Source organism: Pleurodeles waltl, chromosome 3_1, assembly GCF_031143425.1.
Source record: "Pleurodeles waltl isolate 20211129_DDA chromosome 3_1, aPleWal1.hap1.20221129, whole genome shotgun sequence".
Classification (NCBI taxonomy): domain Eukaryota; kingdom Metazoa; phylum Chordata; class Amphibia; order Caudata; family Salamandridae; genus Pleurodeles; species Pleurodeles waltl.
In genome coordinates, this window is record NC_090440.1 from 905,305,275 (window position 1) to 905,377,363 (window position 72,089).

A 72,089-nucleotide genomic window follows, 5' to 3' on the forward strand; every position below is an offset into this window, starting at 1 on the left:
ACCAATGTGTACTACACTGTAAGCAGTGTCTACTTCTGTGTTATACCAACTTTTGGAATCATTATATATTCTGAAACACAATGAACACTTTTTAATGGATGCATGTTAGCTAGGACAGATGATTTATTGATTGCATTACTGAATTTAAAGATATGCAAATAGTTCATAGCTGAGGATTTCTACCCTGACGAATTCCACAAATATTTTCACTTGGTATTATTATTCTGCACTGACAGTTATCATTTAGTAGTAATTCACTGGGACCAAACTGTGTGGGTCACATGGATGTGTTGTTTCCACTTAACCATCTCCTTCCTATGTGACTACCCTTGGAATCCAGTTGGTCAATCCTGGTTAAATGTTGTCTCTCGCACAGCTTACCACACAGGTGTGGTCCTACCTCTCTGCCTCCTACATCTACCTTACAGACTTTGGGCAATGTTGCTCATGAAGGTCCAATCCTTGCTTCATCTGTCTGATGTTGCCTTAGCTTCTGCACCCTGGATTCAAATCCAGTTTTATAGGGTTGTGTTTTGTTTTCTGCAGATCAATGGAAGATGTCAAAACGTGTTCATGTCTTCTTTATAATGTCTTTAAATACTAACGCCCATATTTATACTTTTCTAGCGCCGCATTTGTGTTGTTTTTTGTCGCACTATCGGCGCAAATTTACAAAATACAATTGTGGCCCATATTTATACTTTTTGACGCAAAACTGCGCCGGAGCAGTGTTGCATAAAAAAAATTATCGCCGGCTAACGCCATTTTGGTGCGCCGTGCGGGCGTCATATTTATACTTTGACGCACGGCGGCGCAAACAACAGGTGGGAGTCATTATTTTTGACGCACACCGTGGCGTCAAGGCGTAAAGGAAAACGACGTTAACGCTGTGGAAATGACTGTGGGTCGATTTACGACACCGCAAATCGGATATGCGCCGTTTTTTTACGCAATAGCGTCAAAAAAAACCTCAAACACTGCCAGTTCACCAGAGGAGAGCCAGAATGGATCCCAGATGCCACCACAGACCCCAGGAAGATGACAGCAGACCAGGAACCAGCCAGGAGGATCCACACAAGAACCAGGACACTTTTAAGAAGAAAAGAAAGTGTCGCTTCAGTGCAGAGGAGCAGGAAATCCTGCTTAAAGAGGTGACGGAACACCAGCACCAACTGTTTGTCACCTCAAAGTTGCCAATCAGTAGGAGAGAGGCTATAATGCAACAAATTGTTGACAAGATTAACAGTGTGGCAGAAGTACGCAGAACAGTCATCGAGTGCAAGAAACGCTGGCATGACTGCAAACGCAGGACCAAGGAAAAGATGGCCAGGAACAGGAAGGCAGCACTGCAGACTGGAGGGGGGAGTCCAGCATACCAGGAGGCCCTGGACCACATGGAGGAGATGGTTGCAGCCGTCATCCCTGAGGAGATCGTCACAGGGATTCAAGGACAGGACAGCGCAGACTACCAGGAGACAACGCACATGCAGGGTAAGTCGCATGGGGAATTATAATGCAATAATGTCAACTGCAACCAGGGGGGAATACCTACTACACATTGCATGTAAGTCATCATATTCATGGAGTGGCATGGGTAAAGGGGCACGGCAGGGGGGCATGGCCTGCACAAACATAAGCTGGGGCACACCATTACACTACACCAACAACAGTCCCATGGGGGCATGCTGTCATGCCAACAATGGAGCAAAGGGAAAGCCACGACAGGAGGGAAGGCCACTACGTCAAACTGACATCCTGGCACTCATCAGCCAACATACCTCCTACATTAACTAGGGCCCTATTAGCAATCCTCTAGCCAAACCGACAACTGCAATGTAACTGCAACAACAGTTGCCACTACCACCTCTGATCTGTGTGCAGCTCAAGTAGCCAATGGCAGTAACCTCCCCATGGAACATACATACCTAAATTAGGGGGTGAGGATGACAACTGCAACAATCTCCAGAAACAAGACAAAGGCCCCAGTACACTCAAATGTCAATGCCCATAGTTGCCGCAAACATCAGCCAATGTAAACAAAAATAGGAGCGACACAGCACTAAGGACACACCCATGCTGCATATGTCAGGGTCCATCCTGTGCCTGGGTAACAAGGCAACATCACAAATGTCATACTGCTCAGACAACAGCATTGAGGAGGGGACACATGTAACTGGTCACTGAAATACACCTGCACAGTCAGAGGGGGAAATAGGACACTGATACGATTATCAGGGCAATCCAATGTACCACACATTACCCAACATCAGCAGGACACATTAACAATGTCAACATCCATATCACATCATAACATTGCCATGCATAGGATATGCTACATGTCAATTACAATTCAGTCGATGTGAAAGATCAGGGATTGGGACAGGTCCTGATAGTTAAGTGTGCTGCCAGGGCCATCAGAACACCCACAGCCAGTGAAAGGTCTCACCATGAGAATGGATATACACGGAGGGTCGAGTAGGACAAAAAGGTGGCAATTCTCTATTTGGCATAAAGCAACACCTAGAGGCAATGAGGCTGACAAGTCTGATAACTCAATAACATACATGTAACACACAGGTGGGCCATAGGCCTGAAACAATGCCCATCTGAAGGACTGCAGATATTAATACAAAACAAAATCACAAAGTGAATTCATCAAAAGGCAGGCACGTCACGTCAAAATTGTCACAACACAGACACACTAATTGTACCCTGTTTCATTGCAGAGGAATATGGATCTCCTGCCGATATGCCTGTCCCAGATTTCCCTGATGACATGGATGACGAGCCGATAAACATTCCCCAGGAGACTATCCAAAAGGTCCTTGAAACCCTCCAGACCCCACCTTCAGTCACAAGGAGGAGCACAGAACAAGCAGCCATCGCAGAGGATCCACCCACCACCCCAACTGTAAGACCTGCCAGCTCCAATACAGCTGAGGACTCAGAAGACACTGGCACCAGCTTGGAGAGAACTGTAGTTGGAGTACAGCGGGAGCTGGCCAAGGAGGTGCGGGTGGGGATGCAAAATATGGCAGCCAGCCTTGAGGGGGTGCGTTTGTGCATGATGTCATCTGCAGATCAGGCAGCAGCTATGCAAGCCCTAACACCTAACATCCATACTGCAAGGACTACAAGAAACTATCAAGGAATTCACCACTGCAGTAAGAGAGTTGCCACAACACCTCGCACCCCAAACCCTCCACTGCATGCACGAATGCAATCATGACTCCCTCAGGGCCGACCTGGCTGCCTACCATCGTGATGTGGCTGCTATTCTCAAGAACCAGCAGATCCTCCTTGCTGCAGTACTGCCCTTAAGACCTTCACAGGGAGCAGCGACCGGGATGTCTGACTCCACATCTTCTAACACTGAGGTGTGTGTTGCCCCTTCACAACCAACAACAACAAGGACAAAGCAGGCAACACACACATCAGAAGAAGAAGACATGGAACAGATCACATTCACAAGGAAAAGTACCCGGAAGCACTAGTCCCTGCCACATGGCTGACATTTACCAAGGTCATGCGCTTTGTAACTTGCCAGTCTTGCAACATTTGTACTCAAGCACTGTTCTGCAAACCACTCTATATCTTGATACCCAGCCCAGTGATTGTCTCTCTCCTACTTATTGCCAAATCCTGTCCTTCTGCACTGTCTGAAACAGCAACCTCAGCATGACAAAAGCATTTTGGCAAACCCTTGTTTTGGATCCCAATTTAAAATGTCACTATAATGGACTCACAGAAATGGACAATGTACATATAGCACTACAGCACTTTTGAATAAATAGCACTTACACCACAAATCTGTCTCTAGGTAATGTGACATATCAACTGCGCAGTAGATAATTGGAATGCCCCTACTGTCAAATAACGGAGCTTCTCAATACAACTGTCCAGATATTATGTAGTTAGAGAAATCTGCACAGTGACCATGATTGCATCATACTCTGCCCATCCTGAGGGAATAATCTGATGAAGTGAGAAACCATAGACCACCATGCTGTGTTGGACCTTGCTTTCAACATGTATGTGTGAAATAGTTGTGGTCCTCTGCTATAGGCCTTCAAAGGAGATGTGTACATGATATATGTCATTAAGAGTGTGTGTGTATGTGACCATTGTATGTTAGGCATCACATAAGCTCTGGGATGTTCCGTGTCCTACTCAGTATCTCAGCAATGCTCTATGAGGCAACACTCTTATTCTGATAAGTAGAGATGAAGCTGTGTAAAAAAGGAATAGCCAGACCATGATATGGTGATTATAATAAGTGTTTATTTAAAATAGTTAACTAAAGTGGTGAAGGTGATCATATTCAGAAGAAATTATTTACAATCTGTTGCCGCCTGCGTATACCAGCAGCTGTGTTCTGTAGTTACCCCTCCTGTTGCAGGCCATCATCCTCCTCTTCCTCCTCTTCAGCCATGTGTGGCTCTGGTTCCAGGAGGGGAATGTTTCTTCTGACACAAATGTTGTGCAATATTGCACATGTGAGGATGATCCTACAGACCATCTCGGGGGAATATAGGAGGCTACCACAAGTGATGTTGAGGCAGCAGAACCTTGTCTTGAGGATGCCGAAGGTCCCCTCGACAATGCTGCGTGTCCTCCTATGGGCCTCGTTGTATGCACGCTCTGCAGCTGTACTCAGGTTGCCAAATGGTGTCATAATCTATGGCTGGATGCCATACCCCTGATCAGCTGCAATAAAAAATGAATGGGATCATGTTGCTGTAGCTGGCACTATTGAAAACACCTTTAATGGCAGTAGTTGTCTTGTGTTGTCTGTGTCTCTTTTGTGTACTAATGTGACATCCTATGCTTGTAGGCTATACCATCTGCATTGTGTTGTTTCCTTGGCTGAACAAGTGTTTGTCTGCTAACCGTTTGTCAGCAATATGTTTGGGGATTTTCAGTACAGTGTGCCCTCCCTAGCATTGTGACTTGTGATACAGGTGTCCGTGTGTCTTCACTGGGGGTGAGATGATAGTTCCATGCAGAGTTAAAATTGAAAGTGTTGTTAGCACGTTCATATAAAAGTACCCTGGACATCCCATACCTTTAGACTTAGGCAATGTATTAATGTAAAGGTCATTGGGACACTTACAATTTGCAAGGTGACATTTAGGCAACCACACTCATTGACGTCTTCACATTAGGCTGTACAGTAATTTCCGATGTGTGACAGGTTCAATGGTGACTTCAGAAACATGGCTAGTGATGTCACGATCTCAGTGTGTTCCTGTTGACATGTTGCTGTTGTGGTGTATGTGTTGTGTGTCCTAGTGGGTTGCTGTGCAGTGTATATATAAGTAGGTTTTTGTACTTACCAACAAGTAGTCCATTGCCATACCGTCCATCCTGGAATTGTTGATTGATGGTGCAGTGACGGAAGATGAATGAGTCATGGACACTGCCAGGATATTTAGCCACAATGTTGGTGATCAATCCCTGGTGATCGACAATGGCCTGCACGTTGATGGAATGTGTGTGCTTCCTGTTGCGGTAGAGGTGTTCAGTTGCAGCAGGTGGCACAAGACGTATATGTGTGCAGTCGATTGCACCAAGGACGTGTGGGAAGTCACTGATTGCGTAGAACCCCTGTTTAGTTTCCTGCTGCTTCTGCAGTGTGTTAGGGAAGCAGATGTGGCGGGGTGTCAGTAGAATTATGGCATCCAGTACTTTGGGCAAAAAGGCGGAGAATGATGGTTGTGATATTCCGCCTACCAGGACACCAGTTGTTTGAAAAGAGCCACTTGCCAGCATTTGAAGTACGGCAAGCAGCTTTGTTTCTGTTGGGATGGTGTGGGGTGTCACCAAAGTGGGGGCCAACTGCAGTTCAATATTTCGCAGCAGCTGCTGAATGGCCTGCCAGTTCAACCAGTACCTCTGTATGATGTCGTGTTCCCTGAGGCCCTGAAGGGTTGTTCTTGGGCGGAATATCCTCTCCTGCCTTCTGCACTGCCTTTGGGGTCAATGCTGGTGTTGTTGTAGCTGCTGTTGTTGTTGCTGGGCTCTGCGTCTGCCTGCATGCTGGATTAGAATGACCTCCATGGCTCCCTGTTGCCGCTCTGCTGCTCTGCTGTTTGTTCTCTGTGTTCTGATTAAATACAGGTGTGTTTGCCCCATTTTAACGCCTTCCCTGTCCCAGGCGTTAATTTTTTACGCAAATCGGGCTGTGCATCATTTTCTGGCTCCGCCTCCCGGCGTGCGTCATTTTTGCCCGAAAGCATAAATACGACGCACGGCCCTTTCAGCCATTTTTGGGACGGGAACGCCTACCTTGCATATAATTAACGCAAGGCGGGTTGCCGCATCCAAAAAATGACGCCCACGGCGGAAATTTGTCATCCGCGGGCTCGTGCGTCAAAGTTTAAATACGGGGCAACGTTTGCGCTGATTGTGCGTCAAAAATTTTGGCGCTCAATCGGCGCAGACGGAGTATAAATATGCCCCTGTATTTTTTATGTTTGCGCCGTTTTTGCGTCACAAAAGCGGCGCAACTGCAGCGCTAAAAAAGTATAAATATGGACCTAAAATCCAAGCAACCAGACATCATCTCCATTACATTTGAAGGGAAATAATTACTAATTTCGTAATTTCCTCTGCAGCACCTTGTGAATTCCAGCACAGATCAGAGCTTAGAAGTTTTGACCAAAACGCGAATTCGAACTTTAGTGACAGTGATAATGAGAATATTACACAAAAAGTCAAGTACATCAACATTTTCACTAACACCCAAATGTAAGTAGAGCAGTGTGGAACTATAATTCATGAGTAAACATAATAATATTGGAATACAATCTTCCAGAGGCTCAAATCAGCTCCTATGGGAGAAACAAATTGTGCCGGCAATGAAGCACTCCCATCTTCATGTAGGTCGGGTTCTCCCATGCATGCAGCTGCAGATTAGGAAGACTGCATGCCACCTTAGAAAAGTACCTTTAACTGGATTTGCTATTGCGTGATCCTTTGTTGGTGTTAGACTCCTCCTTAAAAGTTGAGCATTAAGACTGTGAAAGGTGAATGCTTGCAAGCTGTACCATCCCAGAGATGACCTTGCTTTCGGCTGATGCTGCGCCTGCATGTCTCCTATTGGTCTATAAGGAAGGCCTAAGTGCGTGGCCTAAATGCTGTTGCTGAAAACTGACCGTAGCAACACGAGATTGAAGTAAGAGACAGGCAGGTGAGAATCCTGTATTTATACTGAACTTGATTGATATTAACTTTCTGGAACTATGTGTCTATTTGTGATTTTTGCTGCAGACAGCTCCTGGAGCTGCATCACACCACACAGTATGTTGCATTGAATGTCCTCCACCAACAAGGAGCCTCCACGGTTGCAGCATAAAAAATGTAGGACAGCTGAACACTACATTTCCATGAGCTGCTGACAGTCCGTTCCTTGAAGGAGCCTGTATACTCCACTACAGTAGATCAGCAGGAATAGCGCTAAATTTTTACAGCTACGCATAAAGAACGATTTTAGAGGAGGAAATTAGGTATACTTAGCCTCCTGGTAGGTTAGGGAATGCCTTTTCTGAGTGCTAATGTCATAAGAATTTGCATCAGGATAGTCTAAGAGCAGTGATTGCAGTGGTTAAGTATCTTCTCCTTCACCTCTTAAACAGATTGATGGATGGTGACATGTATATTTTTCCACAGGTCCTGGTGTTCATAAAATACCTCCACTCAGCCTACACTGAGTGATCTAGCCATGTAGAGCTACAATATCATTGAGAGCAGTTAGATTTAACACCAAGAAAGCTTAACATAGTGATGACAAGCCAACTTTTGAAATGTACTAAGGAGATGATTTTAGCCTATGAGTGGTCATAAGTGTCTACATGCTACTGAGCATGCCGGATTCTTTATCAAGAGGAACACAACAAATGATAGCTGGAATGCTTGTATGGATTTCAGCCATTCAGGGAAACATTCCAGCCATCATCTTTTTCACTATGCCACTCTAAATAGAGAACAGCCATGTCTAAATCAGCCTTCGACCTGTTCCAACAGGAACAGTTCAGCCCGAACTGTCAGAACAGGTCCCGTTCAATAGGAAACAAGTGACCCAAGACCAGTTTCATCCTATTTAGGTCTCATCAGTAAGGTATAGCTAGATTCCTATGGCACAGTGAGCAGGAGACCCTTTCTTTTGCACTTAGGGCATCGAACTAGGGACACAAATGTAATGGGGGAATGCTTGTTTTAATCTCAGCCACTGCTGCTTACCGAGGGCTGCATTCCCACTGCATTGTTTTTGTTCACTACACTACTCTAGGCAGAGACCATCCTCATGCAAATCACCCTTGTTCCTGGTCGAACAACTGATTCCTTAAGAAGTGCATACAATGTTGAGACCGCATTATTCATGATACAATATAGTCATTACCTAGAGGGTTTGAGTGAGACTAATTCAAGTGAAATGGATTCCAAATTGCAATTTTGAGATTGCCTAATGTCAATGTAGCTCCCAGTGCAATAAACTTTTGCGGCACTCTGAGAGGTCAATGTCTCACAGAGGCTATTTGTTTTCAGGCACAGCAGCACATCAAGGGACGGAAGGATTGTGCCGCCAAACTTCTGTAAGGCTGGAGCCACGTGCGTACACTTACTCACTTGCCACATGTGCAGAGCCTCAGTAGTGGTTTAAAATTCTCCACCCGGTCCCAAAGCATGGGATGCAGCCTGGTGCATGCCTGTGCAAAGACCAGGCCATGATCAGGCCATTCTGCGCCTGTCAGCGCCTGTCAAAGCCCGGAGGAGGCTGAGCTGAGCCCCATCTATTGACTGCGGCTCCCCTCGATCCAATGACGTTCTTCTGCTGGAAATAAATTGGTCTCAAGTTTTATTTCATTTTATTCCGTATTTTCTATATTACAAAATGGGGAAGTGAAAAGGGCAGTCATCTTGCAACAAACACAAATAAAGAGGAAGCCTGCCCTTAATAGATACCCAGATATTTATCATCTGTTATGGGGGCTATCAAAACAGAGATAGGCTGGATGGAAGCGAGTATGGACTCCACTCTAAGGAAATCCCGCCTGATTGGGGTAATGCTCCAGGCTCTACAATGGATCTCACAGATATAGCACAGAAAGTACCAGCCATGGAAATTGTAAAATATAATCTAGATCTAGAAGGTGCAGTTCCACCCTGCAAGAGAAAATATGCCGTTACTCCCCTCCGTAAGTCCTGTAACCTTAGCATTGCCCAAGACTCTCAACCATTAACTATGCTTGAGTCGCCAACACATATTGTTAGCCCTCCTCTAAAAAAAAAGTAGGCAGGATTTGGCTATTACAGAGAACTCTAGCTCCAGCCTCTCCGTGACCAACACTAATAACACTCCAGCTAAAGGACAGTATAGCAAAAAACCTACAAGGAAAAGGATAGCAGAAAAAGTTACTAAAGAAGATACTGACATTAAAGTCTTTACCAGTGACTGCATTGAGAGGTTTGGCTGATTAGAGAGCCATCTTAAGCATTTGGTACAGTTTTGTTCATCAGTCCGATCTAAAGTGGAGTCCCTGTCACAAAAGCTTGATCATTTTCGACTACACCAGGTAAAGTTGTATGACACAGTGACATAGCCATGCGGAAGCCAAATGTATCATCCCCCACCACAGGATCAGCCTTCTTTTACATACGCTACCTTAGAGCAGAATAGGCGGACCCCTGTCAATTTGATATCTGACCCAAATGCCATTATGCTAATACCAAGCCTGCACGATAAAAGGAGAACTAGGTACTGTGAGAAAAGGGACAAAGGCTCTAAGGGCAGAAAATAACTGGAATGGCCGGATACTCAGGCCCCCCAACCGCATATCCCCTCAGAGAGTGCACCATGCACAAACTGGAAACACAACGCCCTGAATCCCATGCCTCGTTTTTTTATATAAAGTCTAATTTTGGCTAACAAAGCACTCCGGCTGGTTTATGGATTTGTCCAGGGAAGTAATTACTGTAAGGAGAGTTGTATGCATTGGTCCGACATCTCAATCATAAAGTAGAGATAGCATAATACATTTTAGAAAACCAAATATAGTGCACGCTTTGCTTCATTGTTTTTCACAGTCAGCAACCCAATTAAGGCCCATTAGAGTGCAGCCACTGAGCTTCTTTTCTGATGGGAGATCAACACACTCACAAAGGACTTCTAATAGGGAGCCGCAGTAGAGTTGGGCGTCTAACAGCTTTCACACCCTTGACTACAATGCAACTGTCTTCCACTTTCATACAGGTTTGAGGCCCCAAGCTCACTCAAGTTATTAGACTGACTACCTTGAAATGAAGACAACATAATGGGTATGGGGGAAGCGGTTCTGGCCTCTGTGACTAAGAGTCAGCTGATGGAAGAGACTAAAGTTTCTCAGGCCAAAATGTCTGGTATCATCTCCTGAAATGTGGTGGGCCTGCAATACAAACTACAAAATCCAGACTAGCTAAGGATAATGGAATAGCATTTAATCATCTGCTGTCAAGAGACTTGGCTACTGGACTCGACTTATATAGAGGAATATACTACATACCATGTTCCAGCTACTCCCTCAAAATCAGGCCGGGCCAAAGGGGGTCTGGTCACTTTTATTTCTGAAGCATTAACAGAGGCTTTAGTACGGGATGTTGCCACCTCTCCAAATTCGCAACTACTTTGGGTCAAACTCCGGAAACCTTTTGATTTGTTATTGATACATTAGTATCACAATATTTTTGATCCTACTGCAACTAAGGGGTTGGGATTTAGAAGAATCCCTAAAAGGCATAAAACAAGCACAAGAAGGCTCTCTTGATTGTTTGGGTGGGGGATTTTAATATCCAATTGAGCTATACCATAGTCATGGAGTCAGTTGGTGTCACTGATGCGTTTGAGCATCCTCTTGTGAACTTTAGACACACCACCTATAGGTATGTTTTGAAAATGGCTTCTCTGCAGGGCCACCCCCAAACTTTTTGCCTTCCTCCTCTGCTTTTTCTGAGCTCATTTTTGGTGCCTTTAGGACTCTGGGCACCTTACCACTGCTAACCAGTGCTATAGTGCATGCGCTCTCTCCCTAAAAACATGGTAACATTGCCTCATACCCAATTGGCAAATTACTTTACTTGTAAGTCCCTAGTAAAGTGCACTACATGTGCCCAGAGCCTATAAATTGAATACTTCTAGTGGGCCTGCAGCACTGGTTGTGCCACCCACTTAAGTAGCCCCTTAACTATATCTCAAGCCTGCCATTGTAGGGCCTGTGTGTGCTGTTTCATTGCCACTTCGACTTGGCATTTAAAAGTACTTGCCAAACCTTAAACTCCCCTTTTTCTACATATAAGTCACCCCTAAGGTAGGCAGGGTGCTATGTAGGTAAAAGGCATGACATATACATTTGTGTTTTATATGTCCTGGTAGTGGAAAACTCCTTGATTTGTTTTCCACTAGTGTGAAGCCTGCTCCTTTCGTAGGCTAGCATTAGGTCTGCCCTCACATACTGGTTGAATGGTAGATCCTGATCAGAAAGGGGTAAATAGGTCATGTTTAGTATGGCCAGGATGGTAATAGAAAAGCCTGCTTATTGGTGAGGTTGGATTTTATATTACTGTTTTAGAAATGCCACTTTTAGAAAGTGAGCATTTCTGTGCACTAAAATCCATCTGTGCCTTACAGTCTGTCTCCAATCCATGTCTAGGCTGGGCTGGTTTACAGCTCCCTTGTGCATTGCACAAACACAGGACACTCAGACACATCTGCATTCACCTGCATACTGAATGGGTCTTCCTGGGCTGGAAGGGTGGAGGTCCTGACACTTACATTTCAAAGGCTAGTGGCCTGCCCTCACACAATGGACTGCCAAACCCCCTACTTGGACGACCCTGGAAGACAGACCTGTACTGAAAGGGGACCTTGTGCACTTCAAAACCACTCTTTGAAGTTTTCCCCACTTCAAAGGTCATTTTGGGTATATAAACTGGCTCTCTGAACATACCAACTCAGACACTTCTGGACCAGATCCTGCAGTCTGTCAAGAGGAACTGCCTGGCTGCCCAAAGGACTCACCTGGACTGCTTTGCTGTAAAGTACTGCTGCCTTGCTGTTGCCCTGCTGCCTTGCTGGCCTCTGACTTTGTTGAGAAGTGCTCTCCTAGGGTTTGGATTGAGCTTGTCTCCTGTTTTCTGAAGTCTCAGGGCCAAAGACTTCATCTCTTCAAGGAAACTCCTTGAATGCTGAAAATTGACGCACAACCTGCCAAAAACATTGCAAAACCTACCTTGCGAAGAGAAAATCGCCATACAGCCGAACTGGAATAACGCAGCCTGCATTCCTGAGTGAAGATCGATGCAGTACCTGCGTTGCAACTGGAAATTCGATGCACAGCCGAGCCGGATCGACGCACATCCGAACTGGAACGACACAGCCCGACTTCCTGAGTGAAGTATCAATGCAGCGCCTGTGGTGTGACAGAAAATTAGATGCAACACCTACTGAGTCGATGCCACGCCTGTGACTTTGTCACGCATGCCCAGGATTTCCAAGCATTGTCTCTGGGTGTCAAAAGAACCGCACATGGCTGTGAGGACCCAAGACTGTGTGCCGGAAATCGATGCAAAGCCCCTTGCAGCGTGGAAAGAAATGACGCATCGTCTGTGCCGCGTCAGAAAATACGAAGCACACCTTTTTTTTCCACGCATCCCCTCCTCTGTGGTCTCCATGCGTGTAATTTTGATGCAAACCAGGTACTTTGTGCACACAAGAGGCAACTGTTGATTTTTTAGATCTAAGACTATTTTTATTCTTACAAAAGTGATATTTCAACTTGTGCTCATTGAATCTTTATCGTTTTCACTGTAATTTATTTTTCTTAACCTGTGTGGTGTATTTTTGTGGAGTTTTCACTGTGTTATTGCATGACTTATTGCACAAATACTTTACACGTTGCCTTCTAAGTTAAGTCTGACTGCTGACAGCTCAGTGCCAAGCTACCAGAGGGTTGGCACAGGATAATTTGGATTGTGTGTGACTTACCTTGACTAGGATTGTGGTCCCTATTTGGACAAGGGTGTACACCTCTGCCAACTAGAGACCCCATTTTTAACAGGATGCATTAGAGTCATAGCTGCCAACTCTTTAATGTTTTAACAGGAATTTGTCAGCCCGAATACGAAAGTGATTCCAACAAATTTTGGTGGAGGGTCTGGGTCTGTGATTGACTTTATTGTATTTTCAAAAGATCTGCTCCCATTTACAGGAGAATGCAGTGTAATGCCAATTTGTATAAGTGATCATAACCCCTTTATATTAGACTTAAAGCTGGGTTTCAATAGGGGATCTAATGGTGGGGCATGGCAGTCCGACATAGGATTTAATGAAAGTAAGGGCCTGAGTATTAAATGGGAAATTATTGACAAGGACAATTTCCTTAGAGATCTCATAGTAAACAACAAGGAACACATTGAGATTGCCCTATAGAGTGATGCAAATCCTGAAGATGTCACCTAAGCATTTTCTACTATAACTTTTTACATGGTCGATAAATTAATGAGAGGTCTGAAAAGGCCAAATAGAAATGACTGCTAGTTTAACCACTGTTGCTCATCCGCTCATAGATGATTAAGAAAGGCCCTCAATGCTCAGCCTCATGACCATGCCCCTAGGAGGGCTAAGAGGGCCTATAAGGAAGCAATTGCTGTGAGAATGGCAGAATTGAGGGAGAAAGCATGGGAGGAGGTTTTAGAAGCAAGTGCCATGAAAGACACAGAAGCCTTTTGGCAAGTGGTTAATTCCACTAACTCACAAGGAGATGTTATTCCTAAAATAGGTACTCTTATATCATCTCAGGTCTGGGTGGAATTTTTCTCTAAAATCATTAGTTCTGACAATCAGGCTCATAGTGAGCCACGGGGCAAGGCAATTTTGCCAGATCATGGCCTGACTGTGGCCATAGTCTCCTGTAAGAAAACTGAGGTTGCAGATGTCATACCATTTAGTGTAGTTCTTCGCATAAGGCCTCGGGCCCTGATAGAAATCCATCTGATCTGCATAAAGCCCTCCCAGAATTTTGGGGGCCGCTGATCACCAATGTAATAAGATCTTCTGTAATTGGTCTTTTAGTTCAGACATGGAAGGAGTAAATTATTGTCCCTATTTTTAAAAAGGGAAACAAGGGTCAACCTCACTGCTACTACCCAGTCTCTCTCCTGGACAGCTCTGTAAAGATCCTAGGTCAAGTCACGTAGGCCAAACTAGAGGATTCGGTTGTAGAATCCCATTGTCTATCCAATGATCAATTTGGTTTTTGCCCTGGTTTAGGACGGATTTTGAAACTAACCCTTAGCCTATAAAAATACACTAATGCAAAAAAAGGCTGTGTCCAACTCGTCTTCATTGATCTAACATGTGCTTTTGACACAGTGAAAAGCTCAAAGTTATGGGCTGTTAGGACAGTTAGGGATTGATAGTGGCATTATAGCTTTGTAGACTCTATGCCCATACCTCTTTCAAATTTTGCTATAATAAAGATTGTGATTTGACGGAAGAGTTTCAATCTGTGAACGGGGTGAGGCAAGGGTTGGTGTTAGCCCCCTTCCTCTTCCTCTTATATATCAATGGCCTGAACGACCAACTGTGTAGCACAGGGAACGATCTACCAGGTGTCAACTCATGTTCAGTCCCTGTGCTACTTTATGCAGATAATGCGGTCCTCATAGCAAGGACAACTAATGCCTCCAATCTCTTCTCGATGCTTTTAACACTTTTATGGATAATCTAGGCCTCAGGTCAAAACGATCCAAGTCTTTTATCATGAAGTGTGGCCCGAAGTTAACCAAAACCAAAAAAATAGTGCTCAATGGCTCTGAGATTTTAAAATATTCCCATTTTACATATCTGTGTGTGCCATTAGATGTGGACCTCAACTGGACATTTTTAATGAGCATTTGCACTTTACAATTTTAAAGGTCTACCAATGGCATTTTCAGGTTTTCTAAAAAGTTGTACCACAAACCGGTCAAAGTACTGCCTACTGTTTTTAAAAGTGAATGATTATCCATTGCTTCTTTTGGTGCAGGAGTATGGGGTTATACAAATAATAAAAGCCTCCAGATAGTGGAAAGCAAATTCCTAAGATGGCTGCTGTCACTCCCAAGCTCAGCTCCATCATCTTTCTGTCACACAGAGGTTGGCCTGAGACCCATTGAAGATCACATTAGACTACAGCCCTTGCTACTTTGGCTCAAAGTTTGGAGAAACCCAGAAGCCCATTTTTGCAGATTCTTGCTGACTGATTGTTTGGCTCTGGACCGAGCTCTGGACCTACCTTAGATAAATTATGTTAGAAATACATGTATCAGTTTAGGTGCTGTGAAGTACTTCTCTGCCCCTGACTCCCTCTCTGCTACGGCAATAGTAAAAACAAAGGAGTCATTCTTTCAAATACCCATGATATGCGCACGAACTGTGGGGGTTCTGGGGTGGCTGAGGATTCGCAGAAGCTTCCTCTATATTCTCTCCTGTATTTGCAAATTATTTCTTCTGAGCGACGAAATTTTTCTGACTAGGTTCCGTTCAAAGACTGTACACTTTGTGGTAGCGTTCCCTGTTCAGGGCACATGGTTCCCAATGATTCCCCCCTGCCCCTGTGATGATTTTACCCTCCAAAGCACAAAGCACATTTTAATATTCTGCTCCTTGTATGTTGTGCGGAGGAGACCAGTTCCTCCGCCCAGCCCTTTTAGTGTCAGGAATTATATTTAATGATTTGACCCTTACTTATCTGAATGACCTGGGTAGCCAAGATGTTGTTTATGCTGTGTGAAATTATATGCTGAGTACCCTCCGGATTCGAAATAACAATCGATGATGACGACAACACGTTTCTCCCTTCTCAAGCAGGTAGTTATTTTTATATATTTTCATATTTTTTATGACCGATTGAATGTACTGTTTTTAATTCAATATGATGTTAACTTCTATGGTTTGACATAGCCGAATAAAGTATTTATGACTAAAGTGGAGACTAAATTGTTCATTTTTCTTCCCAATTGGGAGGGAACTGATAGAAACATATACTGTACTTCCACAGAACAAATTGCCAGAGTGAAAAGTCAGGAACTGGAAACTAGCTTTTAATAAGAGTTTAGGTTTCAACACTCTTATGTCAGGCTTGTTGGCATGAAATCAACCCATTACACTCTGGATGTAATACTTTCGTGGAGAACTAAGAAGAGCGATTGGCACATTGCCCCGCTCCCAACATTAATGGCTCCCTGCATCTGATAAAGCAATATCTTACACAATCAAGCTAAGCAACCGCAGCCAATTAATGATTAAAGCTTAACGTTGTACAAATACTCTTCTGTAACAACACGCACAGTTAACCATGCAAAAACTAATGTACAACCAAAGCCAGCACTGAAAATAACTTTATAAACCATATGTCTACACACACTTCTTAGGCAGAACACATTCAAACTATTCATTACTTGCTAAATAAAACATACAAGCTCTATTTCTATGCCCTTATTTCCTCTTATTCAATCAGAAAAGGTTACAGAGAGTACTTATCGGCCCGTGAGCGATTACCAAGAAGAAAGACTGAAGGGATGTTAGGACTTCAGAATTTTCAAGAATTCATTGTGATGTTGCACACTCCAGCTTCTACGTTCTTAGAGGTCTAGCTCTAATGATGAGTCATAATAATGTGACATCGTTATGTGTTTTATATTTATTTCGGCATGTAATTTAATTATTAGTCGTGTATTTTAATATGCAGAGACTGGATTCTTAAGTCCTTTTGATATCACTCTTGAGGTTCTACCTAAGGTTACTTTTCAAAGTATTTCGGTTTCGCGTTATTTGTTTGTTGTTTTTTTAAATCTGTTGACGAGGAAGGCTCTGCTTTTCCTTATTGGTATTTCTGTTTATTGGCTATGTGTCAAAATATATATATATTTTTTTTAACAAAGTAGCACCTATTAAACAGAGATGTGGAATTAATTATATAAAGTATAAGAAAAACTCCGGAGGGGTGTGGGAGAGTGAAGGGACGTAAAATGATGCCACCACCTTGCAAAAGTGGGGATTGGCTCCTAACTCATACTTACTTTTTCCTGTATCAAAAATATTTAAAAGATTTGACAATGCGGTCCCTGATGAGATGAGCTCACCTGTGCACTGGAACAGCTGCCGAGAATTATTGGCGTCGTTGTACGGAGAAGAACAGTCGACAGATATCTGAAAGCTAGTGAAATTTCCTTTTGACTTTTCGGTCTGCCCAAAATCAGCATATATAGATCCAGGGTGCCAAAATAACAGCATAAACTTTTTTCGTATAGTGATCACACTGTGATGGCCTCGTTTAGGTTGCAGACACGTTCTATTCTGAATGAATGAGAGAACATGTGGAGTGGTTATTTGGGCCGAAAGATCCTTATTTTCACAATGGGATTGTTCATTACATCCGACTATGAGGTTTTTGGGGTACTCGATAAATGCGGGCCTGCACCAAGGACCCAATTTACAACTGATGTAAAACCAGTGCTTAATTTATGGAAAAAAAGAGTGCCAGAAGTGAACGCTCGCTACAATTAAAGTCGGCACCAAGGACGGTTGTCTTTCACCCCATCCCCGAGGCCCCCCCCCCTCCCTCCCCGCCACACAGACACACACACTTTTTCTCGCTCTTGCAGGTTCTGCTTTCTCCTTTTGTGCCGGTTTTGGCTTCTTTTTCTACCTCCGGCTTTCTGTTCTGTGTGTGTGTGGAAACGGGAAGACTCCCTTACAATCAAGTAATCAGTTCAAAAGGCATTGTTCTTGATTGCCACACGTCCAAATGACCTCCCCCCCAAACTTCCAGATAAGTGAAATGTAAAATATGCCAAATGTTATTAAGATTCTCACTCACCCAATATTTGCCTAGGAGATTTGAAGTAACTCCTGTTTTTCATTTGAGAACCTTTTACCTGTTTTTTTCCCTTCTGTCCTTTTTCTTGTTTAAGTTCACGTTTGATGTCTATAAGTAACAGTCTCTCTTAACACTGCACTGGAAGCAGCCCAAAATCTTTGACTTTCAGCATCTGTTTCACACTGAGAACATGACCTACTTTAAGAAGATGTAAGGAAGTTGAGGAATACTCACATCACTAATGTAGTTGAGAGAGCGTAGCTTATATAATCTATATTAACATGAGATGTTTATGAACTAATGTATAATAATACTGCCTAGAAACTGGATTCATGTGTTTGCCTATAACATGCGCTTGAAATGTGCCCACGGGAGCGGCCGTCAATATATACGAGGACTAATGAAACTGACTAATAATGTTGAAATGACATGTAATGATATGATTTTACACTAATAATAATAGACTTATGTAAAGGTTTTGCTAATAAATCATTAGGCCTTAGTTAGCATGAGTCGAGGCCTAGCTGCCTGACTCTCATATTAAATGTATTTTTCTAACGTGCAGTATGCTGACTTGCTGAAGGACATGAACTCTTGTTTTTCTCCAAACTAGAAGCTGAATGTAACTGTAGTAGATCCGTTCTCATGAAATTCGGCTTGCTTATAGAAACATTTTAGCGGAATGCAACACTGTAGACCAGTCGTAGGTACAAGGTCGCCTGTACCGGTACAGACAATGGAGCCACTGACTGAAGAGGTGCAAAGGACCACAAGACTATGAAATCCTACTGGACATTCCACCCGCTAAAGACGTCAATCATAAGGACCAATAAAATACATGAGAACTGTTATGGGGTGACAAATTCGATGACCTAATGTAAAGTTAATTGGTTAAAGATAGATTAAAACAAAAGAAAAGACGCAAAAATGAAGTTTTTTAAGGCTTTAAAGACTGCCTGGAAGGGAGATACATGTATTAGGGCGAGTGAAGGGGAGCCTACACCCCCTCAGGGTACTCCAGCTTATATTGTAATGGAAGAAAAGGGAGTCGCGCCATGTCTTTGGATGAAGCAGTGGCGCAAATTAACAGAGAAGGAGGGATGTTTAGAGTTGCCAGAGCATGGAACGTTCAATACAAGAATCTTAGAGAACTTGAGGTGGATGTTAAGTGTACAGAAACCACCTCCGAGACCAGCCCAGTATGAGGCATTAGCAGTCTGGGATTTAATGGCCATACGACAAAGACAGCAGAAACTTGAAAGAAGAATAAAAAGGGCAGAGAAAGCTTTAGCTGAGGCTAGATGGGACAATGAGAGCAGGATGTGGAGAAGGGGAATAGTTGACGGACTTAAGTTGTTCCCGGCAATAACCCAAGAAGGTGAGACACAGGGAAAGAAAGCCACCTGTAAGACAGACAAGGGCTCTAGCAAGACAAAAGAAACTCAGAGGTCTTGGGTGGATGAAGATGATTCAGATGATGAGGAGTTTCTTAATCAGTCGTTTCATGATCGCCTGCCACCTTATGCTATAAATGACACTGCTCCGAGCACTAGTGCGGGTCCTGAGGGTTCGACACAAAGTAAGGGAATCGCAAGTACAGTGCAGACAAGCGATACAGTTTGGATACAGGATGGTGTCAGTGTACCCACTGCGCCAGACATGCAGACACAGTTGCAACCTCCGCCACAGATACAGAGGATTTATCCAGACGTCCCAGTACTAGAGACAAATACGAGTCTGATGGTGCCGCCTGATCCGATATATACGAGATCAAAGCTAGTGCAGATTGAGCCAACTCTGCAATTGCTGCCCCAGCAACAACGGATCCCGGGTTACAATCCAGTGGCAGGACCTCAATCAGTACCTGCACCAGCCATGGTGAGTCAAGCTTTGGGAGTTACTGCTCCACGGGGTTTGGGACCTGGTCAGACACCAGCTGCCATATCATTACCAATTACTGTTGGTCCGCCAGTACCTCTGTATGCGCAGGGTAAGCCTGACGAGTGTGATCAGGGAGTGAGGACCCAAGAGGTAATAAGAGGAGGGTTCACAGGAACTCCCCAACCAATGACACCAAGGGGACAAGTTGCAGAAGGACTCAGGTCTTTGCTAGACCTCAGTCCGATTGGGGCTCCTTTAGAGGCAATGAGACAAGCAGGGCTAAGTGTGCTAGCCCGCAGACACTGAGTACAAATACATCGCAGTCACAATTGATGCAGTCAGGAAACATTTCGTTGCAAGGCTTCTCCGTGCAACAGTTGAATGAGTGGTTAGAAAAGACCAACGCTTCACAAACTACTTCAGTAACCGCAGAGAGGTCAGAAAGAGATGAATACATGAATTTTATGAGACTGGGTATAGAAGCTGCAGAACTGGTGGAAGGAACAATGGGGGTGAACAGATTAGAGTCATACACAGAAGCAGAATTGAGGTATCTGTGCCCCAAAATCACTAAAGAAGTGAGCAAGATGCATCAGAGGTTGGCAAACCTGGTGGATAAATACAACATTGCTATTGAGAACACTAAACATTTGAAAAGAAGCTACAGATTAGACTTCGATTCCAAAGATTTTGATCATATGAGGTCTACCGGAATGAAAGCGCATCTTAAAGAAATACTGCAAAGTGCGCAAATTTGGGGAGCCTTAGAGAAATGAGAAGGCAGATGGGCAAAGAAAAGAGATAAAGAGAAAGGCGATGATCCGGAACCAAAGCAGGCTAAAACCGCACCGGACACGGGTACAATAAAAACTTTACCAATGAGAGAGACAGCCGGAGGGGTTCTAGTCCATGTACCGTGGTCTAGGGGAGATATCCTGTCATTCACAAATGATTATCCCAGGTTGAGGGAGAAACCAATAGAATGGTACCAACAGACGGACAGGTTTGTGAAATTGGCAAAATGTCTCTGGGAAGACTTGAATACCCTGTTTGAGATTATAGTTCCACCTGACTTATGGCTTGAGTGTAAGAGAGGTGTGGACTGGCCGACACAGGAACCAGCAAGGGATAAGGTTACTGGAGCACCATCTGAGGAGGTGATGAAGTATTATCATAAAGTGATTGAATTTTTGAAGCAGAAAGTGTCACCGAAAGTGACAGATTGGCAGAATATTGATCGAACCTCACAGGATGCCAAAGAGTCGATTCATGCTTACTATGAGAGATTGTTGAAAGCATTCAAACATTACAGTGGCACTGAGACTATTGAGCCGAAAGACATGAATCATCTTGTGTTCAGGTTTGTTGAAGGGCTGAGACCAGAGATTAGCCAGAGGATTAAGAATCATTTGATCTGTTGGCAAGCAAAGCCGATTGATGAGGTATTGCAGTATGCGAAATACTGCAGTGACGAGATTGAGTTGAAGCAGAGAAAGTTGAAAGAGAAGGTGATGGTGGTGCAGATTAAGGCAGCGCAAGCAGGGATGCAGGGAAATGGGGTACAGCAGGTGATCCAGCAAACATCCACAAGGGAATGGCATGTTTCAGGCACAACCGAGAGGTCGAGGTCGAGGTTTTGTGAACCGCGGTCCAGACTTGAATACTGTTGTGATTGAAAATAATGTACAAGGGATGAAAAAGGTGTCACCATGTCATGCGTGTGGGGGCGTGGGGCATTGGAAGCAGGAATGCCCAATGGTGGTGCAGGATGGTGTTGTTCAACAAAGCAATGATGTTGGTACCTTTCAAAATGCGAGGGGTCCAAAAAAGAGGGGTCAAAATCAGAACTTCCAGAATAACATGGTACAGATGCAGGGGTTACAGCCCATGCAGCAAATGCAAATGCCGCGTGTTCAACCAGCACAGATGCAGCAAGTACAACAGCAGGTTCCCATGGTACCTAGACAGCAAATGCAATTACCATTAGCTCCAATGGGACAGCAACAGGTGATTATCCTCAACAGGTCACAGGCCAAACGATGAGTCAAAATAACACAGTACAACAGTTCCCATTGCGTGGTGAGGATGGAATAAATGATGAATGGTCGGATGATTGTTCAGACAGTGAGGAGTGCAGGCTTGCAGCGTCCCTAGAGGTAGATCAGAGGGGACCGTATGTAGAAGGGAAGGTGATGGGTCACAAGGTTTCGTTCCTAGTTGACACAGGAGCTACACGCTCTACAGTTAGAAGTGCAGAGTTTCCGAAATTACCATTTTCGGGGCGTACCATATGAGTGGTAGGAGTAGCGAATCAGTGTAGGAAGTTGGCTCTGTATGTGCTATTTCAAAGTAAGGAATAGCATGCACAGAGTCCAAGGGTTCCCCTTAGAGGTAAAATAGTGGTAAAAATAGATAATACTAATGCTCTATTTTGTGGTAGTGTGGTCGAGCAGTAGGCTTATCCAAGGAGTAGTGTTAAGCATTTGTTGTACATACACATAGACAATAAATGAGGTACACACACTCAGAGACAAATCCAGCCAATAGGTTTTTGTATAGAAAAATATCCTTTCTTAGTTTATTTTAAGAACCACAGGTTCAAATTCTACATGTAATATCTCATTCGAAAGGTATTGCAGGTAAGTACTTTAGGAACTTCAAATCATCAAATTTGCATGTATACTTTTCAAGTTATTCACAAATAGCTGTTTTAAAAGTGGACACAGTGCAATTTTCACAGTTCCTAGGGGAGGTAAGTATTTGTTGGGTTAACCAGGTAAGTAAGACACTTACAGGGCTTAGTTCTTGGTCCAAGGTAGCCCACCGTTGGGGGTTCAGAGCAACCCCAAAGTCACCACACCAGCAGCTCAGGGCCGGTCAGGTGCAGAGTTCAAAGTGGTGCCCAAAACACATAGGCTAGAATGGAGAGAAGGGGGTGCCCCGGTTCCGGTCTGCTTGCAGGTAAGTACCCGCGTCTTCGGAGGGCAGACCAGGGGGGTTTTGTAGGGCACCGGGGGGGACACAAGTCCACACAGAAATTTCACCCTCAGCGGCGCGGGGGCGGCCGGGTGCAGTGTAGAAACAAGCGTCGGGTTCGCAGTGTTAGTCTATGGGAGATCTCGGGATCTCTTCAGCGCTGCAGGCAGGCAAGGGGGGGGTTCCTCGGGGAAACCTCCACTTGATCAAGGGAGAGGGACTCCTGGGGGTCACTTCTCCAGTGAAAGTCCGGTCCTTCAGGTCCTGGGGGCTGCGGGTGCAGGGTCTCTCCCAGGCGTCGGGACTTTAGGTTCAAAGAGTCGCGGTCAGGGGAAGCCTCGGGATTCCCTCTGCAGGCGGCGCTGTGGGGGCTCAGGGGGGACAGGTTTTGGTACTCACAGTATCAGAGTAGTCCTGGGGTCCCTCCTGAGGTGTCGGATCTCCACCAGCCGAGTCGGGGTCGCCGGGTGCAGTGTTGCAAGTCTCACGCTTCTTGCGGGGAGCTTGCAGGGTTCTTTAAAGCTGCTGGAAACAAAGTTGCAGCTTTTCTTGGAGCAGGTCCGCTGTCCTCGGGAGTTTCTTGTCTTTTCGAAGCCGGGGCAGTCCTCAGAGGATGTCGAGGTCGCTGGTCCCTTTGGAAGGCGTCGCTGGAGCAGGATCTTTGGAAGGCAGGAGACAGGCCGGTGAGTTTCTGGAGCCAAGGCAGTTGTCGTCTTCTGGTCTTCCGCTGCAGGGGTTTTCAGCTGGGCAGTCCTTCTTCTTGTAGTTGCAGGAATCTAATTTTCTAGGGTTCAGGGTAGCCCTTAAATACTAAATTTAAGGGCGTGTTTAGGTCTGGGGGGTTAGTAGCCAATGGCTACTAGCCCTGAGGGTGGGTACACCCTCTTTGTGCCTCCTCCCAAGGGGAGGGGGTCACAATCCTAACCCTATTGGGGGAATCCTCCATCTGCAAGATGGAGGATTTCTAAAAGTTAGAGTCACCTCAGCTCAGGACACCTTAGGGGCTGTCCTGACTGGCCAGTGACTCCTCCTTGTTTTTCTCATTATTTTCTCCGGCCTTGCCGCCAAAAGTGGGGCCTGGCCGGAGGGGGCGGGCAACTCCACTAGCTGGAGTGTCCTGCTGGGTTGGCACAAAGGAGGTGAGCCTTTGAGGCTCACCGCCAGGTGTGACAATTCCTGCCTGGGGGAGGTGTTAGCATCTCCACCCAGTGCAGGCTTTGTTACTGGCCTCAGAGTGACAAAGGCACTCTCCCCATGGGGCCAGCAACATGTCTCGGTTTGTGGCAGGCTGCTAAAACTAGTCAGCCTACACAGATAGTCGGTTAAGTTTCAGGGGGCACCTCTAAGGTGCCCTCTGGGGTGTATTTTACAATAAAATGTACACTGGCATCAGTGCGCATTTATTGTGCTGAGAAGTTTGATACCAAACTTCCCAGTTTTCAGTGTAGCCATTATGGTGCTGTGGAGTTCGTGTTTGACAAACTCCCAGACCATATACTCTTATGGCTACCCTGCACTTACAATGTCTAAGGTTTTGTTTAGACACTGTAGGGGTACCATGCTCATGCACTGGTACCCTCACCTATGGTATAGTGCACCCTGCCTTAGGGCTGTAAGGCCTGCTAGAGGGGTGGCTTACCTATACTGCATAGGCAGTGAGAGGCTGGCATGGCACCCTGAGGGGAGTGCCATGTCGACTTACTCGTTTTGTCCTCACTAGCACACACAAGCTGGCAAGCAGTGTGTCTGTGCTGAGTGAGAGGTCTCCAGGGTGGCATAAGACATGCTGCAGCCCTTAGAGACCTTCCTTGGCATCAGGGCCCTTGGTACTAGAAGTACCAGTTACAAGGGACTTATCTGGATGCCAGGGTCTGCCAATTGTGGATACAAAAGTACAGGTTAGGGAAAGAACACTGGTGCTGGGGCCTGGTTAGCAGGCCTCAGCACACTTTCAATTGTAAACATAGCATCAGCAAAGGCAAAAAGTCAGGGGGCAACCATGCCAAGGAGGCATTTCCTTACACAACCCCCCCCCAAACGAAAGAGGATGAGACTAACCTTTCCCAAGAGAGTCTTCATTTTCTAAGTGGAAGAACCTGGAAAGGCCATCTGCATTGGCATGGGCAGTCCCAGGTCTGTGTTCCACTATAAAGTCCATTCCCTGTAGGGAGATGGACCACCTCAACAGTTTAGGATTTTCACCTTTCATTTGCATCAGCCATTTGAGAGGTCTGTGGTCAGTTTGAACTAGGAAGTGAGTCCCAAAGAGGTATGGTCTCAGCTTCTTCAGGGACCAAACCACAGCAAAGGCCTCCCTCTCAATGGCACTCCAACGCTGCTCCCTGGGGAGTAACCTCCTGCTAATGAAAGCAACAGGCTGGTCAAGGCCATCATCATTTGTTTGGGACAAAACTGCCCCTATCCCATGTTCAGAGGCATCAGTCTGCACAATGAACTGCTTAGAATAATCTGGAGCTTTTAGAACTGGTGCTGAGCACATTGCTTGTTTCAGGGTGTCAAAGGCCTGTTGGCATTCCACAGTCCAGTTCACTTTCTTGGGCATTTTCTTGGAGGTGAGTTCAGTGAGGGCTGTCACAATGGATCCATATCCCTTCACAAACCTCCTGTAATACCCAGTCAAGCCAAGGAATGCCCTGACTTGAGTCTGGGTTTTTGGAGCTACCCAGTCCAGAATAGTCTGGATCTTGGGTTGGAGTGGCTGAACTTGGCCTCCACCTACAAGGTGTCCCAAGTAAACCACAGTTCCCTGCCCTATCTGGCATTTGGATGCCTTGATAGAGAGGCCTGCAGATTGCAGAGCCTTCAAAACCTTCCTCAGGTGGACCAGGTGATCCTGCCAGGTGGAGCTAAAGACAGCAATATCATCAAGATAAGCTGTGCTAAAGGACTCCAAGCCAGCAAGGACTTGATTCACCAACCTTTGGAAGGTGGCAGGGGCATTCTTTAAACCAAAGGGCATAACAGTAAACTGATAATGCCCATCAGGTGTGGAGAATGCTGTCTTTTCTTTTGCTCCAGGTGCCATTTTTATTTGCCAGTACCCTGCTGTCAAGTCAAAGGTACTTAGAAATTTGGCAGCACCTAATTTATCAATGAGCTCATCAGCTCTTGGAATTGGATGGGCATCTGTCTTGGTGACAGAATTGAGCCCTCTGTAGTCCACACAAAACCTCATCTCTTTCTTTCCATCTTTGGTGTGAGGTTTGGGGACTAAGACCACTGGGCTAGCCCAGGGGCTGTCAGAGTGCTCAATTACTCCCAATTCCAGCATCTTGTGGACTTCCACCTTGATGCTTTCTTTAACATGGTCAGATTGTCTAAAGATTTTGTTCTTGACAGGCATGCTGTCTCCTGTGTCCACATCATGGGTACACAGGTGTGTCTGACCAGGGGTTAAGGAGAAGAGTTCAGGAAACTGTTGTAGGACTCTCCTACAATCAGCTTGCTGTTGGCCAGAGAGGGTGTCTGAGTAGATCACTCCATCTACTGTGCCATCTTTTGGGTCTGATGACAGAAGATCAGGGAGAGGTTCACTCTCTGCCTCCTGATCCTCATCTGTTACCATCAACAGATTGACATCAGCCCTGTCGTGGAAGAGCTTAAGGCGGTTTACATGGATCACCCTCTTGGGGCTCCTGCTTGTGCCCAGGTCCACCAGGTAGGTGACCTGACTCTTCCTTTCTAGTACTGCGTAAGGGCCACTCCATTTGTCCTGGAGTGCCCTGGGAGCCACAGGCTCCAGAACCCAGACTTTCTGCCCTGGTTGGAACTCAACCAGTGCAGCCTTTTGGTCATACCAAAACTTCTGGAGCTGTTGGCTGGCCTCAAGGTTTTTGGTTGCCTTTTCCATGTACTCTGCCATTCTAGAGCGAAGGCCAAGTACATAGTCCACTATGTCCTGTTTAGGCTCATGGAGAGGTCTCTCCCAGCCTTCTTTAACAAGGGCAAGTGGTCCCCTTACAGGATGACCAAACAGAAGTTCAAAGGGTGAGAATCCTACTCCCTTCTGTGGCACCTCTCTGTAAGCGAAAAGCAGACATGGCAGGAGGACATCCCATCTCCTTTTGAGTTTTTCTGGGAGCCCCATGATCATGCCTTTTAATGTCTTGTTGAATCTCTCAACCAAGCCATTAGTTTGTGGATGGTATGGTGTAGTGAATTTATAAGTCACTCCACACTCATTCCACATGTGCTTTAGGTATGCTGACATGAAGTTGGTACCTCTGTCAGACACCACCTCCTTAGGGAAACCCACTCTGGTAAAGATACCAATGAGGGCCTTGGCTACTGCAGGGGCAGTAGTCGACCTAAGGGGAATAGCTTCAGGATACCTGGTAGCATGATCCACTACTACCAGGATATACATATTTCCTGAGGCTGTGGGAGGTTCTAGTGGACCAACTATGTCCACACCCACTCTTTCAAAGGGAACCCCCACCACTGGAAGTGGAATGAGGGGGGCCTTTGGATGCCCACCTGTCTTACCACTGGCTTGACAGGTGGGGCAGGAGAGGCAAAACTCCTTAACCATGTTGGACATATTGGGCCAGTAGAAGTGGTTGACTAACCTCTCCCACGTCTTGGTTTGTCCCAAATGTCCAGCAAGGGGAATGTCATGGGCCAATGTTAGGATGAACTCTCTGAACAGCTGAGGCACTACCACTCTCCTAGTGGCACCAGGTTTGGGGTCTCTGGCCTCAGTGTACAGGAGTCCATCTTCCCAATAGACCCTATGGGTTCCAGTTTTCTTGCCCTTGGACTCTTCAGCAGCTTGCTGCCTAAGGCCTTCAAGAGAGGGACAGGTTTCTTGTCCCTTACACAGCTCCTCCCTTGAGGGTCCCCCTGGGCCTAAGAGCTCAACCTGATAAGGTTTAAGCTCCAAAGGCTCAGTTCCCTCAGAGGGCAGAACTTCTTCCTGAGAAGAGAGGTTCCCTTTCTTTTGCTGTGTTGCAGTTGGTTTCCCAACTGACTTTCCTGTTCTCTTGGTAGGCTGGGCCATTTTTCCAGACTCCAGCTCTACTTTTTCACCCTGTGCCTTGCACTGTGCTCTTGTTTTCACACATACCAGTTCAGGGATACCCAGCATTGCTGCATGGGTTTTTAGTTCTACCTCAGCCCATGCTGAGGACTCCAGGTCATTTCCAAGCAGACAGTCCACTGGGATATTTGAGGAGACCACCACCTGTTTCAGGCCATTGACCCCTCCCCATTCTAAAGTAACCATTGCCATGGGATGTACTTTTCTCTGATTGTCAGCGTTGGTGACTGTGTAAGTTTTTCCAGTCAGGTATTGGCCAGGGGAAACCAGTTTCTCTGTCACCATGGTGACACTGGCACCTGTATCCCTCAGGCCCTCTATTCTAGTCCCATTAATTAAGAGTTGCTGTCTGTATTTTTGCATGTTAGGCGGCCAGACAGCTAGTGTGGCTAAATCCACCCCACCCTCAGAAACTAGAGTAGCTTCAGTGTGGACCCTGATTTGCTCTGGGCACACTGTTGATCCCACTTGGAGACTAGCCATACCAGTGTTACCTGGATGGGAGTTTGGAGTGGAACCTTTCTTGGGACAGGCCTTGTCTCCAGTTTGGTGTCCATGCTGTTTACAGCTATGACACCAGGCCTTTTTGGGATCAAAGTTTTTACCCTTGTACCCATTGTTTTGTGAAGAGGCTCTGGGCCCACCCTCCTGTGCAGGTTTTTGGGGGCCTGTAGAAGACTCTTTACTATTTTTAGTTTTGGTTGTCTCATCACCCTTCCCCTGGGGAGTCTTTGTGACCCCTTTCTTTTGGTCACCCCCTGTTGAAGTCTTGGACACCCTTGTCTTGACCCAATGGTCCGCCTTCTTTCCCAATTCTTGGGGAGAAATTGGTCCTAGGTCTACCAGATGCTGATGCAGTTTATCATTGAAACAATTACTTAACAGGTGTTCTTTCACAAATAAATTGTACAGCCCATCATAATTACTTACACCACTGCCTTGAATCCAACCATCTAGTGTTTTCACTGAGTAGTCTACAAAGTCAACCCAGGTCTGGCTCGAGGATTTTTGAGCCCCCCTGAATCTAATCCTATACTCCTCAGTGGAGAATCCAAAGCCCTCAATCAGGGTACCCTTCATGAGGTCATAAGATTCTGCATCTTGTCCAGAGAGTGTGAGGAGTCTATCCCTACACTTTCCTGTGAACATTTCCCAAAGGAGCGCACCCCAGTGAGATCTGTTCACTTTTCTGGTTACACAAGCCCTCTCAAAAGCTGTGAACCATTTGGTGATGTCATCACCATCTTCATATTTAGTTACAATCCCTTTAGGGATTTTCAACATGTCAGGAGAATCTCTGACCCTATTTATGTTGCTGCCACCATTGATGGGTCCTAGGCCCATCTCTTGTCTTTCCCTCTCTATGGCTAGGATCTGTCTTTCCAAAGCCAATCTTTTGGCCATCCTGGCTAACTGGATGTCCTCTTCACTGGGGTTATCCTCAGTGATTTCAGAGGTGTTGGTCTCTCCTGTGAGGGAACCAGCATCTCTGACTATGATTTTTGGAGTCAGGGTTTGAGGGACCCTGTTCTCCCTAGATAGGACTGGTAGGGGGGAATTTTCCTCCAAGTCACTATCCTCTTCCTCTGAGTTGCCACCCTCAGAGGGGTTGGCCTTTTCAAACTCTGCCAAAAGCTCCTGGAGCTGTATTTTGGTAGGTTTGGGGCCCATTGTTATTTTCTTTATTTTACAGAGTGACCTTAGCTCCCTCATCTTAAGATGGAGGTAAGGTGTGGTGTCGAGTTCCACCACAGTCACATCTGTGCTAGACATTTTGCTTCTAAAAGTTGGAATACTTTTTAAGAATCTACAACTGGTTCTAGAATCAAATTCAAACTTTTACAAACTTTTAAACTCTAAAAGAAATGCTAAACAGGATCTAACACAAGGCCCTAGCAGGTCTTTTAAGAATTTAGAAAACTTTTCAAATTGCAAAAATCAACTTCTAATGACAATTTTGGAATTTGTCGTGTGATCAGGTATTGGCTGAGTAGTCCAGCAAATGCAAAGTCTTGTACCCCACCGCTGATCCACCAATGTAGGAAGTTGGCTCTGTATGTGCTATTTCAAAGTAAGGAATAGCATGCACAGAGTCCAAGGGTTCCCCTTAGAGGTAAAATAGTGGTAAAAATAGATAATACTAATGCTCTATTTTGTGGTAGTGTGGTCGAGCAGTAGGCTTATCCAAGGAGTAGTGTTAAGCATTTGTTGTACATACACATAGACAATAAATGAGGTACACACACTCAGAGACAAATCCAGCCAATAGGTTTTTGTATAGAAAAATATCCTTTCTTAGTTTATTTTAAGAACCACAGGTTCAAATTCTACATGTAATATCTCATTCGAAAGGTATTGCAGGTAAGTACTTTAGGAACTTCAAATCATCAAATTTGCATGTATACTTTTCAAGTTATTCACAAATAGCTGTTTTAAAAGTGGACACAGTGCAATTTTCACAGTTCCTAGGGGAGGTAAGTATTTGTTGGGTTAACCAGGTAAGTAAGACACTTACAGGGCTTAGTTCTTGGTCCAAGGTAGCCCACCGTTGGGGGTTCAGAGCAACCCCAAAGTCACCACACCAGCAGCTCAGGGCCGGTCAGGTGCAGAGTTCAAAGTGGTGCCCAAAACACATAGGCTAGAATGGAGAGAAGGGGGTGCCCCGGTTCCGGTCTGCTTGCAGGTAAGTACCCGCGTCTTCGGAGGGCAGACCAGGGGGGTTTTGTAGGGCACCGGGGGGGACACAAGTCCACACAGAAATTTCACCCTCAGCGGCGCGGGGGCGGCCGGGTGCAGTGTAGAAACAAGCGTCGGGTTCGCAGTGTTAGTCTATGGGAGATCTCGGGATCTCTTCAGCGCTGCAGGCAGGCAAGGGGGGGGTTCCTCGGGGAAACCTCCACTTGATCAAGGGAGAGGGACTCCTGGGGGTCACTTCTCCAGTGAAAGTCCGGTCCTTCATGTCCTGGGGGCTGCGGGTGCAGGGTCTCTCCCAGGCGTCGGGACTTTAGGTTCAAAGAGTCGCGGTCAGGGGAAGCCTCGGGATTCCCTCTGCAGGCGGCGCTGTGGGGGCTCAGGGGGGACAGGTTTTGGTACTCACAGTATCAGAGTAGTCCTGGGGTCCCTCCTGAGGTGTCGGATCTCCACCAGCCGAGTCGGGGTCGCCGGGTGCAGTGTTGCAAGTCTCACGCTTCTTGCGGGGAGCTTGCAGGGTTCTTTAAAGCTGCTGGAAACAAAGTTGCAGCTTTTCTTGGAGCAGGTCCGCTGTCCTCGGGAGTTTCTTGTCTTTTCGAAGCCGGGGCAGTCCTCAGAGGATGTCGAGGTCGCTGGTCCCTTTGGAAGGCGTCGCTGGAGCAGGATCTTTGGAAGGCAGGAGACAGGCCGGTGAGTTTCTGGAGCCAAGGCAGTTGTCGTCTTCTGGTCTTCCGCTGCAGGGGTTTTCAGCTGGGCAGTCCTTCTTCTTGTAGTTGCAGGAATCTAATTTTCTAGGGTTCAGGGTAGCCCTTAAATACTAAATTTAAGGGCGTGTTTAGGTCTGGGGGGTTAGTAGCCAATGGCTACTAGCCCTGAGGGTGGGTACACCCTCTTTGTGCCTCCTCCCAAGGGGAGGGGGTCACAATCCTAACCCTATTGGGGGAATCCTCCATCTGCAAGATGGAGGATTTCTAAAAGTTAGAGTCACCTCAGCTCAGGACACCTTAGGGGCTGTCCTGACTGGCCAGTGACTCCTCCTTGTTTTTCTCATTATTTTCTCCGGCCTTGCCGCCAAAAGTGGGGCCTGGCCGGAGGGGGCGGGCAACTCCACTAGCTGGAGTGTCCTGCTGGGTTGGCACAAAGGAGGTGAGCCTTTGAGGCTCACCGCCAGGTGTGACAATTCCTGCCTGGGGGAGGTGTTAGCATCTCCACCCAGTGCAGGCTTTGTTACTGGCCTCAGAGTGACAAAGGCACTCTCCCCATGGGGCCAGCAACATGTCTCGGTTTGTGGCAGGCTGCTAAAACTAGTCAGCCTACACAGATAGTCGGTTAAGTTTCAGGGGGCACCTCTAAGGTGCCCTCTGGGGTGTATTTTACAATAAAATGTACACTGGCATCAGTGCGCATTTATTGTGCTGAGAAGTTTGATACCAAACTTCCCAGTTTTCAGTGTAGCCATTATGGTGCTGTGGAGTTCGTGTTTGACAAACTCCCAGACCAGATACTCTTATGGCTACCCTGCACTTACAATGTCTAAGGTTTTGTTTAGACACTGTAGGGGTACCATGCTCATGCACTGGTACCCTCACCTATGGTATAGTGCACCCTGCCTTAGGGCTGTAAGGCCTGCTAGAGGGGTGGCTTACCTATACTGCATAGGCAGTGAGAGGCTGGCATGGCACCCTGAGGGGAGTGCCATGTCGACTTACTCGTTTTGTCCTCACTAGCACACACAAGCTGGCAAGCAGTGTGTCTGTGCTGAGTGAGAGGTCTCCAGGGTGGCATAAGACATGCTGCAGCCCTTAGAGACCTTCCTTGGCATCAGGGCCCTTGGTACTAGAAGTACCAGTTACAAGGGACTTATCTGGATGCCAGGGTCTGCCAATTGTGGATACAAAAGTACAAGTTAGGGAAAGGACACTGGTGCTGGGGCCTGGTTAGCAGGCCTCAGCACACTTTCAATTGTAAACATAGCATCAGCAAAGGCAAAAAGTCAGGGGGCAACCATGCCAAGGAGGCATTTCCTTACAATCAGTATCTGACAAATCCGATTACAGACCCGGTCCAAGTTGAAATTGGCAACTTCCAGGGACTGCATAAATTTGAAGTCTGTGATTCTAGTCCAGTATCCCTACTGGGAAGAGACTTGCTGTGCAAAACAAGGTGTTCAGTTACCTGTTCCAATGAAGGGATTGAGGTCCAGACAAACAGTGATGATGAAGGGGACGATGGGCAGTTTTCAGAGTCAGAGACAGAAACTGCAAATGAAGATTACCCTCTGATAACATTATTCCCGATGCTTACAGTACTTGACTTGCCACCCGAGTTGCAGGAAACAGTGACAGAGAAAGTGTGGGACCTGACAGGAATAGAAGTGGGACTGATAAAAGGAGTAGAACCGGTCAAAGTACAGGTTAAGCCGAATGCAGTGTTTCCACAGGTACCGCAGTACCACATGACACAAGATGTCCTCATTCAGGTAGCACAGATAATTGCAGACTGTAGGAAGTTGGCTCTGTATGTGCTATTTCAAAGTAAGGAATAGCATGCACAGAGTCCAAGGGTTCCCCTTAGAGGTAAGATAGTGGCAAAAAGAGATAATACTAATGCTCTATTTTGTGGTAGTGTGGTCGAGCAGTAGGCTTATCAAAGGAGTAGTGTTAAGCATTTGTTGTACATACACACAGGCAATAAATGAGGAACACACACTCAGAGACAAATCCAGCCAATAGGTTTTGTTATAGAAAAATATCTTTTCTTAGTTTATGTTAAGAACCACAGGTTCAAATTCTACATGTAATATCTCATTCGAAAGGTATTGCAGGTAAGTACTTTAGGAACTTTGAATCATTACATTAGCATGTATACTTTTTACATAAAACACAATAAGCTGTTTTAAAAGTGGACACAGTGCAATTTTCACAGTTCCTGGGGGAGGTAAGTTTTTGTTAGTTTTGTCAGGTAAGTAAATCACTTACAAGTCTCAGGTTTGGGTCCAAGGTAGCCCACCGTTGGGGGTTCAGAGCAACCCCAAAGTTACCACACCAGCAGCTCGGGGGCGGTCAGGTGCAGAGGTCAAAGAGGTGCCCAAAACGCATAGGCTTCAATGGAGAGGAGGGGGTGCCCCGGTTCCGGTCTGCCAGCAGGTAAGTACCCGCGTCTTCGGAGGGCAGACCAGGGGGGTTTTGTAGGGCACCGGGCGGGACACAAGTCCACACAGAAAGTACACCCTCAGCAGCGCGGGGGCGGCCGGGTGCAGTGTGCAAACAAGCGTCGGGTTCTCTGTAGATTTCAATGAGAGATCAAGGGATCTCTTCAGCGTTGCAGGCAGGCAAGGGGGGGGCTCCTCGGGGTAGCCACCACCTGGGCAAGGGAGAGGGCCTCCTGGGGGTCACTCCTGCACAGGAGTTCCGTTCCTTTAGGTGCTGGGGGCTGCGGGTGCAGGGTCTTTTCCAGCCGTCGGGAAATGGAGTTGAGGCAGTCGCGGTCAGGGGGAGCCTCGGGATTCCCTCTGCAGGCGTCGCTGCGGGGGCACAGGGGGGACAACTTTGGTTACTCACGGTCTCGGAGTCGCCGGAGGGTCCTCCCTGAGGTGTTGGTTCTCCACCAGTCGAGTCGGGGTCGCCGGGTGCAGTGTTGCAAGTCTCACGCTTCTTGCGGGGAGTTGCAGGGGTCTTTAAATCTGCTCCTTCGAAACAAAGTTGCAGTCTTTTTGGAGCAGTACCGCTGTCCTCTGGAGTTTCTTGGTCTCTTGGAAGCAGGGCAGTCCTCTGAGGATTCAGAGGTCGCTGGTCCTGGAGAAAGCGTCGCTGGAGCAGGGTTCTTTAGAAGGCAGGAGACAGGTCGGTAGGACTGGGGCCAAAGCAGTTGGTGTCTTCTTCTGCAGGGGTTTTCAGCTCAGCAGTCTTCTTCTTCGGTAAGTTGCAGGAATCTAAATTCTTAGGTTCAGGGGAGCCCTTAAATACTAAATTTAAGGGCGTGTTTAGGTCTGGGGGGTTAGTAGCCAATGGCTACTAGCCCTGAGGGTGGGTACACCCTCTTTGTGCCTCCTCCCAAGGGGAGGGGGTCACATCCCTAATCCTATTGGGGGAATCCTCCATCTGCAAGATGGAGGATTTCTAAAAGTTGGAGTCACTTCAGCTCAGGACACCTTAGGGGCTGTCCTGACTGGCCAGTGACTCCTCCTTGTTTTTCTCATTATTTTCTCCGGCTTTGCCGCCAAAAGTGGGGGCCGGGGCCGGAGGGGGCGGGCAACTCCACTAGCTGGAGTGTCCTGCGGTGCTGGCACAAAGGGGTGAGCCTTTGAGGCTCACCGCCAGGTGTGACAGCTCCTGCCTGGGGGAGGTGTTAGCATCTCCACCCAGTGCAGGCTTTGTTACTGGCCTCAGAGTGACAAAGGCACTCTCCCCATGGGGCCAGCAACATGTCTCTAGTGTGGCAGGCTGCTGGAACCAGTCAGCCTACACAGATAGTTGGTTAAGGTTTCAGGGGGCACCTCTAAGGTGCCCTCTGGGGTGTATTTTACAATAAAATGTACACTGGCATCAGTGTGCATTTATTGTGCTGAGAAGTTTGATACCAAACTTCCCAGTTTTCAGTGTAGCCATTATGGTGCTGTGGAGTTCGTGTAAAACAGACTCCCAGACCATATACTCTTATGGCTACCCTGCACTTACAATGTCTAAGGTATTGCTTAGACACTGTAGGGGCACAGTGCTCATGCACTGGTGCCCTCACCTATGGTATAGTGCACCCTGCCTTAGGGCTGTAAGGCCTGCTAGAGGGGTGATTTATCTATACCTGCATAGGCAGTGAGAGGCTGGCATGGCACCCTGAGGGGAGTGCCATGTCGACTTACTCGTTTTGTTCTCACCAGCACACACAAGCTGGCAAGCAGGGTGGCTGTGCTGAGTGAGGGGTCTCCAGGGTGGCATAAGACATGCTGCAGCCCTTAGAGACCTTCCTTGGCATCAGGGCCCTTGGTACCAGGGGTACCACTTACAAGGGACTTATCTGGATGCCAGGGTGTGCCAATTGTGGATACAAAAGTACAGGTTAGGGAAAGAACACTGGTGCTGGGGCCTGGTTAGCAGGCCTCAGCACACTTTCAATTCAAAACATAGCATCAGCAAAAGCAAAAAGTCAGGGGGTAACCATGCCAAGGAGGCATTTCCTTACACAGACTTTGTGAAGCAAGAGGTTCTGAAAGAAGTGATGAGCAGCCCGTGTAATTCACCAATAATGGGTCTGAAAAAGCCTTGTGGGAAGGTTCGAATTGTGTAAGACTTGAGGAAAATGAACGAAATTGTGGTAAAATGCTGCCCCATAGTGCCAAATCCAGCAGTGATCATGTTTCAGGTTCCTTGTGATGCAGAGTGGTTCACAGTTGTGGACCTGTCTCAAGCGTTCTTTTCGGTGCCTCTTCATGAGGACAGCCAATTTCTTTTCAGCTTAAAATTCCTGGATAAGGTGTACAGTTGGTGCAGAATTCCACAAGGGTTTTCTGAGTCACCTTCCATCTTCAATCAGATATTGAAGAAAGATTTGGAGTCATTGGAACTGCCTTTCAGTTCGACTCTGGTACAGTACAATGATGATTTGTTAATTGCGTCCAGGACAAAAGACGACTGCAGGTATGACACAATTGCCTTACTGAACCATTTGGGAAAGAACGGACATAAAGGGCCATATTTATACTTTTTGACGCAAAACTGCGCTAATGCAGTTTTGCGCCAAAAAAATTAGCGCCGGCTAACGCCATTCTGAAGCGCCATGCGGGCGCCGTATTTATTGAATGGCGTTAGCCGGCGTTAGCCGACCGGCGCTGCCTGGTGTGTGTGAAAAAAAACGACGTACACCAGGCAGCGCCGGCGTAGGGAAAAATGGCGTTTGGGCGTCCAAAAATGGGGCAAGTCAGGCTGAGGCAAAAAAATCATCTTAACCCGATTTGCGCCATTTTTTTTTGGCGCCCAGACGCCATTAACATGACTCCTGTCTTAGCAAAGACAGGAGTCATGCCCCCTTGCCCAATGGCCATGCCCAGGGGACTTATGTCCCCTGGGCATGGTCATTGGGCATAGTGGCATGTAGGGGGGCACAAATCAGGCCCCCCTCTGCCACAAAAAAAAATCCCAAAAAAAACTTACCACAACTTACCTTTTCTTCCCTGGGATGGGTCCCTCCATCCTTGGGTGTCCTCCTGGGGTGGGCAAGGGTGGCAGGGGGTGTCCCTGGGGGCAGGGGAGGGCATCTCTGGGCTCATTCTGAGCCCACAGGTCCCTTAACGCCTGCCCTGACCCAGGCGTTAAAAAGAGGCGCAAATACGGGGTTTTTTGCCCCGCCCACTCCCGGGCGTCATTTTTGCCCGGGAGTATAAATACCACGCACATGCCTGGGAGTCATTTTTTAAGACGGGAACGCCTACCTTCCATCTCATTAACGCAAGGAAGGTGTTCACGCCAAAAAATGACGCTAACTCCATGAACTTTGGTGCTAGACGCGTCTAACGCCAAAGTATAAATATGGAGTTAGTTTTGCGTCGAATTTGCGTCTAAAAAAACGACGCAAATTCGGCGCAAACGGAGTATAAATATGCCCCAAAGTGTCCCCAAAGAAGCTGCAATACTGTCAGAGAGAGGTGAAGTACTTAGGTCACCTGATTGAGAAAAGGTCAAGGAAAATATGCAAAGAAAGAGTGACAGCCATACTGCAGATGAATCCCCGACAACCAAGAGAGATGTGAGAATGTTTTTGGGAATGGATTCCCAACTTCTCGATAATCTCTAAACTATTGATAAAACTGACAGGCAAGGAAGTTCAGGATGACCCGGGTAACATAATCTTGTCCGAGAAAGAGATGAAAGCATTCATGGAGTTGAGAGAATGTATGTGCAGGGCACCAGCTTTAGGTATGCCTGATTACACGAAGCCTTTTCTACTGTTTTGTCATGAACGTGATGCATGTTCTTTGTCTGTTTTAACACAGGTCCATGGAGGTGCAAACCGCCCAGTAGCATATTTTTCAGCTACTTTGGACCCAGACGCAGCAGCCTTACCGGGTTGTTTGCGTGCAGTTGCAGCAGCTGGTCAAAGCCTCACACAGTGTGAAGGCATAGTGATGGGACATCCCTTAACAGTAATGGTTCCTCATTCAGTTGAAATTCTGTTAACCCGTACCAAGACACAACATATGACAAATGCTAGGCTGACTAGATATGAGACCATTATACTGGGGTCTCCGAATGTTTCCCTCAAGAGATGTACTGTATTGAACCCGGCAACTTTACTTCCTATTGAAAATGCAGACATTAGTGATGCTGAGGAAGTGGAACATGATTGTCTTGAGGTAACAGAAGTATGCACCAAACCAAGACCTGACATCAAAGACACTCAGTTAGAAGAAAATTATTACATTATGTTTGTTGATGGTTCATGCTTGAGAGACTCAGTGGGAGTACTGAAAGCTGGGTATGCCGTGTGTACAATCACCGGTATTTTAGAAGCTTCCTGGCTCGAAAGAGTGAACTCTGCACAAGTGGCTGAATTAATTGCCCTTACTAAGGCATGCCATGTAGCTGAAAACCTGAAAGTCACTATCTATACTGACAGCAGATACGGATTTGGAATTGTACATGACTTTGGCCAGCTATGGTCACAGAGGGGTTTCATGTCCTCTTCTGGTTCACCAGTGAAAAATGGTGAAAAGATTAAGGATTTGTTGCATGCGATTCAGTTACCTCTTGAAATTGCCGTGGTGAAATGCAGTGCTCATGTTAAATCACAAGACTTTGTGTCAATGGGAAACGGCTATGCAGATCAAGTCGCAAGGTTTTGCGCATTGAACTGTATATCATTCCGAGATCAGTGGGAATTGTTACCTGAAACTGAAAATGAAACATGTTTGAATTTTGCATTGAGGGTTGTTGACACACTAGATGAACTTAAATTACTGCAGGGATGTGCTGGCAAAGAATTAAAATGCTCCTGGCAGAGAATGCACTGTGTACAGAGAGCTGATGACTTATGGGTCTCAGAGGAGGGGAAAATGGTTTTGCCAAACAGTCTTCTGTCACAGTTTGCAAGGTTCTATCATGGCCAAGCCCATATAGGGAGAGACACAATGATCAGGTTGTTCAAAATCGATTGGTTCAATCCAAAATTCAGGCAAGCTGCAGAGGTTATCTGTCACAGGTACATCATCTGTCAACAGATGAATGCAGGAAAAGGGACGGTGGTGAATATGAGCCACATTGGGAGAGCTGGCGGTCCATTTAGCAGGATGGCGATGGACTTCATTGAGATGCCTATGTGTGGAGGACTGAGATATGTGTTGGTGATTGTGTGTGTTTTCAGTCACTGGATTGAAGCTTACCCTACATGTAGAAATGACAGTCTCACAGTAGCAAAGCTGTTGCTTAGGGAGTTAATACCACGTTTTAGATTCCCGATCTCTTTAGAATCAGATAGGGGCAGACACTTCGAAAATGAGGTGATTAACCTCTTGTGTGCCGCACTGAATATTGAGCAGAAGCTGCATTGTAGCTACTGCCCAAAGCATCAGGACTAGTGGAACAGGTGAATGGTACCTTGAAGTCGAGAATGGCAAAAATGTGCGCAGCTACCAATCTGAAGTGGCCAGATGCTTTGCCCTTAGTACTGATGTCAATGAGAAACACACCTGACAAGAAAACGGGACTATCCCCCATGAAATTCTGATGGGTCGAGCTATGAGATTGCCCGCAGTACCTGCGAATGTTCTTGTAAATATCACAGATGATATGGTGTTAGACTATTGCAAGGGTCTGGCTGATGTGGTCCGCTCTTTTTCTCACCAGGTGGAGGCTAACACATTGCCACCGATCAGTGATCCAGCTCACACCCTGAAACCCGGTGACTGGGTTGTTGTCAAGAAACACGTGAGGAAGTCGTGTTTGGAGCCGCGTTGGAAGGGGCCATATCAAGTGATACTGACAACCACTACTGCTGTGAAATGTGCAGGTGTTCCGAATTGGATACATGCCAGTCACACAAAGAGGGTGACGTGTCCAACTGACGAGGAACTTGAAGTATCCAAGACAACAGTTGCGGAAAAGGAAGTCTCAGGGCCGGAGAGTATTCAACGGGGAACTGGGACTGAAGTAGAGCCCACTGAGGACGGTTCAGTCACTCAAAGTGAGTTCCAGAGGGGTGACAGTTAGGCTATCTCAGCTGAGGTAATGGGGGAACCAATGCAAAGAGACGTTCTCCCAGAAGCAGACGGTGTTAGGGTTTGTGCACAGCAAAGAGCATGTCCCCTCTCACTGCACTAGTGGGTTCTGTAATAGCTCCCTTTTAAACTTACTATTGAAAGCCTTTCTTGTTATCTCACCTTTCCCCCCCCTAGGCTTCTGTGTATGTTGTTTAATGTGCTGTTTTGTTTACACATTGGGCCTTGCTTTTACCAAGGCTTCTTTAAAACACTCCTCCCTAGGCCATGTGTTAATTCAACTCATTTGCATAATAACTGAAACTCTGCACACCTTTCAAGAACATGTGCAGCATGTGAGGACCACACCCAGCTCTTCAAACCACACCCAGCTCTGCACACCTTTCAAGAACATGTGCAGCATGTGAGGACCACACCCAGCCCTTCAAACCACACCCAGCTCTTCAAACCACACCCAGCTCTTCGAACCACACCCAGCCCTATCTATGAAAGGCAGCCCCCGAGCCTCACCCAGTGCTTGTGCTCGTCTACCTCCCGCTTACCTGAGAACAGATCCCTCGGCGCTGACACTCCTGACTTTCATTGGCTTCAATGGGCGCAGCTGCTGGCTCTTCCTTCTTCTGGTTTCCGGTTCCTCCTTGCCTCAGCCTCTCTCATACGAGCAACCTGCAAAAGAGAAAGAAGACAAGGTTAGACTGATCAGTATCTCTTGCCAGCAACAAGTAAGTGCAAAACTTTTTATTACCTGAAAGAACTTTGACAACAATTTCTGCATTCGTGTATAGACAATTGGAAACAAGATACCTTCCACGAACATTGTGATTCAAACCCCTTGTTACAATACTTTGCGGAACTTTGTAAGCAAACATTTTTATTTTTTTTTTTGTTATGGAACCTTTAAGAATCGAACAGTGGAAACCATTAACAACAAGGCAAACAGTAAATCAAGGACTTGCACAAATTACATGCTGTATTTTGATGTAAAAGTACAGTATTTGTTTTATAAAAGATTCTGGAAATATGGGAAAAGTGAGTCTCCTATTGGGAATTTAGGCTTTAGTTATATTATGATGAATGTTTGACATTGGTAATTCTGATAACGGTATTTGTTTAATGTTTTAGAAGCTTTACAGTAATAGAAAACACATCCCAGAGCAGTGACACATTCCAAACCTGGAAACTAGAGACCAGGATCCAAGAGGTACTTTTAGAAGAGAATTTCTAATAAATAAAGGGATAGTCAGGAACCCATTTAGGAATAGGTTGCACTTATCTGTTCTTTGTTTATGTTTCATTAGGCACCAGTTTCTACAGAAGTCAGAAAGGGCTGCAGATTTGTGCAGCACTTCAACAGTGGAAACGCAAGAACGGTGTTGTCTCTTTTTTTTATTTTATCCACTTCCCCCCTTCCCTTGAGCTTCTGTTCTTAGTGCACTGTTTTAAAAACTAGTGTGCTGGAACAAGCAGTTTCAGGGTGGGGTCGGATTGTCTTCAACCTCCATCAGAACTGAACAAGAACTCAGGTGAGCTGGGCTTTGACAGAAGCACAAGCCTTAAAAAATTTCAGTTCTGGTGGACGATGAATACCGGGGAAGAAATAGAGGGCATTGACGTCACGGATATGCCGCAGGCCCTAAATGAGGACTTGGCTCATAATGAATCAGTGTCTGGCATCTTGCAACATATGCAAGAGGAAATAGAGAGATTAAAGATGGAGAATACCTCTTTAAAACAGGATTTAAGCAGGTATAAATTTAGGGGATCTCAGTGGAACACAGCTTTTACGCCTTTGTTTAAAACCTCCTCAGAGACAGGGGCGCCATCAAAACATACAACTTTGCCTCCCCCAGTTGAGGTTACTGTTAATGTTCCTAATGCTGTGCCCTTAGCAGCACCTGAACGTTTTCATGGAGATAGTAACAAATTCCATGTTTTTATCCATCAATGTCAATTACACTTCGTTTGTAAGCCACAACAGTTCCCTACTGATGATACGAAAGTGGCATTCGTCTTGTCTTATTTGGGTGGCACAGCAGCCAATTGGTCAATTCCTTTCGTGGATAGAGATGATCCCATCCTCCATAATTGGAATCAATTTAAACGTACCATGACCAGCCTTTTTGCAAAACACACTTTCATGCAGGCAAGTGATAATGAGCTTTTAAATCTTAAACAAGGTAACAAGGATTTATTGACCTATCTCACTAGTTTTAATCGTTTACTCACCGAGACACAGTGGCCAGAAGAAAAGCGTGTCTCCCTTTTTTATAAAGGTTTGAGAGACGAGTTAAAAGATGCGCTGGCTCATATCGTTGATTTGCCAGAAGACTATTCGGACTTTGTAGATTTAGTTGTGAAATTAGAACATAGATTAGGAGAAAGAAAGGGAGATAAATACAAACTGGAATCACGGTTAACTTTTATTAGACACGAGAAGAAAGACACAGATAATAAACTCCCTGAACCAGAGCCTATGCAAATAGGGACACTCAGAGGTCCACTCACATCAGAGGAAAAAGAAAGAAGGAGAAAACTTCAATTATGTTTATATTGTGGCAGGGCAGGTCACTTTGCCAGAGAATGTCCAGTAAAGCCTAAAACTCCACGAAAGGGTGCTGTTTCCTCCACCTCCTCAACTGAATCGGGAAACGATTAAGCTCGACAAGGGGAGAGGTTACTTGTTCGAGAAAACATCTTAATCAAACCTCTAATGTTGCAGCCTTCAGGGTACCGCACATACCTAGACATTTCATAATTCAGGTCGTTTTAATTGTTACTACCCAAGTGAGGCATTCTCTCCCTGTCCTACTGGACTCAGGCGCGACAGGAAATTTTGTGGATAATAAGTTAGCTGAAAACTTAGGCATTCCTATGTGCCTAAAGCCTTGTACAGAAGCAGTATGTGCAGTGGATGGGTCAGAATTGACCTCTGGATTAATCACAAAACAAACAAGTCCACTTGTTATGGTCTGTCAGAACGGGCACACAGAGGTGATTAGCTTTGATCTGATAGATACTCCTAATTTTGGTTTGATTCTCGGGGTACCCTGGTTAACAACTCATAACCCAAAAATTGATTGGGTGAATAGAACTGTTACTTTGGATTCCTCTTTCTGTAGAACTAATTGCTATCAAGAAGCAGGTACAGAACAGAGCACAGTATTACACTGTGCTAGTCTTACACAAGATGAACCAAGTCTCCCTCCTGAATATTCTGACTTTAAAGACGTCTTTGATCCAGTAAAGGCTAGTGTGTTGCCCCCACATCGGTCTTATGACTGTCGTATAGATCTTATCCCAGGGGCCCCTTTACCTAATAACAGAGTATATGCTTTGACTGACGAAGAAACCAAATACTTAAGAACCTACCTAGATGAACTACTACAGTCTGGGTTCATCCGTCATTCCACATCTCCGGTGTCATCTCCACTCTTTTTTATCCCGAAGCCGGATAAATCCCTGCGCGCGTGTATCGATTATAGAGGACTAAATAAGGCTACAATAAAGAATAAATATCCTCTTCCTCTAATACCTGTGTTGTTGGATCAATTAAGACATTCTACTGTATACACTAAACTAGATCTGCGGGGAGCTTACCACCTGGTCCGAGTAAAAGAGGGGGATGAGTGGAAGACAGCTTTCAAGACAAAGTTTGGCTTATTTGAGTACACAGTAATGCCCTTTGGGTTATGTAATGCCCCTGCGGCCTTTCAGTTCTTTATAAATGAGGTCCTACACGAATTCCTGGACGTTTGTGTCATAGTATACATAGACGACATCCTCATTTACTCTAAGAACTCAGAAGAACATACCCAACATGTTTGTGCAGTATTATCAAAGTTAAAAGAAAATCATCTTTTTGCTAAGTTAGAAAAGTGTACTTTTAATGTCAGCAAGGTGGACTTTTTAGGATACTGCCTGTCACCTCAAGGAATAACTATGGATGTAAAGAAAATCAGTGCTATTGCTGATTGGCCAGAACCATCCTCTGTAAAAGATATTCAGAAATTTCTGGGTTTCGCCAATTTTTATAGGAGGTTTATTGCACATTTTGCAGACATTGCGGCCCCAATAACTACCTTGTTGCGGAAAGGGCAACGATTTCTTTGGACTGATGAGGCGGCACACGCCTTTCAACTCCTAAAACAAAAATTCACTTCAGCCCCAATTCTGAAACATCCTGATCCTGACATGCCCTTTTTTGTTGAAGCGGATGCTTCACAAGTAGCTTTAGGAGGAGTTCTCTCTCAACGAGATGCAGTAGATGGCCAGTTACATCCTATAGCCTTCTATTCCAAAAAGTTATTGCCAGCTGAACAAAATTACACTGTGGCTGAAAGGGAACTACTAGCTATCAAAGTAGCCTTTTCAGAATGGAGGCACCATTTAATGGGAGCCAAGTACCCAGTTACAATCTTTTCTGACCATAGGAACCTACAGTTTTTTGGATCACTTAAAGCATTAACACCACGTCAGATGCGCTGGTTAAATTTTTTTAGCACATTTGACTTTGTAATAACCTATAGACCAGGTGCACAACAAATTCAATCTGATGTGTTATCTAGATACGGACATACCTCAGACATGAAACAAGATAAAATAGGAGAACCCATTATTCCTCCCCAAAAGTTTTTGGCACCAGTACAACAGAAGGATTTCATCACAGATCTATATAATGCACACATGCAAATAACACCTCAGGATTGGTTAAAGGATTCCCATAACACAATACAACGAGGTTTATTGTATCACGACAACATGCTGTTAGTGCCCACCTCTGAATTACAAACACAGGTGATAATTTGGCATCATGCCTCACCGTTGGCAGGTCATCCTGGTTGGGTAAAAACCCTGGAAAATGTGCAAAAACACTTTTGGTGGGACACTATAAGAAAGGACATTAAGCAATTTGTCACTACCTGTCCAATTTGTGCAAGACATAAATCTTCTCATAAGGCCCCTGACGGCTTGTTAATACCAATGCCAACACCCAAACAACCTTGGCATACTGTGAGCGTAGACTTTATTGTAGGATTACCACCTGTAAAATCTTTCACAACAGTGTTGGTTATAGTGGATTTTTTTATCTAAAATGGCACATTTTGTACCATTACGGAAATTACCCACGGCGGCAGAATTTGCCGATATTTTTATAAGGGAAATTGTGCGTTTACATGGTTTGCCAAGCAAAGTGGTGTCAGACCGAGGGAGCCAGTTCAACTCTAGATTTTGGAAAAAATTATGTGAAAAACTGAAAATAGATGTGGCATTATCCACTGCTTTCCACCCAGAGACAGATGGACAGACTGAACGACTGAACCAAACCTTACTTCAAACGCTACGTTGTTTATTGGCTGATTATTCTAGTGAATGGTTGGAAGCTCTCCCTGTAGCGGAGTTTGTTTATAATAATACTGAGCATTCAAATTCAAAGAAGCTTTATTGCGGCTACAAGAGCCAAAAAAGCACGAGCAGTAATAAATACAAGTAAATGCACATAATAAAATAAAATTGCAGGTAAATATGGTGATAAAAGGGAGTAAAACATAAATAAAAATTAAAATGGAATAAAAATGAGATAGAATAAAATGGAATGAAATTAGATGAAATGAGATGAAATGAAATGCACTGTGCAGGATGTTGGGACAGTCTTATTTGGAGTCTTTGTCCAGGAGAGTTTTCCCTCTAATAAGCCAACTAGCTCCGAGGAATTTGGCGATAGCGATCACTAGCGTTGGCCTGGTGTCTGATCTAAGGATTCGCAGAGCTAGCGCAGAGCAGCGTGCTCCCAGTAGTCTGCATGCCGGGGCCAGCCATTTCCTACGGGGGGCAGTATACGCGGGGCATGCAAAAAGGAGGTGAGGGAGATTCTCGACGGGGGCTTTGCAAGCAGGGCATGCGGTGGATTCGTTGTGTGACCAGCTGCTGGTGAAAAGTCTTAATGGGAGTGTTCCAATGCGGAGCTGGAAGTACAGTTTCCTTTCCCTTGGGACCGTGATTAGGTCCCAAAAAGTTTCGTACTTGCATGACTCTTTTAGGTTGGCAAAGTCACAAGATAATGTAGTGTGGAGTGCAGCCCGAGTGTCTTCGTTGTTGGCCCTTTGCCAGCAAAGTTTCTTTAGTTCGCTTTTCGAGGGAAAGACTGACGTGGCTGGTGAGTTCCAGAGATCATCGAGCCCGATAGAGTGAAGTAAATCCTTGATGGATCGTAGCCAGGGGATTCTGTGCAGGTGGTCGGCTTTTAGGATGACCTGTAGAGCTTCGGTGAAGATGTCAAGTTCCGGAGTGGTCCAGAGACGTCGCCAGTACAGCAGAGGTCGCAGGCGGGCTTTGTGACCAATGCGTTTGATGCCGAGGTCCTTGAAAAGAGGGAACAGTGGGGTGCTTAGCGGAAGGGACACAAGATTTCTTAAGAAGTTGTTTTCAGCGGTGGTTAGGTCTTGGGTTTTGGTATAACCCCAAAGTTCAGCCCCGTAGAGCGCTGAGGAAACTGCCTGGGATTCGTATAACTGTAATGCTGGGCGAATTGGTTTTGTGTGTGAGAGGTGGAAATTTTTTAGTAGAGCCCCAGTTGTTTGTCTTAATTTAAGGGCTTGTTTTCCTATGTGTGGCTTCCAGGACATGTTGTCAGTGAGTGTTATGCCCAGGTAGCTGAAAATGCCCACCTTCTCGAGTGAGGAGCCCTCTAAAGTAAATTTCCCTTTGAAAGATCTGTGGGGATTAAGGGTCATTAGTTTGGTTTTCGTTGCGTTGATTTCGAGTCCCTGGGATGAACAGAAATGCTCGAAGCACGCAAGGAGTTTCCTTAGACCACTAGGGGTCTTAGATATCAAAAGAGTGTCATCGGCAAAGAGTAAGACTGGGATTTTTTGTGTGCCAAGTGAAGGTGCGTCAGCCTGCAGTCTGAGAAGGGAGGGGACAATTTCGTTGATGTACAGGGAAAAGAGGGTCGGGGCAAGTACGCAACCTTGCCGCACACCCCTAGAGACGTGGATTCTATCGGTAAGTTGGCCCTTGTTGCCCCACCTGACTTGTGCGTAGTTGTCCTCGTGGAGTCGTATCAAAATGGCAAGGATGTGTTCCGGGATTCCCATCCGAGAGAGAGTGACCCACAGTTTGTTGCGAGGTACTAGGTCAAAGGCAGATTTGAGGTCCACGAAAGCTACATAAAGGCTGCCTTTACCAATGAACACTGTTTTCCAATATAATAATAGGAATCTGAGGGCTTGATCAGTGGTGGAAATCTTCTTTCGGAAACCGGCTTGGAGGGGGCTAAGGATATCGTGGTCAATTATCCATTCTTCTATCTTCCCTAGGAGGCAGTGGCAGAAGACTTTTTGGACACAGTCAATTAGACTAATGGGTCTATAGTTACAGGGAAGAGATCTGTCGCCCTTTTTAAAGATTGGAATAACAATGGCCGCTTTCCAAGAGTCGGGAATTGGCGCCCCAGATGCTATTGCGTTAGCTAGAATGGTGAGATATCTTGACCAGGATGCTAGGTCTGTTGAGAATAGGTCTGCTGGGACGCAGTCTGAACCAGGGGCCATGCCGCGTTTTAGAGTGCTTAGAGAATAAGTTATATCACTTTGGGAGAACAACAGGGGTGCTGCGGTGGTTGGTGCTGATGAGTGAAGTAGGAGAGGGCCCGTACAAACAGAGGTGGGGCTATCATGATCAGGGGAGTACAGACTACTAAAGTGGGCTATCCAGTCTCTTGGGGCAATATTGGTTGTGATGTCCAAACCACTGGTTTCTGGGCCTCGCGCTGCCAGGGACCAGAACAGACTATAATTTCTCTCGCGCACAGCGTCGCTGAGTGCTGTCCACCATTTGCTATCTTGATCACGCTTGGCTATGCATATTGCAGATTTATAGGACTTCCTAGCTACGCGGATGGCGATGGGGTCCTTGGATTTAATGGCTTGAACTAGGCGCTTGTTTAGGGACCGGCACGTTTTGTTGAACCAGCGGTGCCTGGCTTTGGGTCGTTTGTCGTCGTGGGCTGGGGGTGCTGAGAAGTGGGCTGCGATATCCCTAAAGCAGGAGGTGTGGATTGAGCTAATTTCCTGGTGGGGTGTTGCAGAACCCGCCTCTAGGTCCCTTAGTGTGGATTTTAGGGTGTTGTTGGCAGCATTGATGAGTGCGGGCCGGGCCACAATATTGACCCATTTTAGGTGTCTTTTGTTGTTGGCCAGGTTAATACCCTCGGGTGCTACTGCTGCGGGGTTAGACGTGGCTGGGAGGTTACCTAGGGCTAATGTGTGGACAGAGAGAGGGTTGTGATCACTTTCGGTCCTTTCGATGATTGTCATGTCGATGACTAGAGGCCATAATCTTATATCGAATAGGCAATAATCGATTCTGCTGGTGTGGTTCGTTTTGTTGTATGTGTGACTACCGTTGGTGTCTGAATTAGTTCTGCCATTTAGCGCCCTGAGTCCAAACTCCATGGTCAATGATTTAACCTGAATGGCAACCGACGTCCACCTTTTGATGGGTGGAATTGACAGGGCGGGGATAGACCAGGCTTGATCTTCCTCGCGGGTGGACCTGAGATCGTCCCAGTCAAGGGGTTCGAATGTGACGTTGAAGTCCCCAGCCACAATGGTTTTATGATGGCGGGGATAATTTTGTAAGAGGGCTACGAGGGCGCAGAGGGTTTTGGAGACTTGACCCCCCCTGACCCCTCGAGCGTAGATATTAAAGATGTTCACCACAGAGTCAGGCCCAAAGGATAGACGAAGGCCTAACAGGTCGGGAGAGGCGGTAGGTAGCTGTGATATATGGCAGCTAAGCGATGTTTTGATCCAGATGGTCAGACCCCCTGAGGGCCTGCCTCTCGTGCTGGCCACAGCGGGGATGTGGAAATTTGAGTAGCCTGTTCGGAAGAGTGGGTCGAGTGACCATGTTTCCTGTAGGAGACATATGTCATGTTCGTCAATAAATGAGGAGAAGGATGGAAGGGGAAGAATAGATTTCAGACCTGCCACGTTCCATGAGACAAGTCGTACCCCAGATTGTGACTGAGTTGTCCTGCCTAAATGCCCGGGGTTTGTGAAGTTGGCTGTCGGGGGTTGGTTTGGCAGATGTGGCTGAGGGAGCAGAGATGGGTTGATACCAATGTTTGCCCGTGAGGCTTGTGGTGGTTGGTGATGTTCCTCTGTTGGAACAGGCCTGGTCCTGATCAAGGAGATGCTTGCGGGCCTAGACAGCAGCTCTAGGTTTGGTGGGCAATGTGCCTGCAAGATGGGTGGAGCATCGTTGTCATGATTGCTCGGTGAGCCGGAAATGGTCGCGGTGTCATGGGTAGGGGGGTGAAGACATGGACAGACAGTGGTGGGGTAAAAGGAGGATCTGGGGGTGATAGATGTTGGAAGGTTGCAAGGTTTGCCTGCATAGATTTTAGGTGGGGCTGTGAGTCAATCATGTTTACCAAGAGGGGATAGGTTTTCTGCCGGGTGGTAACTCGGGCATTCCTCGTGGAGCGTAGGTGACCTGGGCTGTTTAAACTGGATGCGTGAGTGTGCAGGTGGGCTTGTTCTTGCGTCTAGGGCCACCAGATTGTTCGCCATGGTCCTGTTCTTGAGTGTCAGTTTTAGGATATCAAAGTGAGTTCCCGGGTCTGGCTGTCGTACTACGGTAATTAGGTCCTCACGTATTATGGATCGGCAGCCTCTAACATGGCGAATCCAGTGGATTGCCTTGTTTTTGATAGAGTCTACCCCTTCCTTGCGCGCCAATGTGGTTAACTTGGGAACGTTAACCATTAGAACTATATTACCTAAATGGGACTGGTCAGTGGCTGGTTGCGTAGAGTATTTTGAGGCGGTGTTGCTCATGGGTTTGAGGGTATTATGATAGATGTCTAGTGAATTTCCTATGCCTAAATTGTGGAAGAGGGGAGTCTGGTGGGAGTTCATGGTCTTTTCTTTGGTAGGGTGAGGGCCAGCGTGGCTAGAAGCGGAGGAGTTGGGCGAGTTTGTTGTGATGCCTGATAGGATTGGATTTTGGGCAAGGTTACTGGTGGTCGTGTTATTTGCGTGGGTTAGCTGTTTTACTATTGCAAGTAATGAGTTAACCATATGCTTGAGTTCTGTGACTTCCTTCCTTAGAGCTTGTATGTATTCGATATGCTGTGGGGTTACATGAGGAGAGTGCGTGTTGGTTGCTGCTGGCCCATCTGCCAGGGTGTCTGGGTTGATGTCGTCGCGTGATTCAGGGAGGTTGGTTAGGGGATTGAAGCGGTTACTGAGCTGGATGGAATCGTTGGTGGCAAGTGGTAGGTCTTCTGCTAGGGAGGGGGCCGCATGGGTGATAACGTTCCTATTTTCACCCACCCCTGTAGTGTCAGTAACTTGTTGCCCACGTTTCACGAAAATCTCAGCGATTTTCATGGAACCTTCCTTCCTGCTAGTTGAAGTGGGCCCCTCCCCAGTTGCAATAGAAATGTTACCCTGGGGGCTAGTTAGTATTCCGTTGCATTCGCCCAGGAGAGAGTCGATTCTATCCATAACGCAGTTGCTAGCTGCATGCTTATGCCTTTTTCGCTTGGCTTTTAGTACTGCCCCGGCCCCTGCCTCTATTGCTTTCCTTTTGCCCATCTGGTGTTAGTGTAGGTGCAAGGTTAAATGATAAGGTGTCAGATTAAATGGAACAGCTGACTGGGGAGACAGAGTAGGAAATAACAAAAGGGACTGAGTACAATATGGCCTTCTTGGGAGATAGATGTTAGGGGAGTGGCCCAGCCCAGCCTCTGTCAGCCGCTGACGGGCGCAGGACGGGCCCGCCCATGGCCCGGGCTTCGCCCGGGCGCCGCCCGCGCGCGTCCCGCGCTGCGGGAGCGCGAACGAGTTTTAAAGGGCTCCTGCCCCGCCTCCAAAGAACACACAGCGCTTCCCGCGACGGCGGGAGCGCGAACGAGTTTTAAAGGGCTCCTGCCCCGCCTCCAAAGAACACACAGCGCTTCCCGCGACGGCGGGAGCGCGAACGAGTTTTAAAGGGCTCCTGCCCCGCCTCCAAAGAACACACAGCGCTTCCCGCGACGGCGGGAGCGCGAACGAGTTTTAAAGGGCTTCTGCCCCGCCTCCAAAGAACACACAGCGCTTCCCGCGACGGCGGGAGCGCGAACGAGTTTTAAAGGGCTCCTGCCCCGCCTCCAAAGAACACACAGCGCTTCCCGCGACGGCGGGAGCGCGAACGAGTTTTAAAGGGCTCCTGCCCCGCCTCCAAAGAACACACAGCGCTTCCCCAGCATTCAGCTCTACTTTGCTCACCATTCTATTTCTTGCAGGGGTATCATCCAAGAGCTATACCCATTTTGTTAGAAGATTCCCTGTTACCTACAGTAACGGATAGACTAACGAGGTTAGGTGACATACAAGACAAAGCCAGGAAACATTTATTAAAGTACAAGGAAAGCATGAAAAGACAAGCAGACAAACACAGATCTGAGGCCCCAATGTATAAAATTGGTGACAAGGTATGGCTCTCCACAAAGAACCTAAACATAGAGGGATCCCGAAAGCTGCAACCACGTTTCATTGGACCCTTTAGTATAACTGCCATAGTAAACCCGGTAACAGTAAAATTAGATTTACCAAAAGAATATCCAGTACATACTACATTCCATGTGTCCTTGCTTAAGCCGTACAACCCAAAAACCCGACCTGAACCACCACCTCCACCCATACCAATTAAGGGAAATCTAGAATATGAAGTGAAAAGCATAAAAGACTCAAAAAGAATTAGTGGACGTCTGTTTTATTTAGTAGAATGGAAAGGATATGATGAATCTGAGAATTCATGGGAACCAGCATCATATGTACATGCCCCACAGCTGATTAGACGGTTTTATTTAAAAAATCCAGGAAAACCCCGTCCTGTAGGAGGGCCTTTGAGGAGGGCAACTGTTAGGGTTTGTGCACAGCAAAGAGCATGTCCCCTCTCACTGCACTAGTGGGTTCTGTAATAGCTCCCTTTTAAACTTACTATTGAAAGCCTTTCTTGTTATCTCACCTTTCCCCCCCCTAGGCTTCTGTGTATGTTGTTTAATGTGCTGTTTTGTTTACACATTGGGCCTTGCTTTTACCAAGGCTTCTTTAAAACACTCCTCCCTAGGCCATGTGTTAATTCAACTCATTTGCATAATAACTGAAACTCTGCACACCTTTCAAGAACATGTGCAGCATGTGAGGACCACACCCAGCTCTTCAAACCACACCCAGCTCTGCACACCTTTCAAGAATATGTGCAGCATGTGAGGACCACACCCAGCCCTTCAAACCACACCCAGCTCTTCAAACCACACCCAGCTCTTCGAACCACACCCAGCCCTGTCTATGAAAGGCAGCCCCCGAGCCTCACCCAGTGCTTGTGCTCGTCTACCTCCCGCTTACCTGAGAACAGATCCCTCGGCGCTGACACTCCTGACTTTCATTGGCTTCAATGGGCGCAGCTGCTGGCTCTTCCTTCTTCTGGTTTCCGGTTCCTCCTTGCCTCAGCCTCTCTCCTACGAGCAACCTGCAAAAGAGAAAGAAGACAAGGTTAGACTGATCAGTATCTCTTGCCAGCAACAAGTAAGTGCAAAACTTTTTATTACCTGAAAGAACTTTGACAACAATTTCTGCATTCGTGTATAGACAATTGGAAACAAGATACCTTCCACGAACATTGTGATTCAAACCCCTTGTTACAATACTTTGCGGAACTTTGTAAGCAAACATTTTTTTTTTTTTTTAATGGAACTTTTAAGAATCGAACAGTGGAAACCATTAACAACAAGGCAAACAGTAAATCAAGGACTTGCACAAATTACATGCTGTATTTTGATGTAAAAGTACAGTATTTGTTTTATAAAAGATTCTGGAAATATGGGAAAAGTGAGTCTCCTATTGGGAATTTAGGCTTTAGTTATATTATGATGAATGTTTGATATTGGTAATTCTGATAACGGTATTTGTTTAATGTTTTAGAAGCTTTACAGTAATAGAAAACACATCCCAGAGCAGTGACACATTCCAAACCTGGAAACTAGAGACCAGGATCCAAGAGGTACTTTTAGAAGAGAATTTCTAATAAATAAAGGGATAGTCAGGAACCCATGTAGGAATAGGTTGCACTTATCTGTTCTTTGTTTATGTTTCATTAGGCACCAGTTTCTACAGAAGTCAGAAAGGGCTGCAGATTTGTGCAGCACTTCAACAGTAGAAACGCAAGAACGGTGTTGTCTCTTTTTTTTATTTTATCCACTTCCCCCCTTCCCTTGAGCTTCTGTTCTTAGTGCACTGTTTTAAAAACTAGTGTGCTGGAACAAGCAGTTTCAGGGTGGGGTCGGATTGTCTTCAACCTCCATCAGAACTGAACAAGAACTCAGGTGAGCTGGGCTTTGACAGACGGATTCGGGTTTGAACTTGAGCCGTGACAGACCCTGAAGGCGAGGGGGAAGAAGCAGAGGGAGGTCAAAGCGAACTGACTCCTCCTGAGCTGGTTGCAGGTCCATCAAGAGAAAACAGCATAGTACAAGAGGAGGGCGCTGTTCAACGTTTTGAAAGGCCAAGCAAGAAGAAAACACATAAAGGAGACAACTGGCCGAACCCACAAGCTGCAATAGAGAAAGTGATCCCTGGAGACACAATTGAGGAAGAAGTTGACACAACCAGAAAAGAGGATCTTAGTGAAGGAGAGTTACAAAGTGAAAGCAGACTGAAAAGAAAAAGGGTTGCAAACAGGAGGTACGCAGGTCCTGAATGGGCATATGCAACAACAGATGAATGGCAACAGGAATTCTTAGCGTTCTGTTTTGATCGGGAGGTACCAGGTCAATACTACGGCACCTGAATTCAACTCTAGAAAGAGACTGTGTTAAAATATTGAAATTAAAATTGAAAGCTGAAAAGCTGAGAAAAGAGACTGATAAATTACCGGATGTGACACTGATAACCTGAATTGACTTTGAAAACCGATTATGACAAGCTGCTAAACCTGATTTGACAAAGGGTCCTGGAGTGAGTGAAAGGCTGTAAATACACGCAGAGAGAGAGAGAGGCTTTTGCACAAGAAAAAAAAGAGCTTTTATATCGTCCTCAAGTTGATTGTTTGCTTTATATTATTCTGCCATCTGATTCTTTACAGATCATGAGTTACACTAAGAGTAAGAGTAAAAAGGGTAGAATGTGTGGTTGGTTAAGTGCTATTCTAGGTATTGTGTGTGCAATAATAATTATAGGTGTGATTGTGGGAATGCCTTGGATAGATAAGAAAGTAACTAACAATGCTTCAAAACCTGAGACTGCTACACTAACACCGTGGGAGAAGTTTGAGCAGGATGCAAAATACTTGCATGAGGGGACTAATTCAAAAGGGGACCTATCTAATAATGTCTTCTATCGCCTGTTGAATGAGTATGTTGACACAATGGATGCAAACAATTGTTATGTGTGCACAAAGATTCCTTTGTCAGTACAAGAAGGGGTTACTTACCATAGCTTGCAGCTAACTTACGGGATAAGTTGTAGCTTGCTACTAACAAGATTCTATGATCAAGAGCATGTGCAATATTTTTATTCTAACTTGGATGTAGTGTTTTCTTTTGTGCCTGTGATTGAGTTTCTAAACAAATTAGCTAAGGAACACAACATAAAATTAGTTAGGGGTTTCTTTGAGTCGACACTGACATTTGGGACAGCTTATGTGCACTGCAATAATTTAACCTGCTTACTTACGCCTGTAGAGAAGAGCTTCTTAGATCACGCTGATGATAGACGAAAAGCATTAAAGGAAAGGTTAGAAAAGGGATTAGAAAAGCGCACGCATGCAAATGATTATGCTTACACTGCAATAAAGACACAAGGCAAGTTAGCTATAGATGCAGTACATGTAGGTAGGCTTTGTATATATAGGTCAAAATCTGAGCATGACACTTTATTTGTGGGAACGAGTGAGTGCAGGCATGTGTTTTTGTTTCACAGTAAATGGACATTCATGTTAAATGGACAGGATCCAGCGATCCCTGGGATCTATTATATATGTGGACTTACTGCTTATTACCATCTTCCAAAGGGATGGTATGGGACATGTTATATGGGAATAGTTTTCCCAAAGATTTACCAGATTGATGACTTAAAGCAAATTCCTAAAATCTCTGAATTACAACATGCTAGACAAAAGCGTGAGACAGCGGCTGCTGTTGTCGGTGACATATTTGGAGCCATAATTCCTTCAGTAGGGGTTATCTTAAACTCCATAAAGATTCGAAAGTTGTCTACTATTGTGGATAACATGCTGACAAACTTCACAGGGGCTATACTCCTGATGGATACTGAACTTGCTGCAGCGAGTGCTATGACTCTTAAAAACCAGCTTGTTTTACCCATTCTTTTAGCAAAGAGCGGGGGAGTCTGTAAGATGCTTAACGAGCGCCATTGCTGTACGTTCATTCCTGACAATAGCAAAAAGATTAGAAGTATGCTTACCAACCTAACAAGAGATAGTGCAGATTTGAAGGAGCTGAAGGAACCTGGCGTTTGGGAGAAGGTTGGGAAAGGAATTACCAGAGTAGGGAATTGGCTTAGTGATAATTGGAACTGGGTTCTTGCAAAAATATTAGGGGGTCTATTGATTGTTCTGATTTGCTTATTGGGATTATGGGGATCATGCAAAATTAATGAACGAATTAAACGAAATTTGACAAAATGAAATAAAAGAAATGAAGAAAATGAAAGGGAGAAAATTTTTAATGAAATTTGGGAAAGCTCACACAAAGGACAGGATGTTGGAATGCGCATTATGCGCAAAGTGAAAGGTTAAGGGAAAGGTTCCTGTGATGACAAGTATCATCAGAGGAGGGACTGAGAGAGCGTAGCTTATATAATCTATATTAACATGAGATGTTTATGAACTAATGTATAATAATGCTGCCTAGAAACTGTATTAATGTGTTTTGCTATCACATGCGCTTGAAATGTGCCCACGGGGAGTGGCCGCCAATATATATGGCGACTAATGAAACTGTCTAATAATGTTGAAATGACATGTAATTATATGATTTTACACTAATAATAATAGACTTATGTAAAGGTTTTGCAAATAAATCATTAGGCCTTAGTTAGCATGAGTCGAGGCCTAGCTGCCTGACTCTCACATTAAATGTATTTTTATAACGTGCAGTATGCTGACTTGCTGAAGGACATGAACTCTTGTTTTTCTCCAAACTAGAAGCTGAATGTAATTGTAATAGATCCGTTCTCATGAAATTTGGCTTGCTTATAGAAACTGTTAGACCTGACAGCCTTAGGGTGGTCACCCCTAACTTTTTGCCTGCCTCCCTCCACTTTTTGGACACTGTTTTTGCTGGCTTTTAGACTGCGCACTTTACCACTGCTAACCAGTGCTAAAGTGCATATGCTCTCTCCCTTAAAACATGGTAACCTTGAATCATACCTGATTGGACTATTTAATTTACTTATAAGTCCCTAGTAATGTGCACTCTCTGTGCCTAGGGCCTGTAGATTAAATGCTACTAGTGGGCCTGCAGCACTGGTTGTGCCAACCACTTAAGTAGCCCCTTTTCCTTGTCTCAGGCCTGCCACTGCAAGGCCTGTGTGTGCAGTTTCACTGTCACCTCGACTTGGCATTTAAAAGTACTTGCCAAGCCTAAACCTCCCCTTTCTCCAGATATAAGTCACCTCTAATGTGTGCCCTAGGTAACCCCTAGAGCAGGGTGCTGTGTGGGTGAAAGGCAGGACATGTACCTGTGTAGTTTACATGTCCTGGCAGTGTAAAACTCCTAAATTCGTTTTTGCACTACTGTGAGGCCTGCTCCCTTCATAGGCTAACATTGGGGCTGCCCTCATACAGTATTGAAGTGGTAGCTGCTGATCTGAAAGGAGTAGGAAGGTCATATTTAGTATGGCCAGAATGGTAATATAAAATCCTGCTGACTGGTGAAGTTGGATTTAATATTACTATTCTAGAAATGCCACTTTTAGAAAGTGAGCATTTCTTTGCACTTAAATCTTTCTGTGCCTTACAATCCACGTCTGGCTGGGCTTAGTTGACAGCTCCTTGTGCATTCACTCAGACACACCCCAAACACAGGGTACTCAACCTCACTTGCATACATCTGCATTTTGAATGGGTCTTCCTGGGCTGGGAGGGTGGAGGGCCTTCTCTCACACAAAGGACTGCCACACCCCCTACTGGGACCCTGGCAGACAGGATTGAACTGAAAGGGGACCTGGTGCACTTCTTATCCACTCTTTGAAGTCTCCCCCACTTCAAAGGCACATTTGGGTATAAAACAGGGCCTCTGCCCTACCTCATCAGACACTTGCTGGAGAAGAAACCTGAACCAGAAACTACATCCTGCCAAGAAGAACTGCCTGGCTGCTCAAAGGACTCACCTGTCTGCTTTCTACAAAGGACTGCTGCCTTGCTGTTGGCCTGCTGCCTTGCTGAACTCTTGTCTGGCTGTGAAAGTGCTCTCCAAGGGCTTGGATAGAGCTTGCCTTCTGGTCCCTGAAGTCTCAAGACCAAAAAGACTTCTCTTTTTCACTTGGACGCTCCATGCGCCGAAATTTTCGACGCACAGCTTGTTCTACGGGAAGAAAAACGCCGCACACCGACGCTGATCGACGCGACGCCTTCGGGACGACCGCAACTTCGATGCACGGCTTCGCAAGGACAACGCTGCCCGACCTCCAGAGGAGAAATCGACGCAACGCCTGCCGTGAGATCGAAATTTCGACGCGCAGCCCCACAGAACAACGCGCAGCCGGAAAACAAGCAGGAAAATCCACGCACAGACCCGGGACATCTGGTAATCCCCGCAATCCACAGAAAGAGACTGTCCGCGTGCCGGAAAACGACGCACGTCTTCCCCGCGTGAAAAATAACGACGCGAGTCCGTGTGTGCTGGGGAGAAATCGACGCACACACCATTTTTCCACGTATCTCTTCTTCGGGGGCCCTCTGAGGAGATTTTCCACTCCAAACCAGGTACTTTGTGCTTGAAAGAGACTTTGTTTGCTTTTTAAAGACTTAAGATACTTTATATCACTTTTCAGTGGTATCTCTACAAATTCACATTGCAACTTTATTCGTTTTGACCTACAATTATCCTGATAAATATTATATATTTTTCTAAACACTGTGTGGTGTATTTTTGTGGTGCTATATGGTGGTATTGTATGATTTATTGCACAAATACTTTACACATTGCCTTCTAAGTTAAGCCTGACTGCTCCTGCCAAGCTACCAGAGGGTGGGCACAGGATAATCTTGGATTGTGTGTGACATACCCTGACTAGAGTGAAGGCTTTTGCTTGGACAGGGGGTAACCTGACTGCCAACCAAAAAAACCATTTCTAACATTGGTGGCAGTGGTGGGATAGGACTTGTGTTTGTGCAGTGACATACATTATCTAAGTATTTCACTACCTACCCACAGTTGAAGGTCAACTTGATTTTTATCTCTTTTTGCAAAATTTCGTTTTTTTTTCTTCCTGACAATTTTCAAAAACTAAATCCTCACTCAACATGTCTCTGACTGGGTCTCAAATGGGAGACTTTGACCTAGTTCTGTTGGATACATATACGGTCAAACAGCTAAGAGGGTTCTGCAGGGCAATGAGGGTACCCACCCAAGGGGCCTCCAAAAAGGAGGACTTTCAAGTGACGCTGAGGGCCTGGACAGAAGCCCATTTAGAAGAGGATGATGAGGAAGAGGAGCCAGAAAATGGCCCTTCAGAGGATTTGTTGCTATCTGTGGATGATGTTACCACTGCAATAGTGCCCCCTTCCAGACCAGGGAGCAGTGTCTCTGTGCAAAGCCTGACCGCAGAGGAAAGGAGAGAGGAAAGGGAGTTCCAATTGCAAATGGCAAAACGGAAAATTGAGGCTCAACAGGAGGAAAGAAGGGCTGAGAGAGAAGCCAAGCAAGCTGAGGCTGAAAGAGCAGCCAAACAAATTGAAGCTGAAAGAGAAGCCAAACAAGCTGAAGCTGAAAGAGCAGCCAAACAGGTGGAAGCTGAGAGAGCTTTGGCTGAAAAGAAACTATTGTTGGCTCATGAACTGAGTCTCAAGGAGCTGGAGATCAAGGCGAGACAGTCTGAATCCAGCAATAATGGTGGCAGCATACAGACAGGACCTGCTGGAGAAAAGAAGGTTCGTATACCCAAAAATGTGGTGCACAGTTTTGTGGTGGGAGATGACATAGATAAATGGTTAGCTGCTTATGAAGATGCACTAAGGGCTCATGAGGTTCTGGAAGGGCAATGGGGGGTAGCTATGTGGGGTTATGTGCCGCCATTGGGGAGGGACACACTTCTCACATTGGATCAACCTAATCAAAACAGATACCCACTTCAGAAAGCCACTTTACTTGCCAAGTTTGGGCTGACCCCTGAGGGATACCGTCAGAGGTTCAGGGACAGCACCAAACAAACCACACAAACATGGGTAGATTTCTTTGACTTTTCCAGTAAGGCACTGAATGGATGGGTCCGGGGCAACAAAGTAGATGATTATAAAGGGTTATATGACTTGATTCTGAGAGAGGATTTGCTTAATACTACTTTTACAGAGTTGCACCAGCACTTAGTGGATAGTAAGCTGACTGATCCCAGGAAGCTTGCTGAGGAGGCGGACCTCTGGGTTAGCACCAGAGTGTCCAAGAAGGTACCTGGGGGGGGGACCCACAAAGGTGGTCAGGGTTCCCAACAGAAGAAAGAGGGGGGAGATAAACTTACAGATAAGGAACTCTCCAAAGGCCCCCAAAATAATTCCCAGGGAGGGGGTGTCAACCATTCCTTTTCCAGATTTGGGACAAAGCCAGGGACATATGATAGGTCAGGGAAATCCAACCCCAAATGCATGGAGTGTTACCAGTATGGTCACTATAAAGGTAACCCCCAGTGCTCCAAGAGAGCACCGTCCACTACCGGACAGACACCTGGGTTGACTAGTGTAGCGCTCGGGGGGGAGATGGACCCAGATAGCTTTGGGGAACAGGTAGAGATTTCTCTAGTGTCCCTGGGAGAAGGAGAAATGGTGCCCAAAGCCCACATGCCCCAAAATACTTCCAAGTACAGGCAGTGGGTCACCATTGATGGGCAGAAGGTGGAGGCTCTGCGTGACACAGGAGCCAGTATGACTACTATCAAGAGTCAGCTGGTGTCAACAGAGCAGATAGTCCCTAATACATTCCACCAGGTCATAGTCGCTGACAATCGTGAGAGTCACCTACCGGTGGCTCTGGTTCCCTTTGGGTGGGGGGGGGGGTCTCTGGTACTCTGAAAATAGCTGTGAGTCCTGCCATGCCTGTAGATTGTCTGTTAGGCAATGATCTTGAGCATACTGCTTGGAAAGAAGTGGAGCTCAGATCTCACCTGGAAATGTTAGGGTTACCTGAGTGGGTCTGCATGACCACACGGTCCATGGCTGACCGAGAGGGAAGTCAAGGGCGTCTGGAGCCTGGAACAATGGCCCAGAGAGCTGCCAAGAGGAGGGGCAAGGGGCGCGGGAATCCGGTCCCAGAAGTTCCCGCAGTGGTTGACGGGGCTGCTGAGGAGGAGGCTCCCGAGCCAACTGGGGAAGACATTGCCACCCTATGTGACCTACCGGAGCTTGCTGGCTGGCAAGTTGAGAGTGGACCCACCAGGGAGGAATTCTGCAAGGCGCAGAAAGAATGTCCCACTCTAGAGGGTCTGAGGAAGCAAGCTTCAGACCAGGCGGCAGGTGAAGCCTCTGGTGATCACCACATATATTGGGAGAATGATCTCCTCTACAGTGAGCCTAAGGTTCCGGCCTTTGGGGCAGCTCGTAATCTGGTGGTCCCCCAGTGTTACCGAACCTTCCTACTGGGTCTGGCTCATGACATTCCCCTGGCAGGACATTTGGGGCAAGGCAAGACCTTTGACAGGCTCGTCACCCACTTTTATTGGCCCAGAATGAGGACAAACTCAGATAAGTTCTGTAGATCTTGTCCTACCTGCCAGGCCAGTGGTAAAGCAGGGAAAAGGGTTAAAACCCCCCTGATTCCACTTCCTGTCGTTGGCACCCCCTTTGAAAGGGTTGTCATCGACATTGTTGGTCCATTGGACCCCAAAACTGCCTTAGGCAACAGGTTCATCCTGGTTTTGGTGGACCATGCCACCCGTTACCCAGAGGCAATCCCTCTGAGGACCGTAACTGCACCGGTGGTGACCAGAACTCTGATGGGAATATTTACCCGTGTGGGATTCCCAAAGGAGATAGGGGGTCATTCTAACTCTGGCGAGCGGCGGAGGCCGCCCGCCAGAGTTTCCCCGACAGAACACCGCTCCGCGGTCTGAAGACCGCCGCGGTGATTCTGTGTTTCCCGTTGGGCTGGCGGGCGATCGCCAGAAGGCCGCCCGCCAGCCCAGCGGGAAACCCCTTCCCACGAGGAAGCCGGCTCCGAATGGAGCCGGCGGAGTGGGAAGGTGCGACGGGTGCAGTTGCACCCGTCGCGAATTTCAGTGTCTGCTAAGCAGACACTGAAATTCTTTGTGGGGCCCCCAGGGGCCCCACGACACCCCATACCGCCATCCTGTTCCTGGCGGGTGAACCGCCAGGAACAGGATGGCGGTATGGGGTGTCGGAATCCCCATGGCGGCGCAGCAATCTGCGCCGCCATGGAGGATTCCTGAGGGCAGCGGAAAACCGGCGGGAGACCACCGGTTTTCCCTTTCTGACCGCGGCCAAACCGCCACGGTCAGAATGCCCTTGAGAGCACCGCCAGCCTGTCAGAATGACCCCCATAGTGTCTGACAGAGGCACTAACTTCATGTCTGCATACATAAAGTCTCTGTGGGATGCGTGTGGTGTAACCTACAAGTTCACCACACCCTATCACCCCCAATCTAATGGTCTTGTGGAGAGATTCAACAAGACCTTGAAAGGCATGATTGGTGGCTACCTGAGGCCATGAGGCGTAATTGGGACGTCCTCTCACCATGCCTTCTCTTTGCTTACCGAGAGGTCCCCCAGAGGGGGGTGGGGTTCAGTCCCTTTGAGCTTCTCTATGGGTACCCTGTCAGGGGACCCTTAAGCATTGTCAAGGAGGGGTTGGAGAGAGCTTCAAAGGCACCCCCTCAGGATGTGGTCAGCTACATGTTGGCCCTCCGCATCCAGATGACCCGATTCTGGAAAGAGGCCCAAAGTAACCTTGAGGCAAGTCAAGAGGTAATGAAACGCTGGTATGACCAGAAGGCCACCCTGGTAGAGTTTCAACCTGGAGACAAAGTGTGGGTAATGGAGCCAGTAGAGCCTAGAGCTCTCCAGGACTGCTGGTCTGGCCCATTTGAAGTAAAGGAGCGGAGAGGGGAGGCCACTTACCTAGTGGACCTCCAAACCCCTAGGAACCCCCAAGGGTGCTCCATGTCAACCGGCTAAAGGCTCATTTTGAGAGGTCTGAGGTCAACATGCTTCTGGTCACAGATGAAGGAATGGAAGAGGAGAGTGAACCTCTCCCCGACCTCCTCTCTGCCCAAGAAGGTGATGGGTCAGTGAAAGGGGTCATCCTCTCTGACTCCCTGACTCTAAACCAGAAAGGAGACTGCTATGAGCTGTTGGAGCACTTCTCCCCCCTGTTCTCCCTTACTCCTGGACTGACCCACCTCTGTGTTCATGACATTGACACCGGTGACAGTCTCCCTGTGAAGAACAAAATTTACAGGTTATCGGATAAGGTGAAAGCCTGCATCAAGGAGGAGGTCTCCAAGATGTTAGCTTTAAGGGTTATCGAGAAATCCAGTAGTCCCTGGGCCAGCCCAGTGGTGTTGGTCCCTAAGGCTACTGCCCCAGGTGCGAAGCCAGAACTCCGGTTCTGTGTGGACTACAGGGGTCTCAACTCAGTCACCCGGACTGATGCTCACCCCATCCCCCGAGCTGATGAGCTCGTTGACAGGCTGGGCGCTGCCAAGTTCCTGAGTACGTTTGATCTTACTTCAGGGTACTGTCAGATTGCCCTGACTGAGGGGGCTAAAGAGAGATCCGCATTTTCAACCCCTGATGGCCATTACCAGTTCCGGGTGATGCCATTTGGATTGAAAAATGCCCCCGCTACCTTCCAACGGTTGGTTAACGGGGTCCTAGCTGGCAAGGATGCCTTCTGTGCAGCCTACCTGGATGACATAGCTGTCTACAGTTCCAGCTGGGAGGAACACCTGCTCCACCTCAAGGAGGGGCTTCAGGCCCTGCAACAGGCAGGCCTGACCATCAAGGCTAGTAAGTGCCAGATTGGGCAGGGTTCTGTGGTGTACTTGGGACACCTAGTGGGTGGTGGCAAGGTGCAGCCACTCCAGGCCAAGATTGAAACTATCAAGGCCTGGCAACCACCTAGAACTCAGACTGAGGTGAGAGCCTTTTTAGGCCTCACCGGATACTACCGCAGATTTGTCAAGGGCTATGGTACCATTGTGTCACCCTTGACAGAACTCACTTCCAAGAAACAACCTAGGTTGATGAATTGGACAGAGGCTTGTCAGAAAGCCTTTGACTCCCTAAAGGAAGCCATGTGCACGGCCCCCGTGCTCAAGGCCCCTGACTACACCCAGGAATTGATCGTGCAGACAGACGCTTCAGAGCATGGCATAGGGGCGGTCCTAGCACAGCTAAATGAGGAGGGCCTAGACCAACCAGTAGTCTTTATTAGAGGAAGGCTATTACCACGGGAACAGAGGTGGAGTGCAATTGAAAGAGAAGCTTTTGCTGTGGTCTGGGCACTGAAGAAGCTAAGACCCTACCTGTTTGGGACTCACTTCCGGGTTCAGACAGACCACAGGCCCCTCAGATGCCTCATGCAGATGAGGGGTGAGAATCCAAAACTCTTTAGGTGGTCCATTTCCCTACAGGGGATGGACTTTACGGTGGAACATCGTCCTGGGGTTGACCACGCCAATGCTGATGGTCTCTCCAGATACTTCCACCTTAGCGATGAGAGCTCCCACTTTCAGCTGGGGGGGACACATGTTAGACCTGACAGCCTTAGGGTGGTCACCCCTAACTTTTTGCCTGCCTCCCTCCACTTTTTGGACACTGTTTTTGCTGGCTTTTAGACTCGGCGCACTTTACCACTGCTAACCAGTGCTAAAGTGCATATGCTCTCTCCCTTAAAACATGGTAACCTTGAATCATACCTGATTGGACTATTTAATTTACTTATACGTCCCTAGTAATGTGCATTCTCTGTGCCTAGGGCCTGTAGATTAAATGCTACTAGTGGGCCTGCAGCACTGGTTGTGCCAACCACTTAAGTAGCCCCTTTTCCTTGTCTCAGGCCTGCCACTGCAAGGCCTGTGTGTGCAGTTTCACTGTCACCTCGACTTGGCATTTAAAAGTACTTGCCAAGCCTAAACCTCCCCTTTCTCCACATATAAGCCACCTCTAATGTGTGCCCTAGGTAACCCCTAGAGCAGGGTGCTGTGTGGGTGAAAGGCAGGACATGTACCTGTGTAGTTTACATGTCCTGGTAGTGTAAAACTCCTAAATTCGTTTTTGCACTACTGTGAGGCCTGCTCCCTTCATAGGCTAACATTGGGGCTGCCCTCATACAGTATTGAAGTGGTAGCTGCTGATCTGAAAGGAGTAGGAAGGTCATATTTAGTATGGCCAGAATGGTAATATAAAATCCTGCTGACTGGTGAAGTTGGATTTAATATTACTATTCTAGAAATGCCACTTTTAGAAAGTGAGCATTTCTTTGCACTTAAATCTTTCTGTGCCTTACAATCCACGTCTGGCTGGGCTTAGTTGACAGCTCCTTGTGCATTCACTCAGACACACCCCAAACACAGGGTACTCAGCCTCACTTGCATACATCTGCATTTTGAATGGGTCTTACTGGGCTGGGAGGGTGGAGGGCCTGCTCTCACACAAAGGACTGCCACACCCCCTACTGGGACCCCGGCAGACAGGATTGAACTGAAAGGGGACCTGGTGCACTTCTTATCCACTCTTTGAAGTCTCCCCCACTTCAAAGGCACATTTGGGTATAAAACAGGGCCTCTGCCCTACCTCATCAGACACTTGCTGGAGAAGAAACCTGAACCAGAAACTACATCCTGCCAAGAAGAACTGCCTGGCTGCTCAAAGGACTCACCTGTCTGCTTTCTACAAAGGACTGCTGCCTTGCTGTTGGCCTGCTGCCTTGCTGAACTCTTGTCTGGCTGTGAAAGTGCTCTCCAAGGGCTTGGATAGAGCTTGCCTCCTGTTCCCTGAAGTATCAGGACCAAAAAGACTTCTCTTTTTCACTTGGACGCTCCGTGCGCCGAAATTTTCGACGCACAGCTTGTTCCGCGGTGAGAAAAATGCCGCACACCGACGCTGATCGACGCGACGCCTTCGGGACGACCGCAACTTCGACGCACGGCTTCACAAGGACAACGCCGCCCGACCTCCAGAGGAGAAATCGACGCGACTCCTGCCGTGAGATCGAAATTTCGATGCGCAGCCCCGCAGAACGACACGCAGCCGGAAAACAAGCAGGAAAATCCACGCACAGACCCGGGACATCTGGTAATCCCCGCGATCCACAGAAACAGACTGTCCGTGCGCCGGAAAAGGACGCACGACTTCCCCATGTGAAAAATAATGATGCGAGTCCGTGTGTGCTGGGGAGAAATCGACGCACACACCCTTTTTCCACGTATCTCTTCTTCTGTGGCCCTCTGAGGAGATTTTCCACTCCAAACCAGGTACTTTGTGCTTGAAAGAGACTTTGTTTGCTTTTTAAAAACTTAAGATACTTTATATCACATTTCAGTGGTATCTCTACAAATTCACATTGCAACTTTATTCGTTTTGACCTACAATTATCCTGATAAATATTATATATTTTTCTAAACACTGTGTGGTGTATTTTTGTGGTGCTATATGGTGGTTTTGTATGATTTATTGCACAAATACTTTACACATTGCCTTCTAAGTTAAGCCTGACCAAGCTACAAGAGGTTGGGCACAGGATAATCTTGGATTGTGTGTGACTTACCCTGACTAGAGTGAGGGCTTTTGCTTGGACAGGGGGTAACCTGACTGCCAACCAAAAAACCCATTTCTAACAGAAACATTTTAGCTGAATGCTGTAGACCAGACGTAGGTACAAGGTCGCCTGAACCGGTACAGACCATGGAGCCACTGACCGAAGATGTGCAAAGGACCACAAGACTATGAAATCATACCAGACATTCCACCCGCTAAAGACGTCAATCATAAGGACCAATAAAATACGTGAGAACTGTTATGGGGTGACAAATTTGATGACCTAATGTAAAGTTAATTGGTTAAAGATAGTGGGGTACAACCCCTTGTCCAACCAGATTTTAGGGGAATGTACAACGAAAAGGGGATAAAAACCCTTGACACCAGGAAGTAAATTAGACTAGAGAACTAGGGAGTAGGAGACTAGGAGAAGGGAGATGCTGATGCGTTTTTGCTGTGATCCAGAGACTTTGTCACTTTTCTTAGTGACTTGCTAATTTTTAGAACCATCCTTGCCCTTAGATTGGCCATTTACACTTTACCTTCTTATGAGGGAAGTGCCCCCGTTTACCGAAGCTGAATTCCTGATGGCGAACCAATTGATGTCCTGAAGATGAAGACCGAACCTGAGTGCTGACCCAATAACTGGAGGGTAACTATATGACAATGAAATTGTGATTGTCTGTTTGCTTTTCCTTTCTAGGTACCAACTGCATCTTTTGGCAGAGACCATAGTTAGATGTTTTCCAAATTGGTGTTACTAAATTGTTTTGCATGAAGCCCAACATGCCAATGCTAATTAGAGGTTAGTTGAAAGGGGTTCACTAAACTGACACAAATAGACAAATGACTGAATCTATGCTTTGTTGAATAACCTTATGATGATCTTCTGCTAAAGACATCTTATGCTGACGCCGTGTTATATTCTAATGTTTGTGATTCTTGCTTTGGTGAAATCTTATCAGAGTTGCCATATTGTGACTACGCTAATGTGTTTCTTGGTTTTGAGGCTAATAAACTTACTAGTAGAATTGTAATCAATAGGGAATAAATATCACAAAATTCACACTAAACTGGTGTGGTTATTCATGACTGAAAGGTTTTCTGAGTCTCATTAAATGTCATTGACTAAGGTGAATTGCATTGTTTTAATAAATATTGATGACATTATTGACATATTGATTGACCTGTTGATTAGCTATCTCGTCCTAAGTAGTCTTCAATCAGGGTCAAAAGATTCATTGGCCTAAAACGAGTCCCAATGTGAGTAAATTGATCATACAGGGACGCGTTAGCATACTCAAACTATCATCCTACAACCCCAGGGCCATTCTAGAGGTATGTGGATGGGGCCTAGGGTCAGGCTCAATGTATCCTTCGCTCTGTTTGTCACCTGCCTAAGTGCAACTTTACAAGTTACACATACATCCTGATCCCGGTAGAAATGAGAGTTTATACCCAGTGGTGTAGAAAGGGCGACAGAGGCCTTAAGGTAAGTTGTGAAAAGGTACGCCTACTTTTGATTCCGTAGCAAGAAAACAATCATAATTGCAGTATGGACCCCTAACACTCGTGGGTCCTGCTGCCTCTGCATCGGCTGCACTGTTGACAGATGCACACCTGCTTCAAAACGAATAGGGTTTATATATTTTGTTGTAAAACTTGCTCGTCAGATAGTTTCCGTCCTCACATTTCACAAGGAGAAGCCTAGAAACGTGAACGAGGAAAAGTGCCTGCACTGGAAGGAAAATATGCTGATTTCAAGATCCTGCTATTCCTCATTGCAGGGCGAGACCATTGTAACAAAGAGGGGATATCACAGCTGTAACGGTACAGACTCAGGTATTGGAAATTACCATGCGCTGTATTTTTCTCCTGAAATCCAGATCATTCCTACATTTCTAATATGCCTGCGAATACATGTATCCATGGTATACTCCGCTCTGAATAAACCTTGTAAGGGAAACGTTGATGGATACACACAGTTGGGAGTAGGGTTGCATGAGTGGGTTGTAACATTTGATGATGGGATACTGATTCATAGGGCGACACACCTGAAAAAAAGACACGCATTAGCATGAAAGCCATTACCATGACTGCTTTCATTGTTTGTCACAAGTGCTCCTTTTGTTTTAGGGGAAACCTTACAAACCCACATTCACTTCACCCCATATATTTGTATAGGTTCTGTCTTGTCTGAATCCGGTAGCAAAATCTGTGGCTATGGTTTTCTTACTATTTTTTTTTCAGAGTCTGTGTTTTTTAATAATGCCACTGGCGGGTCCTTTTGCTAGTAGCTGAATGAAATATCTACAGTTGGCGTGTATAAACCATTTTCAACTTTGATTCTAATCACTTCTTTTATTAACATTACTTAGTCCCATTAACTCTTCTGGGCATCATGTAAGGCGCTCTCATTAACATTTAAAATTTCACACATGACATGCAATCAAGACCACACCAATGAGTGGTTAAATTTTGTGTGATGTACACCAATAATAAAATTGGACTTCGGTAGACAAAGACAGCCGAAGACCATCATCTGTCTCAGGAGGCCTTCCCTGTGCATATGTCACATTCATTCTGTTCAAGTTTTATTACATACCTCTGGCTCTAGCTACCACGGAGATTTTGTTTGAAGTCTTGAAGGGAAGAAACCGGACTTCAGTGGGTGGGCGGAGCTTGCTTCCCAGGAAAGATATGCTTTCTTTCGAAAGTGCCTCATATCCTTCCTCTGAGAATGCTGTGCAGGGGTTTGGGGAGCCAGAGGGCCAAACCCTGTATTTGCCAGTGAGGGACTGAAGGGTAATGTGGCATGACTGGATTCAGTAGGCAACTCCCAGGTTCTAGGGCTTCATTTTTAAACTTCTGCATAGGGAAGAAGGGTTGATAAAAAGTGGAGCAACAGAATAAGGTGGAAGAACCACTCAGGTACAGAAAATGGTGGACTTGCTCATGGTTCTCAATTAGACTTCTGTGGACGTGTTATTTGTGGGTGCCACAGGATTGGGGGCACCAGGCTCCTGCTGGATACACAGCCACCCAGCTGGCCTGAGAGCTCAGGGAGAATTGCCTTTTGCGAAGATCATGGTGTTCAGCTGCCTGGCAAACCTCAGATCAGGAGACCACCAGGGCTGAACAGGAGGGTAGAGGCAGGCTTATACAGCCATCTACTGCCATATAGGAGGAAGAAGTAACGCGAGAAGCTGAAAGGATCGCATTAGCAATCCCTAATCAAATGTTTGGGGATCAGGAAGCCCCCCACAAGCTTACTTGTGGTGGATATAGTGTACAACCAGGAGCTCAATCTCATTATGATTGGCCCAACAAAACCCACATTACTTCGAAAACAGCTAGCCACTCTTGCATTTTTTCCTCATCCTGAGCAGGGAGCAGAGGGCAAAGATGACTAGAGATATGGACATGAGAAGACAGGCCTGCAAAATTTCCTGAGCATGATTGTATGCCCCTGCCATCATGCCCACGAGGGGATTGCGATGCAACTCCAGGCTGATTTCTTTTCTTTCACCTTCGTTTACTGGGGTCATGTGGAGGGGGCATGCTGGCTTAGGGATAGGGGAAACCTTGCTTCCATTTGAGGAGTGCGCCCAGTCCTCAGTGATGCAGTCCACACTGCTGCATCAGCCACTGCATGTGTCTCCCGGCATCTACTTTGAGAGATGAAAAAAGTATTATCTTTTAACCAGCCTTAGTTCTGCATCATCAAAGGACTGACAGAAAACAGCCATTGGGTTGAAGGTGGTCCATATGCCCCTGAGGTTGACTGAATATGTGCATAGTCATTGCTTTACAGTCCTGAGAAAAGGCTGGGGCATCTCAAATTCTTTGATCTCTGGGCTGTTCAAGAATGGCAAGGCAAAAATTGTGTAACCCTTGGAAAATCTGTTTAAGTTGCTTCAAAGGTTAAACGTTTGTTTTGTTTTGGGAGTTGTATGGGTCCTTTGTGTTTAGGATCCTGAGAAATTGCTGGCATTTTGGTGTGTTGGAAATGGGGTCTCTAGTTGGCAGTCAGATTGCACCCTGTCCAAGTAGGGACTCTCACTCTAATCAGGGTAAGGGATCTACACAGCTCAAATAACCCCTGCTCACCCCCTTGGTAGCTTGGCACAAGCAGTCAGACTTATCTCAGAGGCAATGTGTAAAGTATTTGTACAAACACACACAGTAACACAGTGAAAATAACACAAAAGAATGGAACACCAGTTTAGACAAATAGCCAATATGTATCCGAGTAGAATAAGACCAAAACAACATAAATCCAACATACACAAAGAAAGGTATGAATTTTGAAAGATTAAACTTCAATATAGAGCTTAGAAACCCAATATCTCCAACTTGGGCAATCGCAATGTTGTTGACAGAGTCATTCCTAACATTCTGATGCCACTTGTGGAGGGCGGTGCCAGTCACGAAGTTGCCTGGAACCCCAGGAACAGTAACTTTGGCAAACGAGGAAACAAGCCAGTGCACCGAGTCAGGGAGGTGAGGCGTCGCTGAATCCAGTGCGGCATCAGTTCCTTACTGCAGAGCAGGTGAGGTGATGGGATGTGGGTGTGAGGCATCAGTTCCTTACGATCCGCTGGGGTCGATAAATCTGGCGGGTCAAGTCACAGGGTCGCGGTCACACCACGGGCCTACAGGCACCCTGGAGGATTCAAGTGTCACGGATGTCAGTGACACAGCACTTGGGACTTACAGAGTTGTGGGTCTTCAGCAAGGCTGTGGCGGCGCCAGGCCTGCGGTGTCGGGCGGGGTCGTTGCACTCCAGCAGGGACCACAGCTTTGTGTTACAGACAGTCGGTGTGTCTGGATCTTCTTGTTTCTCACCAGAATTCCCTTCCAAGGGCCCAGGGACTACATTGTTACCACTTGACAAGCCAGGGTCCTCAGCAATAGTACCGAGGTTCTGGCAGGTGAAGTCTTTGATGTCCCTGAAGCTTCTTGACAGGAGGCAAGCTCAGTCCATGTCCTTGGAGAAACTTCACAAGCAGGATTTCAGAAAGCAAAAGTCCAGCTCTTTCCCACTTAAAGCAGAAGCAGCAGCAGCAGGCCAGGACAACAAAGCAACAGGCAGAGTGGCAGGTCCTCCTCAAACATTAAGCTCTTCTCCTTGGCAGAGGTTCCTCTTGATCCAGAAGTAATCTAAAGTTGTGGGGTGAGCAGTCCAATACTTATACTAATTTCTGCCTTTGAAGTAGGGAAACTTCAAAGGAAAGTCTTTGTAGTGCACCAGACCCTGCCTCTCCCTTGCCCTGTCCAAGACATACACTAGGGTGCTAGAGACTGTATTGTGTGAGGGCCGGCACAGCCCTTTCAAATGCAGGTGTCAGCTCCTCCCTCCCACTCTAGCTCAGGAAGACCCATCAGGATATGCAGGACCTCAGCTCCTTTTGTGTCACTGTCAAAAATGAATTCACAAACAGTGTATTCGGCAGCTAGGCAAAGTCACAGAATGGTCAAGCAAGAAAATGCCCACTTTCTAAAAGTGGCATTTTTAAACAGACAATCTAAAAACTAACTTCACCTAAAGATGTATTTTTTAGTTGTGAGTTCAGAGATCACCATCTCCATATCTCTATCTGTTCCCAATGGGAAACTGCACCTAGAAGATATTCGAAGGCAATCCCCCTGTTAAGTTATCAGAGAGATAGGCCTTCCAATAGTGAAAACCGAATTTGGCAGTATTTTACTATCAGGACATGTAAAACACAACAGTACATGTCCTACCTTTTAAGTACAATGCACCCTGTCCTTGGGGCTACCTAGGGCCTACCTTAGGGGTGAAATACATGTAGTAAAAGGGAAGGTTTAGGCCTGGCAAGTGGGTACACTTGACAGGTTGAATTGGCAGTGCAAAACAGGTCTGAGACATATTTATTGGGCTACTCATGTGGATGGCACAATCAGTGCTGTAGGCCCACTAGTAGCATTTGATTTACAAGCACTGGGCACACACAGTACACTTTACTAGGGACTTACCAGTAAATCAAATGTGCCAATTATGGAAAACCAATTACCAATATCTTTTAGACAGAAAGCACTTGCACTTTAGCACTGGTTAGCAGTGGTAAAGTGCCCATAGTATCGAAATCAGCACAAACCAATTACAGCACAGAGTCCGAAGACAGGAGGTCAGAAGCAAAAAGTACAGGGAAACCACACCAAGAGCTGCCAGATCTAACACAGTGTAAAAACAGAAGTTTGTTTTTTCATGAAAATGGTTGTTACTTTGAATTGTTTACTACTTTGAAAGTGTTTCAGAGCCAATAGGTGTAACTTTTCTGTAGTGAATAGCAAAATGCCATATGTCAAGGCCAGACTCGCCAGAACCTTCCTGATTCTGGGCCTGGGCATCTGAGGTTAA